Here is a 62,785-nt window from a genome sequence, read left to right as displayed (position 1 = left end):
AAGGAAAGGAAAGGAAAAAATGGGGCGAGGGTGGGAAAGAGATTAAATTAGGGTGCAACACTCTAACTGGAATTAGCTGCAGTGCTGGTGATGTCTGTGCTGTTTTAAGATCTGTTTCATATCCACTCATAGTTATTTGCCTGAAAAACCATGTTTTTCAAGCTTAGTCTTACCTGAAATGAATGCTGCTTCTTTCCATTATCACTGTTGCTGGAATTGAAATGGCTGCAGATACAGAACAGTGTAAAAACATGATGAGCTATGTAGCTTGGGAGCAATTGAGCAGCTGAATACTGCATTATTGAGAAATCATTCGCTACCTCTGGGTGTTAGTGAGAAACTGGAGAGTCCTAGACTGGCATGCAGGGCATAGCATAGGATGAATAAACATTGCTGAGTGCTGAGTATTTGCTAGTGAATCCAGCATGGAGCTTCAGCAGTTGTGTGTCATCCCACTGCATCCTCCAGGGCTGGCAACACACACAAAAGGAACAGTGAATGCCAGGAGCCTTGTGGCAGGATTGTTTCCTAAATAACCAAGTTATCAATGAAATTAATGACATTTTATATGATGTGCAGCAGGCAAAACAGCCATATTTTCAAGTGTCAATGTGTGAGAACCATTTAAATATATATCAGTAGTCCTCAAGGGACTTGTAGATAGGTGCATGAAATTGTTGTTTTTATGTGCATACCTGTATATTGCCAAATTATTCCTGGCTTAGTATTTTACCTCCTATCTAGTTAAGATAGGAATCTCTTTAGAACAAGGGGCTCAATATTTTGTAAAATATACATATATCTCTGTCATTTTACAAATAATAAGCTGTAGATGCAAATGATCACTAATATTGCATGTGTTAAGCTAGAAATTCTAATTCCTAGCTTCTTAGGTGATTGCAAGTACAAATGTTTCTTGACTCAGCATGGTGTCACAAAACATGGAACCTTCTCCCATGCTGAGTGGTGGTTATTAAGTATATCCTAGACCCTGTAAATCTCAGGTTATGGAATTTGTCCCAGAATCTGCTTTTGCTGTGGTATTGTGCTGCAGAAACTCATCCTGTATTTTTTAAAGCTAACACAAAATATCCATTCCATATGGTTTTGGAGATGTACTTAAAATATGAGCCAAGTTCAACCTGATGCAGTGCTGTCTTGCTGAGCTCTGAGCTAGTCTAAAGCAATTTCTTTCAGAGGTGTGATCCCATTCATGTCAATGAGATTTTAAGTCAAAGCCTAAAGAAAGTATTTTTAGTAACAGCTTTAAAACCTTTTCATTACTATCTGTTTAAATCAAATGGCTTTAATTTAGGAGTAAATACAGTAAGCGTGCCTATACCATAATTCCAAGCAGTTTCCCACCTCCTTGTAGATTTCAAAACTCCTATTGTTTCCTACCTATGCAGCAAGCCCAAGGACTTCAGTCTGTTTATACACAGCCAATTTAAAAAATCTTTGGCACAGAAGGAATTGGAAATATGGAGAGAACTAGTCACAGTAAACAAGCTAGGGATTACTGTGTGGTATTGGACTACTTAAGCTATTGAGGTTAAGAGCTGGCTTTTCATTCTGTCCCAAAGATCATCTAAGGTTTCACTAAAATAAATGACCCTGTGCAGACTGGATTTTGAATACTCAGGTTAAAATAACTGGGTTTATAATTTAAGTTGAAGCAGTTACTGTATTTGCTGCTTGCTACACTAACTACTGTCAAAACTGAACATTTATTTATTCCATATATGTCACTACATGGGATGTACAATGAGCATTTATTAGTTCCACATCTCAGCAGGAGTGCACAGTGGCTCTTCAAAAAAGAAAAGCAGGTAGCAAGAACAGTAAGTTGAGTGATGGCAATCTCAAAACCTCTTCTTTTGGCTTGAAGTTTACCTTGCAGGGAAGGACCATGGATATAGCTGATCCACTGAAATGTACTGATGGAAGAGACTTGTATTTGACTTGACATACTGGGCAAGAGCTTAAAACAAAGCCAAAGCATTCCCCCCTTAGAAAACAAGTATGTAAAAAAACACCTAATTTCTTTCAGTTCGTAAAAACCCCAAAACATTTCTCATTTATATCTTCATGTTTTTAGTGGAAAACAAAGATGGTTTTTAAGAGGAAAATGTTCTGTATTCACATGTGATCCTTAAAAAACACATGCTATTTTGAGCAGTGAATTGCAAGCCGGCCAGTGAAAGAAGCAGCAATATGTTCCTAGGAAATTTTCATTCCTCCCTCTGTTCTGCAGGGGAATGAAACTTACATTAATTCTGAAAAACAAGCATGAGCAGAGAAATTTAAAATCAGCCATAAGCTTTCTCTGTTTCTAACTCCAAAAATGAACTGCATTGAGGACTGCAGCAATGCTTTCCTGTTCCAGTGCCATGCTGCTGGGGGTCCAGGGAACTCATACAGGGTTTTGAAACCACTCAAGGAAGACAAACTTCCAAGTATAGCTCTTTTACAAGAAAAAACATCCCTAGTGTGTCCCCTGCCTCACTGCAGGTGTGTCAGTAACATATTGTGGACATCTGGAAATGTGTACCTGTGGATGGGCATAAAACAGTGGATGTGGATGTGCAGAGACATTTCAGTTCTTTGCAGCAATCCTGCCCCTCTGAAGAAATGGGACCTTTCTCAGGGAAATGCCCTGGGGCCAGAATTTCTCTAGCAGCATGAACTGGAGTTGTTTTCTCTAGAGCACATAGAGGGTGTGCAGAGGGAAGACTGCATTTCAGCATAGAAATAAAATGTTTTGTTTAGATTTGTTGGTTGATAACTCAGAGTCTTTGTGGAGGATAAAAAACGAGCTCTAAAAGAACACTGAACCTCTTCAAGGCTGCACATTGTATTCCAGGTATACCTTCACTGTCAACATCCTACCTGAATATTAGCTAATGATTAATCCTCCCATTCAAATGGGGGTTTTGTCACTTTTAGGAAGGGCTGTAAATCAACATGAGCCCTGAATACGCAACAGTTCCTATAATTTTCAAGTGATTAATACAGGCATTTGACCAAGAGATGTTCCAAGCATCAAAGAGTTAAAACTACATTTTAGTAGAACTTCAGGGAACACTCTCATTGCTGCCTGGTTCCTTGCTGCCTCATTCAGAAAAAAATGATGTTACATTATACATTTACATTCTTAAGTGTCATCTACATGAAAAATTTTAGCCATTTCCATTTTTTAAATTGTAGTTAGTGAAACTTTTATGTATTCAGACAAAATAGGCAGCCATAGGAAGAAGATAGCTAAAACTTGCTTGTTTTGGTAGACCGTGGGACTTGTTGGCCACCTGGCTTACTGACCAGATATGTTTCCTGATTTAAAGGAACTGCCTGTTTGATTCTGTAGTGTCACCAGCTAAATACGGCAAGCCTGGAAGCTCGCCGGTTTCTCCTTGGAGCGCAGCGAGCCCTGGGAAGCGCAGGCAGGGCCGCCGCTCCTTTGTGCTGCCGGCGCGGAGGAGCGGAGCGCCTTGGCCGGGGCAGCTCTGCCCCCTGCAGCTCCGCGCCGGCAGCGCCGCCAGGCAGGAACCCTCCCGCAGCAGGGCGGCTTCTGCAGGGGGGCATCGCCGCTGAAACTGGAAATACAGGGCACGAGCCTGTGCTATGCGAAAGGTAAAAGAGAGCTGTCCCATCCGTGCTGCTTGGTAGTACTCACTGCTTCCAGAAGGAGTATCTGATCTCGGAGTGGAATAAAAACCCAGCATTAGAACAAAAATCATAAGGGTAAAACTATTCTTGGTGTGGCTGGACTGATCTCAGAGCTGAATATGACCCCTTACTGATGAAGGCTAGTTTGGGCTCTGCTGATATCTGAGGTATTACAGGAAATTGTGTGTGGATCCATATTCTCAGAACCCTTTAACTCTGTCTGCAGTGCCACCACTATCTCCTCATATAACTCCATTCTTGAAAAACACTGGGTTTTGAAACCTGTAAATGCTAGTTTTCTCCTCAAAAAAAAACACATTAAAATAAATCAAATTCTTTCAGATATGTTTTACTAACACAAAAAAAAAGAAAAAGCAACCAACAACCCAACAACCCAAAACAACCCCCAAACATTATTATGTTCCCTATTTTCATTCCCTCAGCCCCAAGGATATAGCATTACCACTTTGTCAAGTTGGATCCAAGCCCTCTAACTGATGAATTGTCCATAGGATCCATATGGAGCTCCAGGAAGGTCACTGCCAGTGTGTATAGTTCCAAACCATGTGCATGGGTCGCAGTGTGTACTGGACACCCACAAATACAGGCTGCTCGTGCCAGTGACCTCCCAGAGTGAAGCACTGTGCTCATCCCTAGAGCTGGCTCCACCTCACAGCTCTGACAGTGAAACAGCAGTGATTTGAGCAATGGTCAGACACCATCACAACAAGCTCAGATAAGATGGCTAGAAACTAATTCTAATAGTATTGGGTTACTAAGCATATTGTGGAGTTCTTTCAGTGGGTTTTAGTACCACAGAGGGAAAGTACATAATCCATTATGATACACATTTTTCCAAATACATTTTAAAAGCTAAAACAAACATAATTTTTTCTTCGAACTTTAGGCTTTGTTCAACTGCACACACAATTAAGGCACATTCTAGTGCCTGTGACATCCACAAGGAGCTTTGTGTCCTTCTGGGACAGCAAGAGAGATCTGGTGGATCAGACTCAGCATCATCTAGGGCATTTCAGCTGGCACCAGACACCTGTGCACAGCCATATGGATCCCAACTCTAGTGTTGCCTAAGTGTGGAACTCAGAAATATCTCTCTTGTCAAGCATTGCCATTAAAGGTTCTGTATTCCTAGGAATGTAGAAAGTATTTCTGTAATCATACATCGTCACCGCACTAAATTCTTGAAGTCTTTAGGCTATTTTCTTGGGTGACTGATTTCAAGCTGTGAAGAAACTGCTTGTAAAAGAGATTGGTTTTGTTGGTGTTCCAAATATTATTAATATAGTACTGTAGTAAAAACTTGTACATTTTGGTATTATCCAGTGCCTGAAAAAATGTTAAAATGGATGTTGTGAAGAAATCTCACAGAGGGAGACTAGATGATCTGTGGGGAATAGACAGTTTAAGCCTCAGGCTTCTATAAGCCAATGAATGCAGGAGAATAAAACATTTCATTAGCTCTGTTTTAAGAACTCACTCTGTCAACCCAGCCTGCCAGTTACCTGCCCACCATTGTTTAAAGACATCAGGAGGTTTTGGCCAATCAAGCTTTTAAATGCATCTTGTCCCTACATTTTTAAACTGGCTTTTTTTTAAAAAAAAACAAAACAAGTTACTGATTGTCAATGACAAGTTCCTTGGACTTAAGATAATTGGAGCACAATCATTTCCTCTTTCAAGGATTTGGGTTTGAGTCACTTTAGATTTCAAGTAGGTCTCAAAGATCACCAAAAAGGACTGTGAAATTTGATATCAATCATTTTTAATCCAGTTAATTTTACACTTATGCCAAATTCACATCAGGTAGGTACATTTAAAACTATAGAATTCAATGCCCTGCTATTACTCAAGTATCCAAAGCTGACCTTACAATTTTAGAGGAAGAAAATGGTTGTGAATTCTCCAAAAACCAGAAGAATTCATGTGAGTGGGTACAGTTCCCAAGTATTCAGAAGCTGAGACTTCTCCATGTCCTGGAGTAGGGCCCTCAATGCCCATATGTTTTTCTCTATGCAAGTGAGATCAGTCAAGCATTTCTACACATTGGGTCTGTATTCCATTTTAATCTTGTGAGTGAAGTGAAAGAGGTTATATACAGGATTAGCAGTCAAGATATCCACAGGCAGCGGGGACAGCATAGTTCTCAGTGCACATTATGGTTAGAGCACAATAGCAAACATCTTTGCCAAGATGATAAAGAAGAAACTTCTCTTTGTTGCCAATAATAAATATCTAGGGAAGAGTAAGTATATAATGAATAAAGTGTCCTTAGGGAAATGTTGGAAGAACCTACATATATATTTCTGTATTTTTAGTCCCAGCAGCAGTAGAGCTGTGTGAGTCTAGTGCTCTGCCCAGGGTAACTAGTTTGCTCAGAATTATCACAAGTATTTTTTCCTGCTTGCTGCTGTCAGCTCCTAATGAGGAAATTTAGCCAGCCATGCCAGAAACCCAGATTTTTGAGAGCCAAAACAATGGTGTCCATTACAATCACAAATCTCTTTCTCACTCACATACACAAACACACAAAACCTGAGCAAGCACCTGCAGGTTTCAGAATAAATTAAATATCAACTCAAAATACAACACCTTTTTCACAGCATAAACTGGATCCTGCATATATTTTAGGACCTGATGATCTTAATTTTTGTTGAATATTGAACTAGACGAAAATCCAAACCCAGAGTGTACTTTGTGATAGTAGCTCTCTGTCTATTAGATTATCTTGCAAATATTCATTTACAAAAAATATGTAAAAACTATGTAAGAAAAACATCAATGAGCCAACTGCAGATTCAATTTCTGCAGTTGGAAAAAAATAATTTCTCATAGTCAAGCTCTTCATTCTCCCTGCTGCTTTATGTTATCTCTGTTTTAACTGCTGTTAATGGAAGGCTCATCAAACAGCAGTGCCAATACACAGTAATATTTAAATGCTGAATTAGACTCATTCCTCATGGCAGTCCTCACCCTTTCAACTATTTTCCCTGCATACATTGTGTCTCCATTTATGTGAATGAGAGAAGGGTGCACTTAGGGAGAATGGAGCAAGCATTGCTCAGCTCTGCAGCCCGGAGAGAAGAATTTGTCTCCTGTCTTACATATTTGTCAAAGAACAAAGGGAAAACATCTCCTGCTAAAGAAAATCCAGGACACTCCTTCAGCAAAACTTCCTAAAATTAAGGAAATAATTCAAAACAAGACTTGGCTTAAATTATCCCTTTCTTCAGTTGCCATTCTAACTTCCAATAATTTGATCAACTTGTTGCCCTACTTCTGTTGGTAAAAAAAGCCAAACCTGCCCCTGCTTCTAAATGCAGTTCTGCTTTGAAAAGTGAGTAAAAATGGCATGCAGGCTCCATGCATATTCTGTGCCAGCTACTTCCTTATCATATGTGCTCAGTTTGCAAGTAAGGAGCCATTTCCTCCTATGTGCCAGCTCTGCAAATTTCAGGTAGCACCTGTAGGTCAGCCTGGAGTTTTTGTCCTCGTTTAGGATGCCTAAAAACCAAGGCTCTGGCAAACAAGAGTAAGCCCTCAGTCACAGATGTGCAATTTTGTAGCCTTCTATGGCTTTGAGTGAGGTTTAAATGACTGGAAATGATTCTGTGTGTATAAACAGGAGAGACTAGAAAGCAGCATGGTGTTCTTTCTGCTGGATCTGCTGTGCTAACAGGAGTAGAAAGCAGTGAACAATATTTAATTATTAAGTGAACAGGTAGAAAATATATAAGACTCTATTTAAAAAAAGAAGTTTGAAATTCCATATTTTCAGAAATCTGTATCCTATATATTCAGCATTCAAACAGACAAGAAAAATAAAGTGCTTCTCTTTTTTTCCTATATGGGTCATTCATATGATAAGAAGAGAGTGTATAGTCCTCATATAACAAAAAAAGCCCAAAATTACCTGAATTATTTTGCATGAACTATCAAAATAAAAGATCATTTATAAGTTCTCATTGTGGTGTGCAGTAGGTCAGAAGAACCTGTTTTGCTGTATGTGAATGCTAATCAACTATGGGCATTTATTATTTATCAATCTTTGTAGCTTTGGCAATGAAGCATGAACATTTTCTACTCTTCTGAAATCTCTGTAGCCTGGAAGACTAGAGTTGAAGTTTATCTGATATATCCATAAATTACCTAGGATAATACATAGCAAGAAGAAGTTTTCCTAATTCAGAGTTTTTATTTTGCAATCCAAGTGCAGATTAAACTGAACTGTATAAGGCATGCTCCATTAGCAAGAGTAAAAGAAATCCAAAAATATAATTTCCAGCTATGTAAATACTGATCAATGGAGGCTTTGCTTGGATGAAATTGTTCTATTCTGTTTTTTTCTTCTAGTTGTGTGTTATACTGGAGCCAATGCAGGAACTGATGTCAAGACATAAAACTTACAATCTAAGTCCTCGAGACTGCTTGAAGACTTGCTTATTTCAAAAATGGCAGAGAATGGTGGCCCCACCAGGTATGTTTCACTTCCAAAATTCTACTTATTTTATAATAAAATTAATAGAGAAGCAATGGGAAAGCTTACTTATAAAGGAAAGTAATAAAAACTAACAATGTTCCCGAAGCAAGCCTGAAAATTATTCTGATATTTTATGATTTCAGTCTGGCACAACTGATTTATAGATGTGCACACTGAGACGGCTTCACTATGACTAGGATATAATTTAGTACAAAAATATGTGTAGATGGAATGCAAAATGCCTACTGGCTCCATTAGAATTCATTGTTTGTGTAATCCTGCTTCCTGGTGTGACTCTGAAATTACAGCTACAATTCATAATTAATTATCTTTGAGACTAATATTAAGTTATGTGCAGGTCTAGACCTAATCTCACTCCTCTTACACTTCAAAATAATAATTCTCTCTTTTTTCAGATTATAAAGATTTTTATATCTTAGAGTTTTCACATGGGTGCCCAGGCCAAATTTTGAGAAGAACAATTGTCCCTCTGTGCTTTGCCAGTTCAAGCAAAGCTCTGTGATTGTCCTGATTCAGTCTGAGGGTTGCAGGCTTGCAGGGCAATACCATTTTGCTTGTTGCTTGCTGTATGGATGGCAGCAGTAGGGTAGAGTTTGAGGCTGCACCCTCCATCACAGTAGGACCTGCATTTTTATTTAGCACCATTTCTTGCTGTGTGACCTTCAGCAAGTTCCACAGTCACTTTGACCACCATGATCATCATTATGATACTCCCATCAGTAAAAGTCTTTTGAATACCTTTATTGACAATGCAAGGAAAATAAGTTTTGTTAATCCATCAGAAAAAATTGAAAGCAGATTCCATTGGTTTGAGTCCAAATATCATTCTACGGTTTGTATGTTAAATCTAACACAACTGCTGCTATTAAACTTAGCAATTCAAAACTAATTGAAAAACTATTTCAGCACCACTTCTTATGGATCATTTTAGTTCTTGCTTAACAGTATCTGCCATTTGCTTTCCTTCTTATCATTTTATTGCAGCAGAACCCACAAGACAACCAACAACCAAACGGAGGAAAAGGAAAAACTCTACCAGCAGCACTTCCAACAGCAGTGCTGGGAACAACGCAAATAGTACCAACAGCAAGAAAAAGTCAGCTGCTGCAAACCTGAGTCTATCAAGTCAGGTACCTGTAAGTCTCACTTTCCTTTTAGGCCTGAATCACTTATGGTGCTTTAATTCTTTCCATACATTGTAAAGAAGGTGCATTCTTGAGCCAAACTATCACATGTGAAAGGCAATCTTGCACAGTGTGCTGTGGAAGTGGGGAATTAGTGGAGAGGTGGGAAGGAGCTGTTCTGCAGCGCAGCTTTAATGCAGGACCCTCAAACAGAAGTGTCCTGAGGATCAGATGTGATTTTTTTAAAGGCCTGGGCCAGTTCCCCTTTTTGTCAGGGGGAGTCCCTTCAGTAGTGGCAGGACTCCGCTCAGGCCTCGTGTTTTAGACATAGCATGAGCCTTGCAGACTTCACCTGCCAGGTGCTAAGCAAGGATGTGTCCCAGTGGTGCAGTAGAGCTGTACCTGAGGAAGCTGCTGGTCTCTCTGTGTTAGTACCTTACCAGGTTCAGATGCTGAACAGGAACAGGTTATGATTTAACTTACCTGCAGATTTTACCTCTTTGTCCAATCACTCCCCTTGCAGAGGGTAGGTCCCCTGGAATGTGGTACTCAGCTTATCCACCCTACTAGCTGTAACTCTTGACATCCTAATTGTATAGGGAGACACCAAGTTATTTCCAGAGTAACAACTGTATCAGCTCTTCAATAATGTGACATTTACTGTCTTAGTCACAATACAGGGGTATTCAGACCCCAAATTGTGACAAAGTGTGCCTTAGTCAATAAGGAGATAGCTTATGCATTTTAAAGCTTGGGAAATTAATTTGATATTATAGGAACCATAAAGTCATATCCTGGGAATAATATGCAGGTATTTTATTGGATTTTTGATCAGCAGATAGGAAGGGGTAGGTGTCCTCTGAAACCTGACAAAGAATATAGGCGTTTTGCTAGCACAAAGCAGACACTTCCTAGGAAGCTTGAATATCCAGATTTAAAAAAGAGGAGTAGACTAACACCAGTGAAATGAAATGAAGATTTTTGTTTAGCAGCTGATTTAGCAATCCACTAGTTTACAGCTTTGGGCTTCAGTACATTAAACTCATATTTCCTCCTTGTCATATTAAAATTGGCTTGCATCCCCAGAGTCAGATTCTTTCCCTAATATAGGCATCTCTGTGTTTTTCTGGCAGCACAAAGCAGTCAGAAGGCTGACTACCTGATCTCCTGGTGGCAGGCACCACCCTGCCCCACTGATGCTATCTGCCAGGAAAACCTTTGGATCAATATTCAACCATATTTAAGAAAAAACTGCAATGAAGTGCAAAACCAAGCAACCAGCTAGTTCCCTGCTGTCTCCAACTTTAAAAGACAGTAGACATTTTCTGTCAGCTACATCCTGCTCAGAGTTCAGCAGGACCAGAATGTGACCCCCTGCCTCTCTTCAGCCTGCTCCTCCCTGGAGAGAGGACTTTTGTGGCATTCAGTGGTAGCTGTGTGTACTTGAATGTTTGAATGTGGTTGAGCCCTCTGATAGTTACCTGTCACTCCCACTGATAGTGAAAGTGACTTCAGGTGCTGAAGGCTGCTCCTGACAGATGAAGCAGTCAAGGCTGCTCTTGTGATGGAGATGATAGTTGAGCATCTGAGACATATTGGTGAAGTTTATTATGGTATGAGGGATGGATTTTTAGCCTTCTTTTACTTTCAGGATGTTGCATACTCAATAGTTTTCAATATTCTTTGCTTTCTGTACCAGTGTAGGAAAATGGTCCAAACTCTTTTGTATGGAGGATCAGGTTCCATTTTTAGGACACTTCTCCTTTCCATCTGCAAAGGGGAAAATGCTTAGCTGTTCAATTTGACATACTAACAGCTCTTCCCATCTTCCCCACAGCAAAGATAGCAAACCAGATGGAATTGATGGTTTGGCCACCCTGTAGAGTAGACAACTCAAAATAATTTTAGCAGGAGGATATTTTGGTGTAAAACTATTCAACGCTTTTCAGTTTAATAAAGAGATGTTATCCCACGCTTCTTCAAAACTATGCATTCTTTGAAGTGGACCTTGTTGCCATTGCTTTCTGAAGATAGCTGCAGGTAGCAGGAACTTGCTTTCTGTTTCTTTCCCATAACTGTACTTTAAAGTGTATCATTTAGTAGTTAATGTTTGGTTTCCCTTACATGCAATAGAAGACAAGAGATCCTTGAACACAATTTGGCAGTTTTCAATTCACTGAAATATTCATTTGGCTGTACAGCTTTCTGTGAATGGGACTTTTCTGATCAGTAGAAAAAAACCCACCCTACTGAAATCATTCACTTTCAGTGTTAAAAGCATTTCCCCTCTCTTTATTAGAGAAGAGGAATGAAATCACTGCATCGTCTATCCAGATGACTCAAATAACCAGAGCTAGTTTCAGTTCCATTTTTCTCATTCTCCTCTCTGGAGAACCCCACAATGAGCTCATATCTATATCAACCCTGGATTAATATGAAGTCCTGTATTCCAACTTTTTCTCCAATGATTTCTTTCCTGCCAGCAAAGTCAGTCTCTCCATCATAATCACATCAAATTTCCTGTCTCTTTTATGCTTCTGTTTTAACTTTGATATTAAATTAATCCTGATTAAATAGTGTTTTTTTAGCCTCTATTCTATGTGATGTTTCTTGGTTTAGGACATTAGTAATTATTCCATTTTGCTCCTACATTAATGCTGCATGCAGTCTGGCAAATATGTGAACTTACCACACACCTCATCCCCATTTCTCACTCACACCATTAACTTCTGTTTCTTTAATGAGGTCTTCATGCCTAGAGAGGTAAATGTCCCATGTTCAGGATAGTGTTCAGATAACAGAAGCACCATCAGCTATGGAAAATCTTGAAACTTCAGAGTTTTGTCATTTCCCCACAGCCCCTTCCAGCTCTTCAGATAAATACATTGGGCAAACCTTGATTAATGAGGGAATGTTACTTGCCAGATAGACGTTCTTCCACTAGGAGATGGAGAAGGTTGTGCCATTTCCTCCACCTGCATTATTTTCTGATCAGTTGTCCAGGCACAGACAGTGCAGACAATAGAGAGCCAAGCTCAGAAGGTGAAATGATGTGATTGTGTTTCCATGCATGGGTCAGATTGGCACTGCATCCTGAAGTTGTTGAAGCCTAATCAATCAGTATCATTTGTACTCCTTGTGTTGCCTTAAATTTATTAGCATTTCCACAGTGCTGCCACATACTGATACATCTCTAATGACAACCCATAACAGCATCTGAAGGGTCTCTGCTAGTGGGTGGGTACCTTCCCTTTCAGCAGGAATTTGAAAATGTTCACTCTCAGTCCATACTCTTATCTCTAACTATGTGATGCTTTCTCAACTGTGGTAAATAAAATACAAATTTTTGTCCTTTTGACAGTCACCTGCACTCTATGTACCCATTTTCTCTTATGATGGTGGGATGAACAGTAGTTTCTGTGATTCAGTTCATTCTCAGGTTACTGATTGCAGACCTTCAGGATCCCCTCAGGATCTCTTGTCAACATGACTCTTCTGGCCCAAGTCCCTTGTTTAATACCTTTTCTATGTACTACATATTTCCTACATTCTTGATACAAATGCAGTTAGCCAGTGTGCCACATGATTGCACCACACAACTCATTCTTAGTTTGGCTCATTGCTTGTCCAGTGATGCTTTTGACCCAAATCCTGTAGGTGCTGAGGTAACACAGTGTAGTGTGGTGGAAGTAGAACTAAGTGCTGCTAAAGTCAGCACAAATCCAAAAACGTTTTTCTCACCAGAAATTTCCTGTTCTCAGGCTCTCCTGGGTGCAGGCTTAGTACTGCCAGTGCTCCCCATAGGTAAATTGCCTGGTTTTAGTGCATAAAGGAAGCAGACAGGACAGGGACCCAGGAAGTGTAGTCCCCTCAGCTGCCTTAGTCTCAGCAGATGCCAGTAAGTTAAACTTGGATCTGTTCATATTCTCAATCACATCTGATCTTTGAAAGGCTTATTAGGCAGAAACTGGAGTTACCAATTTCCTCTAGACAAAGAGCAAAGATGAGCAACAGTCCTTCTGCAAGGTTCATAGAAAACCTGCCTTTCTGATGTTGGCCTTCCTATCATTTTAAAGAAATTAGTTACCTAATTTGGGTGTGTCATTGTCTTACCACTTACACAGTACTAATAATTTCCTCTAGTATTTGAAGCTAGCTGCAATAATTTCCCAAATCTTTGCTCAGTTTTCAAGCCTTCTCACTGACTAAAGTCATATTCCTTAGCATTTTTCATATTCTTCTGTTTCAAATAAAACTTTCCCAAAAGCCCAAACCCTTGTATTGTAGAGCAGTGATTTGTACATTGAGATCTGTGAATTACAGGTATAAGCAAGGTCATCAGAAGGGGTTCATCCAGCTATTTTCACTTAAATATCACTCTCTGTTAAGTTTAATTTTAAAAGGGCATATTGATCTATTTTCATATTTTTGAAACTTGATAGCAATCCACAACTCTCACAAGCTCTAAGAACCATTGCTCTATGCTGCTCCCAGTCATCACCACAGAAATTAATAGGTGGATTTTGCTTTCATTTACTAATGAAGATCCCATTGAGTGTAGTGCTGTAACCATAAACCCAGTGAAATACCATGTGTTGGAAAGACTAAAGCATCACTACATGCCACTGAGTCAATGAAACATTCTTTGTTACATCCAGAGTCTAAAGTAGAACCTCCTTACACTCTTTAAGCAAGTTACGTTTCTCAATAATCTCTCTTTCTCTTTGTAGCTCTCTGTAAATTCAGAAACCAAATCCATAAATAAACCTGCTAATGTGGAAGGGAGCAATGCAGTCTCATATGTGTTTCAGAAACAGGGAAGGTTTAGGAGGTTTGTAATGGATGTTGTAGAACCAGAGCTACAGTGCCAGGGCCAGAGATTAGTGTCAGAAATTATCTCATGTCTCAAAACCATGCAAATCAGTCTAAGATTTAGTAGTAAAGAGTTGAGAGAGAATAACTTGGTTTCCAGTTTTTGTGCTTTAGGAAAAACATTCCAAACAAGAACAGAATGTCAAGTTAACAGTGAGAATTATGATGAGATGTGAAAGATTTTTCTCTAGAAAGTGTTTACTCTGAAACCTAATTAAGTCAGTTCTGTTTCTAAAGATCACTTCAATACCAGTCAGTCTGATGTTTTTCTCATGGAAGCAGTGACCATTATGGCTGTGGGCAGCAGTGGGGCTCTCAGTCAATAATAATTTTTGTGCCAAGGAGCTAAAAAGTCAATTATTAAAATATTTACCACTAACACAATTCCATAAGAAGGAAAGCAGGAGGAGAAACCCTTCTTCCTTTGACTTAGCACTTAGAGGTATGCCAGCTGCTAAAACTAGTGCAGCTTTCAGTCCTTGGAGCATGAGATGTGCTTGAATGATACACTTGAGAGTGCCAGGCATTTTTAATTACCTTAGGCTTGAGAAGCACTGTTTGTCTACTTCTGGGGGCTGTGACAGCAGAGCTACAATCTGACCACTGTAACAGAGCTACAATATGACCACTGTGACAGAGCTACAATCTGATCACTGTAACAGAACTACAGTCTGATCACTGTAACAGAGCTACAGTCTGACCATTGTAACAGGACTACAAACTGACCACTGTAACAGAGTTACAAACTGACCATTGTAACAGAGCTACAAACTGACCACTGTAACAGAGCTACAAACTGACCATTGTAACAGAGCTACAAACTGACCACTGTAACAGAGCTACAAACTGACCATTGTAACAGAGCTACAAACTGACCATTGTAACAGAGCTACAAACTGACCACTGTAACAGAGCTACAAACTGACCATTGTAACAGAGCTACAAACTGACCACTGTAACAGAGTTACAAACTGACCATTGTAACAGAGCTACAAACTGACCACTGTAACAGAACTACAAACTGATCACTGTAACAGAGCTACAGTCTGATCACTGTAACAGAACTACAAACTGATCACTGTAACAGAACTACAAACTGACCACTGTAACAGAGCTACAGTCTGACCACTGTAACAGGACTACAGTCTGACCACTGTAACAGAGCTACAATCTGACCACTGTAACAGAGTTACAAACTGATCACTGTAACAGAGCTACAAACTGACCACTGTAACACACTGAGCGAGGCTATGCATTAACAGCAGCAAAGATGGAAGGCAAGGGGATGGGGAATTTTACATTGCCTAACAGATTTTTAACCTCTAAACTTCGCCAGGACATTGTTTAGCCATAGGATCGTCCCAAGTTAAAAAGTTTAGTCACTTAACTGGGCAGGGCAGAGCTAAATTTTGAGGCTTGGTATAAAAAAAAAAGATAAAACCTAGAAATGACCAGTCTGTTAAATAGAAGTGCTTGCATTTGACTGTTGTGTGAAGTGATCTCTGTTTATATAGTTTATATGCATCAATTTAAGTTTGGATGGCAACTAGGGTTATTACAGGATGAAAGGTATGATATACATGAAAGCTTCTTTTGTGGTTATATTATAAAATACTACATCTCTATCACATAATGTAAAACGACCACTGCTTTATTTACAGTGCTTCACTACAGCCATATTTTACTATCATGAGACATTCCTTGACCAAAAATGTTGTTTCTAATCACAGAGTAAATTAATAAGATTGAGTGACTACAGTCTAAATCTTTTTTAAACTAATTTAGTCAAATATGTGCTACCATAACTAGGCCATAGCAGTGTGTGCTGCCATGCAAGAGACTAGGGTTTAATTCTTGGATTCTGCTTCTCACTCCATGAGCAGGAGCTAGGAGCACTCCAGAGCTGCAGCCTCAACCCTGGGAGGGATGGAGCCTTGTGTCATTCAACAGCAGTGACCCCCACTGGCCAATTTAAGGAGAAGCATTGAGGGGCTCTAAAAGGAGTCACTTCCAGTCCTCCTCAGAGGTTGGTGGTCATTGCACGGGATCTAGTGAGTGGAGGTTCAATGGGGTGCACTTGGTGGGGTCTTCAGCTTTCAGTCTGAGGAGCAGAATCCTCTGGGGAGGAAACAGCATGTGCGCTTCCTGAGACACTATTTTTGCCTGATATAACTGTAAGTGGCAAGATTGTCAAGAATTTTTTTCAGATGTCCTGACGAATGCTGTGATATCTATCTTTTAAATAGAGCGAGGGAAAACTCCACTAACCTCAATATAATTGTAGTTCAATTCCCAGAGAGAGAGAGAGAAGGACTCAATAGCATAGAGGGAAATACAAGTGCAAACTGTTCTCTCAGTGGGAGTCATGATGTGAAAGGAATAATATTTGAAATGAACCTGAGAAATCAGAGGTGGAAATACTCACAAGGTCATCGAACATCTCCCCACTGATGCACGAATGTTTCCTACCACAGATTGAGATTTTTTCCCGGCCTAGTGTTAGGTGACCTGAGCGGTAAAACTAGCACTGTTCCCATGGGATGGTTAATCCTCAGCCTGCCATTATCAGGAACAGGAATATTGTTTTAGGAGTGGGGATTACACTTTTGTTTACTTAATGCCATCTTAGTACCCTAGACTACATCTCCTCAGATTGGCCTAGAGTGATTGTCTTCCTTTCAGCACTTGCAGCTGTTGAGCACATTTCCCCTCCCCATCATTTGGTGGATGTAACACATATTTAACTCTCTCCCTGCCTCCCCAGCCAGCTGCTGCAGCCCCACAGTGACTTTGGATGTGCTTGTCTGAGTCCCATCCGAGGTGCTGCCCTCTTGCTGGTCTGGCAGCAGAGAGAGCTTGAGGCCTGCCCTTGAGAATGCCAAAGCCAAAGGAGCTGTTGCCACCTCGGTGTGTGATCCTGTGTTTCAGCCCCTGGGGTCCTTTTTGCCTGCCCTGTAACCCTGCACACTCACACGCAGCTCGCTGTCCTCTGCCAGGTCTCTTTGGTCATTAATGCTCTCCATGCAACGGGATCAGGTCTGGTCCAGCAGGGCACACCACACAGAGCCTGTTCTTTAGAGGGATGGGATAAATTAGAATAAACTTTTGCTTATCAACACCTTTGTCTTTTAAACTATGTCACAAAGCTATGTGTGAGGTTTTGTTAACCAAATATTTCATGGATAGATGGAGTAACAAAACAGACAAAGTGAAGAAGAAATAATGTAACAATTTTCATATACTCACAATTTTTTTACATAGCACAGGCTGAAAATGTGACACAAACATTCTTTTGTAACATGCCAGCCTTTGCTGAGGGATATCAAGAAATAGTGTAAACACTTGCAAGCAATAATTTATATTGTTTTGTGGTGAAGGAAGTAGATATCTGATTAAAAAGAAACCTTATTAAATGCAAACATTTGTCTTCTGTTTGCTATTAACATTCATAAGGAGGAACAGATCCTTTAAAAAAATGAATCCATTGTTCACCAGAATTCTTGGAAGGGCTTGTTAAATCAGCAGGAACAAAGCTATACATCTGGAATTACTGCACTTCTACCAAGCACTACCTGGTGCCCTGACACCTGAGCTGCATGAAAAGATGCATCCCACATTTCTTTAGCTGTTAGCACAGCAGCCTGATTCTCCCTTGAACAGAGAGAACAAGAGAGCTCTCTGGCTTTGCACCTTTGCTTTCCAATCTCAAGTTTGCACCTTTCTATCCCATGCTGCTTAGGTTTTTTTGCAGCAAATCTGTGATGCACTGGAGTACAGTAGGCGGTTTACTTGTTTTCATGGAAGGACAATTTGTACTTAAAGCAGTGATTAGATGAATTCTTTCTTTCTTGCATGCTTTAGTTTCTGATGAGTACTAGCTTCATCAGTGTAATTATAATTAGCACTCTTCATCTTGCTTTTACGGTACCAGCTGGACAGATTGGTCCTCTTACTGCACAGATTGGCGGCAGGGTTGCCTACATGGAGTTAGGTGACAGGCACCATGAAATAACAGATGGTAAATTCAGGGCTTGTTGGCAATCAGCAGGTTTTTGCTAATGACTTAATTAGCTATGCAAATTGTCAAATCAGTGTGAACATTGTTTTTATCGAAAACTTTACCTAAATTAATTACCATAATTAAGTAGCAGAATGTCAAGTATATTGGATGCGCAAAAGGGCTTGGCTGGCTATGGATAAGAGAGTTACCATCTTTATTAGAGTGCTGTGCTCCACGTTTGAGAAGTCTGAGGATAAGAAATGTGGTTTCTTTTAAACTACTTTTAAAATACGCATATCACCAAGTTCCTACTGAGATACACCCTGGTGCCTTTCCAAAGAAAATGGCTCAGGAAGGATTTACTGGATAAAGGCTAAATATTTTAAGGAGAAGTTTAAAGGCAGTTTCATAGCCTGTTTATTTGCTTAAAATCAGGCATATTTTTCAGCCTACCTGCTTTTCAGTTCTGGGGTATCTGAGATCCAGAGCCATGAGCATGCGGCTATAGAGATGTGTTATAATTTTTAATTAAATTAGAAATAAAGTGTAAGCCTCTCTCCTTGTTCCTACTATATGGGAACTTTTAACTGTTGTTCAAATGTCACAAAGTAAAAGAGATGCGAATTCTCTAACATAATTTTTTTAAGTTGATTTTTTCTCTCTCAAGGTTTCCATATAACAAATATTGGGTGCTGTTCACAGGATGTGATGGTGGTAGGAGAACCAACTCTGATGGGAGGCGAATTTGGGGATGAAGACGAAAGGCTTATCACTAGATTAGAGAATACACAGTATGATGCAGCAAATGGCATGGATGATGAAGAAGATTTCAACAATTCACCTGCACTGGGAAATAACAGCCCATGGAACAGCAAACCTGCTGCTAACCAGGAGACTAAATCTGAAAACCCTACACCACAAGCTTCCCAATAGGTTATTCTGCAGCAGTGCCCACTGCAATGTACCTCAGTGGGTTATTAATTACTGTTTCACAGCATTCTTCAAAATAAAATTTAAAAGAAACACCTTTCAAATGATACAGTATCTATTTCTAAACTAAAGCTATACAACTTTTTTCGTTAGGGAAAACTCTTGTATAAGCTTCCATATACATTCCTTGGAAGTATTGTCATACAACTAGATACTGGCACTGACCTCAATTAAAATAATTGAAAATTAAACAGCATCTCATGGCAAATTTCTGACAGTGCATTTTATTGGAAGGGGTTGTTTTTTTCCTCATCAAACAATGGCCATATTTTAACAAGTCATCAGTGCTCAGGATCTCATTAACATAACTATGTAAAACTTTTTACAATTGTAATATATTTTCTGCTTTTCAACTTGCACCTGAAATTTCTTGTTTCAGAAAAAGATCAGCTTTTAAAGAAAAGTAAATTAAAGTAACTTTTGTTCAGTCTTTAACTTTTCTTTCATCAGTTAATCATTCAATGGATCCAGCATTTTTAATTTACATTTAGCTGATGCCAGTAGATACTCTATCCATCATTTAATAAAAATACTGAAACAAGAAATGTCTTTTTTTCATCAAAGACATGAGAAATATTTTTATGTGGAAAAAGACACCCAGTCCTATGAGAGTTTATGCTTTGTAAAATTGCTGTCGATCCAGATATTTTAAAGCCATGTAATCCATTAACTTTGTGGGCAGCTTAATAAATCTAAAACTTTTGTGTTTTCATTATTGTATCTGAGTTGGCTTTGTTGTTATTTCTTTTCATAGTATATTTCTTGTATAATATTTTTGTAAAGCCCTCATTTTTTTGTTTTACTTTTTCGTTTTGTTTTGTTTTTTATTCCGGTGTATTTATGTGAAACTTTATAAAAGAAACTAATTTTTTTTCATTTACATATTAATATGTTCAACTCATCATGTAAAGACACAGTGAGTCAGTGTGTTATATAATACAACTGTATTTTATGTATGCTTTGCCAATAAGTGTGCCAATAAACTGTGTTAACAAATGTGCTCTTATACAGCATTTACAGTTCCTTGTATGCACAACAACACACCCGTGTTCAGGATCGTGCACCAGGGATTTCTGGAATTAGTGTTTCACTGAATTGCAGTCTTTTTCCAGCTAAAGGGAAAGCCTTTGGGTAGGTGTGAATCACTTGCAGCTCAATTTGGTTTGATGCTCTTTTTCTAACAAGGATGTGCAGCACCACAGGTGAGTTACAGCAGTGAGAGCCAAGTGTGAGGGACTGCAGGGCATCCAGCTAGAGAAGCTCCATCCTGAACTTTGCATCCCTTGCCTTCCAGGGCCAGGGCTTATCAGAGCAGGGATTTCCACTCTGCTGAATGCTGTCTGATAGTTTTATGATGAGAGGATTTAAAAAATTCTCCTTTCTTTGCTTTGCTATCATATCAGTTGTTCACAGGCACCAGTGAAACCCCTGGAGTTGTGCAGGTGCCCCAAGCACAGCCCAGCCTGCAAAGCCCTGGGCTGAGCTGGAGGACTGAGGCACACATAGGCAGGCACGTGGGAAGCCCTGCAAGGTGCACCCTGAGAGTGGCAAACACAGGAAGAACTGTCAGCAGGGAGATGCTGAATCTACACAATCCTGCCTTTTGTGCAGGGGAGGAGGGTTTTGTTCTTCCATGCAACTCTACTTTCAATATTGCTGACATTGTAAGAGCAGCTGAAGAAACTCCTAGGTTTTTCTGAGTGGCTGTAAGTGTACCCAGAAGCCAGCCTAGGGAAATGTGTCTCCTTAGCATATATTCATATTTTTTTATTCATGCTTTTGCTGGATGTGATTCTACCAAACAGGTTTGAAGCCACCACTGCAGAAGGAGTACAAGGCAAAGCACCCTGTATGGCCACTTGGTTCTTGGTGAGAGACAGCTCCCTCCCTGCCCCAGGAACCAGCCTTGGCCCCTGGTGTGGGATCATGCTCCTGCAGGCAAAATCCTTGTTCAATGAATTTCGGTACCTATGGTACTCCTTGCAGGAAGGTAGCCAAAAAGACATTCCAAGCTCTAGAGCACAAAGGATATCAACTATAGGATTTAAAACTAGCTGAATAACAGACATGGATAGCCATGCTGCTCCTTCATAACATTTTCAGATTGTAGGAAACTGTAGTTTTATCATTCAGTGACTACATCAGCCCTGATTTCTCCATGTAAATAATTAAATTCACAATGTGCTCCGTTAGGGGATCTCTGGCTTCTATATAAACACTATAACATTACAATTATACACTGTAATTCTAATGTTCAAGAACACTAATCATTCATATTACATCTCCATGAGCACACTCTAAAAGGCGTTCCTTATTATTAATCTTTCAAGACTGGCACTAGTATTTCCATTTTTAAAAGATTTATGATGTCATATTACTCCTGTTGTTTCAGTAAATAAACACAGGAACGCTTGAAAAATGGGCAACAGACTCCTTAGAGTGCTGTCCTTGAATTAATCTCCAAGGACACTTTCTCCATATCTCCTCAAAACCCTCGTCTACAGCTATCAATCCACCCTATTGTGGTTAGGGTGAGCAACAGATACAGCTAGCTGATTTTATTTATTCACTTATTTATTCATAAAAGAAATGTCCAAACTGGGCTAGCTGGAGGAAGTGGTTGAGATGGACAGCAGCTGGACTCAGTCTCCTCACTGTTACCTCCTTCAGCCCTGTGCCTGGGCTGCTGCATGGGCTTTTCATGTTTGAAATGGCATGGTAGACTCAGGACAGAGGTGTGATCCCATTTCTGATCCTAAGAGCTTATGCCCTGTCCCCAGGAATGCCCCCACAGGCTGAGGATTAAAGAGCAGTGATCACATGAACATGAATGGATTTTATGGCTTTTGTTTGTGGTTTGTCATTAAATGACACTGGGGTTTCCATGTGCTCCATGACTGCCTGGCACAGAGCAGTGGGAAAGGTGAATAAACACCACAGGTGAGTTGAAGCAACAGACTTGTAAGGGCTGAGGTTGCAGCCTGAAGAATGAAAGCTGGAAACCAATAGTTAATTCTACTGTAATCTAATCTCACCACCTACCAGAACATTGCATCTCTCTCAGAATTTGGAAGGAAATAATGTTTTTGGTACTTTCCCCTGGGGAACACTGAAGCTATTAAAAGGAGGAAGGAAACTTATCTCACGATGTTGAACTACTTTCAAAAAGAAAGCTCTTGTTTGTTTTAGCTAAATGGAGGGAAATACTGGCCCTGAGAAGTGCCTGCACAAATCAGAGGGAGGAAATTCCAGGAGTTTACTTGGAAAAGTTGAATCACATAATTAGTAAAGTGACCAAATACGAACACTAATAACAAAGCTGGTTGCTGTTACAAAGAACTTAAATCATGGAAGAGTCACAAGCAACTGGGTTTTGATCAAATCTGGTGGGTTTTGATTGTTCTTTGAATTGCTTTGTTTGGGGACTGTTTTATTTTTTGGGGGGGGGTCTTTGTTGAGCAAAGTCCATTTTTTAGAGAATGGACTTTTTCAACTCCTGTGAATCACCAGCTGGTCTCACCAGCTGCCCCTTGTGAGAACATTTCAGTTCCTAAAGCTCCTTCTTTCTCTCTTTCCACAACAAGCAAAAATAAGCAGTATTTGCAAATTTGCAATCTCTTCAGAAAGCAGGTTTTCTCAGGTTTCATTATCTTAGCATTGATATGTATGGGTCTAATAATGTGGTAGGATAATTAAATTTGGAAGGGACCTTGTATATAGGGGATAACTTGTTATAGGGTATAACTAGAATTTGCATTCTTTCAGCATCACAGGCCTCTGTGAAAATCATGACTAATTTTTAGCCTTGGTCCTGGAGGAGTTACTGCTCTCAAAGATTTGGGAAGTAACCAACTTGTGTCCTTGGGGAACAGAGCAATAGCACCCCATGCCAGAGAGCCAAGGCATGGATGGTCAGTCAGAGTGTGCAGGAAGACAGAGGGGTCAGAGGAGGAGGAAACTTCCTAAGGAAAAGGCAAAATACTGAACACCACTGGGTGTTCTCTAACACTGGGGTGGAGAGAGGCTCCCTACCCAGCCATGGCTGCAAAACACCATTAAAGGAGTCTAAATGATAGAACAGACTAAATTTTGCAATTTCACAGCCTCCATGAAAATCCCATTTTAGCAAAGACAGGATGAAAGAGAAAACATGAATGATTGATATTGAAGGAAACCCAGTTTGTGTCTAATATATCCTGGAGAAACTGCTAATGGAAATTGAATAGTCCTGAAAATATTTCCTGAGACTGCAACTCTGATCAAGTAGCCCTATGGTGATATATTGCATGTCCAAATTAAAGCTGCCCTGGGGCACACGGAACCCCAGCAGCTGGTTTTACTGTGCAGGACTGGATGATTTGTATGTTTTTTCTAGCTTTTTGACAGCATATTTTTATACAAGGCTAAGGCCTGAATCTTCTACTGAATATTTAACATCCCATAGAACTGATGTTACTCCAGCATGTCATTATGCTCTATTAGGAAGCCTGGTGGTGCCCCACTGCAGAATGGCAGATGGTACCTTTAGATAGAGAGACACTTATGCAAGTCTCTAAATTTATGGACCATACTCATACATTTCTTGAGAAAATATGTATTTCCACTGTATGCTCTCTGTATTAAAATCTGTTCTAATTTACCATGTTATTTTGACAGCAACTAGTATCAATTCTTTAAAGGGGAGAGGTTTTATTAGGAACAGTGATGGAGCAATCTAACTGTAAAAGCATTTCTTCCATGACCCTGGGAATCACTTCTGAAATAAAAGAACTTTATCCCTCACATCAAGAAATAATTTTTAATGGGTCTGTGGGCAGTCTTAATTCATAAGCACATTTTAAAACACCATTATGTACTAAAGATGACATCAGGAAATAATTCACTTATGCGTACAGAATCAAAAACTTTATAAAAAGCATCCATCTACAAAAGAGCACAAACACTCCAGCTGCCCAAGAAATTCCCAATTCTACTTCCATCAGTTTTACAGGGATCAGGATGAGATTGACCACCTTTAGTTTGAATAAAATACTGAATCCATCCCTGATAATTCATATTACATCCTTTACTGCACATTAGCAGGGAAATGTGCTTCAGCCAAACCAGATAAATGCCCAGTGTGCCTCTACACAATGTCCAATTTGGGTGGACAATCAAATTCGGGATCTTTTAGGTCAGTGCTCATGCCTGGAGTCCAAATTTCTTCAGGTTCATTTTCTTTTTTTTTTTTTTTTCTGTGTGTGGTTGCGGGGATTTTATGAGGGTGGGGATTTTTAATTTGGGAATATTTGGGGCCTTTTTTTTTTTTTTATCTTCAATCTGTACAGTGCCCTGTAAGTACTTCTCAGATGTCCAAGACCATATCAGTTGGAAGGTGACAAGCAGAGCACATGTTAGACTGTGTGTGTAGCAGTATTTTATATTATGTTAAAAGAAACTCTGTGTGATCTCTGGAGATCCTTAAGTTGTGTATCACCCCAGTTTAATTAATAGCTCTGTCTCAACAACTCTGAATTCATCTAAGTTGCTATGTATAATTTTGTATTGAAGAGCTGTAATGTATAAGGTTAGCATCTCCTTTGTAATGCATTAGGAGACATTTTAGCAAATGCTTGATATAAAACAGGCATTTAACACTTCCTTATCACATTCGACTGCGACTCTCATTTCATCACATGAAGTTTCATCCTCCCTGAGTAATCTCTTGGGGGGTCTAAGTACTGAAAAAGCTTTTAAGAGCTGGTGTTTGGTGCTTTCAGATGCTGGGGATTTTTTTTTTCCCATTCTATTTTTTCCATCTCTCTCTTTGATAGCTATGAAAATTTGTCATTTTGCACAAAGGTTTTTAACTTTCCATCTTCTTCTGGCCATGTGCAAAACAGAACTCAGGACTCGCATGTGCTCCACACAGACAAACCCATCAAAACCAAGGTGGGTTGCTCCTGCCTTGCCAAGAGAGATCAAATTCAGCAGACAGAAGGTGTGAAATTTAGGAACTGTGATCGATACTGGGGCTTGTGTCTGTCTTTGACTGCAAACTCCATTCTGAAAGGGAATTTTCAGCTGTTTTCTTTGAAATCTCCCCTCCAGGTTGAACTCATGTTCCAAAGGGTGATAACAAAGGGTGAACTACTGAGACAGCTTTCTTTTCATTTGAGTTTGTCAGCAGCTCTGCGTCTGTGTCTGTGCTTAGACCACCAGCTCCTCCAATGTGAATCAGGTGGGAAGTGCTGCAGGAGCTGGGCTTATTGCTCAGGTGTCCCTGGACAGCAATCAGGAACCTTTATTGTGGTTCCTGAGCCCTGCAGCAGCAATGCAATTTCATTTTTGCATATCACAGATATCTCCTCTGCTGCTCTTTGTTCAACAGAGATGGGGAACTTCAAGTTGGCTTTGTTTGTTTTGCTGCTATTTCAGCCTAGAAGCTGAAAAAATATAACCTGTATCAGCCTTCTTTTTTCCAGAAAATGTATTATTTTTAAATATAACCCCTTTTTCAAAGAAGTCAGGACTTCCTTGTGAAGGGCCTAACTCAAATTTCACACAGCAGGATTTGGCTTTACTGTAGATGCTGGTTGCATTCCTGAGAGGGAGGAAAAAATACTAATGGCCAGGTTATAATGAGGGGCTGAACAGTGGCACTCCACAGGGAGGCAACATTTTTGAGCTCAAGACCATGTAATAGTAGGATATGGACTTTTAAAATGGAAAGAGAGTTGTCGAGTCCTATGATTTTTCTGTGAGACCCACAGCATGGCCAGTTCTCAAGTAGGGAAGGGAACTGCTGGGGAAGGAAGGAGTGGTCTGTATAATAATTGCCTTCAAACTGTCTGAGGCTTCTGAAAGTGGCAATCTACAAGACAGCAGTTTCCAAGAAAAGGCCATATACAGGGGGAGAAAACTGCAATCAGTAATGAAGGAAACCTTCTAGCAATGGGCCTCATGCAGGCACTGCCATGTACCAGGATGGGCACACAGCTGCAAGGTCAATTCTCAAAGGGGAAAATGGAAAATTGATCTTATTTAATATGTTTCTAATTTTATTAACATGTTTTATTTTTTAATAATCTGTGATCATGCTGTTCAGTGCCAAAACTTCTGATTTCTTAACTGCAACAACCTCCTTTAGCTGATTAACAGGCACATTAATTTGGAATATCCTTGGGGTGGAAGAAAGCAAACACAGGGACAGCCCTACCTTAAAACCAGTAGAATCACTGTGTTACACTAAAAGCCTGGCTGCAGCCACAGCTTTTCTGGGACTGTTATACTCATCTACACCTCACCCTCCATCCAGGTACGCCACCATCTCCTCCAGATGAGTGCCTTACTTAGGAGAAGGTTTGTGGTGATTTGACTATCACTTAAAAATGTATGCCTAAATGACATTATGCAGGCTGCTGTGAAATATTCAGAGTAGATGTACAGGAATAATGGTATCTCAAAATCATGATTCTTTAATATTTTGTTTCGTTGGGGTTTTTTTGTTTGCTTCGTTGGTTGGTTGGTTTTTTGTTCAACCAAAACATTTCATTTGTTTGGAATGCATTTTTCCTTTAGGTTCCTTCTGGGGATTGAAATTTTAAGTTGTACTTTGATAATTTTCTTTCCAGATGTCATTGTCATGAAATTACAAGCACCAAAGAACTGTTTTCAGTTTAAAACAGACAGTTAAAATTTTCTGGAGCTTGAAGTAAAATATCAAATACAAATAGCTCTGAACTAGCCAGGGGTGGGCTGATGAGGTTCCCTTCTCAAGGCTCCTGACTAAGCCACAACATTTAACAATGTTAAGTGACAGATTGTGTCCTGCCCAGCTCTCTGCAGAGATATGCTTGTAAACATTGCAGAGAGATATTTTGAAGGACATATGAATGATATAGAATGATAGAGATCACCCAGAGTATCAGTTATTGCATCTTTCTGCTCTCCTTCCTTCCCCAATCCCCTTCAATATTTGAAAATAGACTAATCCAGGAGACTTGCAATTAAAAAAAAAAAAAAAAAAAAAAAGAGTGGTGAAGACTTGTCAGGTCTGGCTTTCCAGTTACAAGGGCTGGTCTCAGGATGCTGTTGTGTCAGCTGGTGCTTGACATGACCAGAACAGGATAACCCTGACTGGGCTGTGGCCACTGTGTGCACGTGTGGCTTTGGGGCCCTTTCTGTGCATAGAGCACAGCAAGCAGCTCCTAAAAAGCACAGTTTCCTATAATTCCCACAAAAGGACTGCACTTTCTGTACAAAAGAAAAAAGGCTTCAGAGCTTACCTGGCCTCGTGGCACATCCTTGGTCCCTGATGAGGAGCACAGTGCACTCCAGTGCCCAGTTCATTCCCAGCCCCATCCCAGCCCCTGGCAGCAGGCACAGTCCCTCTGCCTGAGCATCCACAGTCCTGCACTGGGGCCACTCAGCCTTTTACACAACCCAAGATATTTGCATGTCTTAACATTTGTGAGTCTTGAGTGGAGCTGGGCCAATTTGGATGCCTTTATTAGCAGTATTAAATTCCATTGTGCAGGTATTTCCACAGCTGTGAGTTATTCAACATAAACTACTGAAGTAGAGAAAAGGCTGCAAATAACCCACCAGGGAACAATTTCTTGAGTGCTAGTCATCCAGCAAATTCCTTTATTCTCAGTTTTTATAGCAGGATTATTTGATGTTGAGGATATGTCCAGGTTATAATGGATTTGATTATTTATAGCAGATATCTTGTGTCATGAGCTCTATTTTAAAATGGACAAGGATTATTGGAACTAGACAGATGTGATGTTAATTTCCAAAACTAACCTCATTTTCAGTGGAGCCTGTGCTATTGCTTGTACTTTTGAGAATATCACTTTTCTGGTAATTTGTCAACCCCCCCAGTTCTTTTGCTACTAAGCATCCTGTGATTTTTCTGTTTCCTATATCTTTCCTTGATGACTATTCCTATTTCCTAGTGAAATATTTCCCTCCCAATGCCACCAAATGGATCCCCCTGTATGGAAAAAAAAAAGCTCTTTTTCTGTTCTACTCTTCATCAACACTCAAGATATGTTTTCAATTCTGTGGAGGCCCCAAGAGGTGTCACCTGCTTCATATCCCCCTGAATGGAAACTCCCTCTTCTGTGTCACCTGCCTGAGTGTGGTCTCTCTCCTGGGAAATGTATTTAGAGCATATACACCTTTTTTTAAATGCTACTCCATTGCCCTAAAGACAAGGAGACCTTCACACCATTCTTGCTGGTGTCTCCAAATCCAGCTGTTGGCACAGCTGGAAACTGAGTACCACAAATCTCCTTGCTCACACCCCACCTACCCTTCCACACACACTTCCTCTCTGGTGAGATGGGGAGGGGAATCAAGGAAAAGAAATATAAAACTCCTGGATTGAGATAAGAACAGTTTAATAATTAAAAGTAAAATTTAATAATATTAATGATAATAATAGCAATTGTAATGAAAATGAGAGAGGGAAAGGAATAAAACCCAAGAGACACAAGTTATGCCCACTACAATTGCTCAGCACTCACTGCCCCATACTCTGCCCACCCCTGAGCAGCAATTGGTGCCCCCCAGTTGATATAATCAGCATGTCCTGGGGAATGGAGCTGCCCTTCCATCAGTCTGGGTCAGCTCTCCTGGCCACGCTCCCTCCTGGCTTCTTGTGCACCTGCTGGCTGGCAAAGCACAGGGCACTGAGAGGTCCTGGATTTAGAGTAAAAGCCAGAACACCAGGGTGTTATCAACATGATTCCCACACTGAATACAAACCACAGCACTGTACCATATGAAGAAAATTAACTCTGTCCAGCCAAAACCAGGACAATGGTTCAGTTCCTTTGGAGGCTGTGTTGCTCTCTCTCTTCACCCCTTGTTTACCATTGAAAATATTTTGACTGACACAGTAACATCTCTGAGGGCCTCTGCATCTTGTACCAACAGGATTGCTGAACACCAGCTCCACATTCAGATTCTCTGCCCCCCCCTGCTTTCACAAAGGTGGCCAAATTTCCCAGCTTTTCTGCCTGCAGCTTCCAGAGCAACCCATCAGCCCAAGGCTGGATTCTGTCCCACCAAGAAACATGCTCAGAAGGGATGGCAAGTGTGCTAGAGCAGTGGCCAGGCAGTGAAGTCTTAGCAGATGCTGTGCCTCTCTATTTGCTGTCCCATTTGCCCCTTTCTTCCATGTGATGGAGAAACCAGCTCTGGAATGCATTTTTGAGGTTATTTCACACTGAGCAGAGCCATTAAAGTGCATTGCCTACAACTAAGGCCCTTTTTTATTATTTTTGTTTAATTCCCATGTATTTATGGTGTCACACTGGTGTGGTTTCAAAGTGCTGTGCATGGTTTTTATTTGTGAAAATTCCATTGATTTTTTAATTTATTTTTTTAATAGAAACTGTAGCAAAATCTTTCAAGTGCCTCTTAACAGTGCTAGGATTTCATTCCTGTCATCCTTATCCTTTTTTTTGCAGACTATTCAGCCAGCAATATTCAGAGCTTTTCTTAATGCCTTCCATCTCCTCTGTGCTGCTGGGAAGGGGCCAGCTATCAGCCAAACAGCAAGTAAATAGACTGCCTGAATTTAGGGGAGTGACGGGCACATATGTTTTTAGTGAAGAGTTTATTTGCCAGAAGAAAACTAGTTTGAAAATTCAGGTCAACTTTTGGTGAATAACTTAGAGCTAATAAATATAAGAGGTGAGGACAGAAAGATTTCAGAAGTGCAAGAAAAGCTCATATCAATTTTTCTGGAACCAATCAGCTCTGTTTAGTTGGGCTAGGCTACTCCTGTTTCCAGCAGGGAAAAAAAAACCAAATAAACAAAAACAACAACAAAAAACCAACCAAAAAACCAACCAAACAAAAAAAAAAAACCAAACAAAACAGGGAGGGAGGAGAAGGAAAACAGGACAGGAGATTGCCCCAAACACAGCATCTAAGTCAGAGGTGTTTAATAAATCCATTTCCTTTGGTGCCCATCGCCCTCCCTCCCCAGCCCTTGCCCCAGCTCTCCCCCTCTCCAGTGACAAAACTCCTATTTCTGAACCTGTCCACTTCAACCTTCCCCATCCCTTGGCCCTTTTCATGGACATGCCCAGGTGCCAGCTGGAGAGCCCCCAGCCCCTGCCATCCCCATATCTTTCCAAAGCTCTGCATTAAATTCCCCTTGTCCAAACCCACCAAGAGTTCCCCACATTCAAGTACCTCCAAAAATCCTCCCCAAATCCCCTTCTTGGTTCACTCCTCTGTGTCAGAGCAGGCACTTGGCTCTCCCCAGCTGGCTGCTGCAGCTCACTGTGCCCCCCTTGCCTCCTGAAAAAGCCTCAGCCAGTGCTCCAGCAGCAAGGCAAAGATTCCTGGGGGGTGCTGTGCTCACTAGCAGCACAAAGTCCTGTCCTAACAGATCTCCATGGGAAGGAAAGAAGTACTATGATGAGGGAATATCTGATGGACAGAAAGCATTTCTTCAGGATATGTTCACAACAGGCTGAAATGTCACTTATATCCTTAAAAATATTGCCCTTAACACTCAAGATGTGGAAGAGCTGGATTCAGCCTCCCATGTTATGTGAGGGTTACACTGAAGAGGGGCCAATCTCATCTCCTGTGGAAGGGTAAAGGGGATCTCAGTGGTATCTGGGCCAGAGGATAGTGAGTGCCTCCAGAATGTGCTGATGCCTTCTGCAGAAACTTAGTCTGTATCTATATCTATCCCCAAAGCAAGTCCCAGGGAATGTGAGCTTGGTTTTTGTACCTCACAGAACACACTGTCCTGTTTGCTATTCAGGTGCCACCAGCATCATGATCGTACTGTCATCTGTAAACCTCAAGTTTAATTTTTCTTAAATTACATAAAGGACCAAGTGAACAGAGCATGATTCTTTCAAGCACACCGAGAAATTTTTGTTGAAAGCTGACTCCAAACATCCATACATAATTTAAGTTCTTTTTCATTTAGTACATTATAAAGCGGTGCTACTGAGAGATGTCCAGCCATGTGTCCCTGCCATGGAAGGACAAGGGTGTTTTGGTCCCAGGGGAGCTGCCTTGTTCATGCAGGGAGGAGGGACTCCAAGGTACCATGTAAAAAGATGGCAGTTTCCCACTGGGGCAGGCATTTCCATTGATTTTGGTGAAATAAAAAGCTCTGAAGCTCAAAATCCTGATGTTAACCTGCTACCAGCACACTAAATCCTTGTTCTGGCTTTTTGAGGTTGGTGAATTCAGCTCATGCAGCTCTTGTCAGCAGCCACTGGTGCAGCTATTTCAGCAAAATGGTCCTTCTGCATGGGCACAGCAAAGCTGAGGAGATTTATGGAGGATCCCATCACAGAGAGCTGAAGATGACAGAGGTGAGTGCCAGTGTGATGGCCCACAGGCAGGCTCCAAGCACTGAACAGAATGCCTCTCCTGCACAGGTGGCTCTGTCTCTGCCCTGCCTCCCACCTCCCCTGGCACTGCCAGCCCAGCTGCAAAGCTCCAGCCCTCACCAACGCCAGCCACCGTGCCCACCTTGAGCAAAGCCCATGTTCAGTCCTCATCCCCACTCACAAAACCAACACATCTGCAGCCTGACTGCCGGCCATTCAGCAAACGACCTCATTTGGAAACTGCCCCCCTCTGCCCAATTATCCCTCTTCTCCAGCCACACGTCCTTATGTAGCAGCATTCTCATTTATATGCTAATTTTGCTAAGTCTACTTCAAAGGGGAGAATTGTTTGTTAAAAATCTTACACTCCAGCCTGAGTTCAGACCATCTCATTATTTACCTGCAAATTTAGGGAGATATGGGTAAAAGCTCTGTTCTTTTATGATCTATTGTCTAGGTGATCAAAGGAAACCATTCAATATGAAGATCAAAAAGAGTCTGGCTCCCAGCAGCCCAGTAGCTGGCTCTGCCAACTCCCAAAGTCCACAACCTCAGTTATAAGTAAAGACTGATTCTACTATTAAATAACTTTTTATTACAAATTGGAGGGAATAAAAAAAAAACCCAAAACCAAACAAAAAACAAAAAAAACCCACCCAACCTCACATCATAGTCTCTTTACTAAGGTGTTAATGAAACTAGGTTTCATATTGATATTATCTCAATTATTAGTCCAGGAATAATCACTATGTATATAGTGTCTCTATTAATAATCCTCAGATAATGAAAAATATCCCACAGACATAACTAATACTGTTTGATAAATTGCTGGTGGACCACAGCTAACCCAGATTTTCTTTTTTTATATAGATATGCTGCTCAAAAGACTTTTTAAAACAGGAACTCAGCGACAGAAGTGTTTATTATTTAGAGGAGGCAAAAGCAGTGGCAGTAGGTTGAAGTATCAAAATGGGACACCTCTTGTCCCAGTCTGTTAGGGAATTATGTCAACAGAATAACACGATGTGAATAATGAACCCATGCTTTTCAGGGCTGACATAATTCCTCAGCCTAAGGAATTTCAAGAACCATGATTTGTAGAAATCCTACTCTTCTTAAAAAGATAACCCACAGAGACAATTTTTCATCTTTGCCACAAATAAACATTAAATAGTATACAGCTTGCTTTAGAAAAATAATGTGAGAAGTGAAAATGTGTGGACTTTCAGGCTTTAATCTTCCCTTTAAAGTCGACACACTGTTGTTATTCACTACAGCGAGTTCCTTTTCCATGCTACAAATGCCAACAAACAAGCGGCTGAGCACTGAGGTGTATCTGGGGCTTGTGCAAGGGGGGCACAAGGATGTTTTGACTGCTGAGATAATAAAATATGTTGGTTTTTTTACGGGATGCATTTCTGAAAATACACTGAAAATTCTCCTAAAAGCATTAAGCCTCCAGTGCTGGTATGAGAGATATTTTGCTTGCTGTGCTTTACTTTGGCTTGTTTGTGTGAATCAGTATGTTGCAGCCTTCCTGTCAGTCAGCACTAAATGAACACCTGAACAGGTCTAGGATGACTTCTAGTGCTGTTCTCATTTGGAGCAGGTCTAAAGCTGATGTTTTGAACAGTTGTTAGTATTAAAGATCCAATGGCATTTTAGAGGAGGGTTGGGGTGTCAGTTTTGGTGTCCTGGCCAAATTCCAAAATGTGTAATTAAATTCTGTCCATCTAAACTTCCCTCTGTGGTTTTAGTTGGCTCAGGCATTCTTAATTTCCTGCCTTAAAATGTTCCCCAGTGTTGCAGCGGTGCTGTTAAAGAGTTGCCAGGTTTCACCTGGGATGTGTGAGATGATTCATCCCTTACAGATCTGCAGATAGCAGCACGCTCAGGGCAGCCTGTGGGAGCTGCAGAAAGGGCAGAGCTGGAATGACAAGATGTCAGAACGGCTGCTCCTTCCATTCATTTCCTAATTTTGTGACGCTTCAGAAAGATGTCATGAAATCTCTCTGGTTTTTAATGAAATAAGCTCCTCTCCCCCTCGACCCTTCCATTCCTTGCATCCCCAAGAGAGAAGAGAGAAGCTGAAGAGATGTGTACAGGGTTAAATGCAAACCCAGACCCCTGACTATGTCAGGATGTGAGGAGAACTGATGTCTACATCTGACCTGCTCAGAAGAACACTTTTCACCTCACATACTCTGATGCTTTGAGAAATTTCAATTCCACATCAAAGCTTTATGCCCTTATGGTAGTTTTTCTTCTTAAAATGTGGCAACACAGCACCAAAAGAGTGCTGAAGGAAAGATGAGCCCAAGTTAATGTGTCTTTTAAGTTGCTCCCTGTTTTGTTCTTTCACTGGCGGTTTAAAAGCTAAGCCAAGTCTAAATTGCACATACACACCCCCCACAAAAACAAAATATAGCCTACAGAAAATCCTTGTTCAGAATGGCATACACTGTTATTTGCCACTCCTTCATTGTTATCTGCCCTGTTTTTTTCCTTTCGTTTTCTTCAGTCTTTCAAAACTTCTGAACTCAGTCTGGATATGAGGGAAGAGCTTTAAGTATTCAGTCTTTCATCAAAAATAAGTTAGGAGGTGATAATGTCTTTAATAGGGAAAAGAGGTTTTTCTAGTAGGTGATTCAGCCCACCCAAAAATCCACTGAGTGCCCCAGAGACATCTACCTGAATCCATTGCTCATGTAAGAAATACAAAATGAGGCTTTTAACTTTGGCACCTGATTTTGTTGCCTAAGGTGGGAGGAATAGCCCTGCCATTTTGACACAACATGTAATGTGCCTGTCTTGTGGTATGGCTCATGAATTTATCATGAGGTAGCAAAACCAGAACAGTAATTAGTGAAATTTCATTTTCATACAAATTTCTGAAAAGTCTCAGTAGCTATAAAAACCACTGTGAAATTATCTGCAATAATCCACTGCAAATTATCACTACTGTCCTCTGCAGTGTCCAGTGTAACAACAATCACTTCTGGAAGAGCAGGAAAGGAGCTGAGATGTGTAAGAGCTCAGTACTGCTGGTTTTGTGGCTTTCCCCACAGGCCTTGCTCCAGGAAGCATCACCAGTGCAGCTCACAGGGAGAGCCTTGTCCAGCCTGTCTGCTGAGGAGCTCGGGGAGCTCCGGCTGTGCTACAACTGCTGGGCTGCAGCTCTGTCAGTGAGGGACAATGGACAGACTTTTAAACTCTTTAAACAAGGAAAAAAGCTTTTTCAGAAAGAGAAAGCAAATATGTGCCAGGTTTTTTAATGACAAAACCAGAGTAGTAAAAAAGGGGGGAAATATTAATGCAACCTTGGGATCAAAGTGCTTTGAAGAGGCACATCTTTAACTAACCAGCAAGCTCTGGACAGTAGGCCTAATCTTTTTGGTCTAAGCAAAAAATCTATGCATACAATTTTTCTGTCAGAAAGCCAGTTTTTCTTCTCTTGAGGGTTCCTGAAATGATATCAACTGGGGCTTGATCCTGGAAACCTTGGGGAAGCTGAACTCCCAGGAACCACTGTGTAGTAGACTGAAGGGAAAAAAAAGTTTTGTGACACCTTGAGTGAAAAAAAGTTAAGCCCTTCTTGATGAGGATAATCATTGGCTACATAAAACTAAAAAGGGATGAAAGATGTGGTGTAGGGAGTCCCAGTGATGCTGTTTGAAAGTCAAGAGTTTTCATTTTTGTCCTCATGAATGCAGGCAGGGATCACTTGCTGGAGCTGCTCCAATCCTACTGCCCTTAAACATTTAAAAGTCCCACTTCAGTCAATGGGATCTGTGCATGCTGAAGAGCAACTGGGGTTGAGCTTGTAAATGTCTGACAGTGGTTGTGTGACACATGGGTGCTCTCATGGCTGATTGAAGGAACAAAGTACCAGCAGCAGACGAGACCTCTGCACAAATAGGATAACAACACCATGGCAGCATTTTCCTAATGTGTGAATAAGTGCTTGAGGGACAGGGCATCCAGTATTCCAGAAACTGGAGTGTGGGAGATGGCTGAGAAAGCTTGCTGAATTCTTATCTAAACACCAAAAAGCCACATTAAATATTAAATCAAATTATTAATATTAGAATATTAAATGTTAGCATGACACTTCACCTTCTCTAAAGCTGTGTGTTGCCACTTGCCTTTGATGTAAAATCATGTGCTAAATGAATAATTTTCTGTTACTGCTTTCCAGTGTGAAATCAATGGGGTGGAAAAGGTATTGCTTTGTCAGAGAGGAATTCCCAGACAGAACTGCATGATGTGGTTACTGGAAGTGGCAGCAGTGGGTACATGTGTGACACTTGGCCTTTGCAGTGTGTGAGGACAGGGTATGAAATGGTCTTAAGGCACCCTGAAGCCCTCCAGCCCCTTGGGTCCCAGCCCCAGGACAAGTCCTGTGCAAGCAGTGAAGCAGTGCTGCTTTCTTCTGCTTCATGCCTAGTGCAATTCAGCACAGAAACAGCTAATTGTGAAAGGATAACTCTGCATTTTTGAGATCACTAATTGATCTGTTGATCTGATTCTAATTGATTTTTTATATATGTTTGCTTACTTCAAGCTTAAACAGAAACCTCCACCATGTAGATGTACAAATGTGTTTGAAGAGGCTTGAGTGGTGTCTGGGACCACCTGGGCATCCTACAAACATTTTATCCTTGTTCTTCCAGTACCAAAGTCAGTGTTACAGTTTATATGAGCAGTTCAGAAGAGAAAGAAGAAAAGTGGTGGTCAGCCCTGAACACACACAAGGGCTTCCCATCCCAGAAAAGCTGCTTCTTGCTGCTTGACTTGCAGCTTCTCTGTAGCCCCTAACAGGGCAGGACATCTCACCTGCTTTCTTACAAACTACAGTGTTGTATGTTTATCAATGTTTTTCAGTATTGCCATTTTATTGAGAGGTGGGTTTTAATTTTTCTCAAGTCCAACACAGTGAGAGTGGCTCTTGCTTACTCCCTTTTCCCCCTCTCTTTAAAAGGGATACATGTAGGAATATGAATTCCTCATCAGCTCAGTGCTGTCCTTTGTCTTCCCTCCCTGATAACCCTGAGCCCTCACAGTGACACCTCCTGTGTAACCATTCTCAGGGTATTTAGGCTCTCCAAAGACAAAGCTGGGTAGCAGTGCCAGTTACCTGGGTTACTTGCATGGTTGTGACCATGGCAGACACAAGTCCATCTCTGCCCACAAGATTTCTTTCAGGAGTTTTACGTAAAAAATGTATTGGCAACAAAAAAAATGGAAGCAGACAAAAGGAACCAAGCTAGTATTTAAGCCAGGATCCCTGGAAAAACAGAAGACAGGAGCTACAGTTGGATCTACTCTGAGCAGGACCTGGACCAGGAGACCTTCAGAGCTCCCTTCAAAGCTGCTGGAGTCTGGGTGTGGATGGAGGGATGGTGTGGAAATGCATCAACATGTTTTTGCAATGGATGTGCCCAGTTCAGATCTTGGACAGTCATAAGAAAAGGAATGTGAGGTTTCATGATTCAGAAATGGATGCCAGACCTCCCAGAAATCTGTGCACTGCTGGGCAGGCTTGGATGAGCTGCATTAGTTTCAGGACATAAGCACAGAGGCTCAGTCTTTAAGGGAAATGCAGGAGGCCTTCAAAGTGCTTGGAGGGAGCACCTGATGTCTTAAACTCAGGGCAAGAAGCTCTGGGGAGTTTGGAATTCCTCAGAAGCAGACTGAAAAGCTCAGTCACTTCAGTGCCAAATTAGTGGGGATTTCTGATGATATCTGGGTCCTACAAGAAAGCTGGTCATGGTTCAGCAGTGTCTGTAACCACAGGACTTTCACATCTATTTGTTTGCAATAGAATTTCTAATTCTGTAAAGTACCTCAGTGCTTGTGAAGCCCATTGCATGAATTAATAAATAATAATATCTTGGAAACTGCAAGAAATTCTGCCTCAAATCTAAGAGGACTCTAATCCTTTCATGCTAGGAGGACATCTTTTCTATATTCTCTTTCTTGGGATGTCAAAGATAAATTTTTCCAAAGCATTTGAACAATTTCACTGGGACCCAAGGGGAAATTATGGATGCATTGTGGTGGAGTAATGAGTCAGAAAGTTTTCTTGCCAGGGATTGAGAAATGCCTGACCTCATTTCTGAGAACACTGCATGAGAGGGAGAGATTTTGCCCTTAGTGGAATTCTAAATGTTTAGTGTAGACCTCTGAGCATAAAGCAACAGCATTCCTTTTACAACAACAAAACAACAACAACAAGAGGATCTGTGATTATTTTTGTATTTACCTCTAGAGAAATAAATTTTTAGGTCAAATTTAAAACTAATTTTAGGTGTCAGAAGAATATAATAGTGAGCATATTCTAATTATTGTTTATTGAATATATAGCTTTGACCTAAAGTGCAGCTTTATATACATAACATTGTCTTTTAAATCCTAAGTCTGGGAAGCCAATGGGGGCAGCCCCCTGCACCAAGGCAGGATTAGCCATGTCTATCACCTTTCTGACAAGTATTAATCTAATTACTTCTCAGAGATCTCCAGCACTGAAGATGCCCCAGAAACTTGTTTCACTGTCTAATCTGAGTCATCCTTGCTCCAAAGGTAAGCCCAGTGTCTCTCAGATGCAGAGAACAGCAGGCACATATTAGCCCTGTGACTACAGGGCACAAGTTTTACTGAACTGCTAGCAATTAAAATTTGGGTCATTTTTGTGTTTGGAGTGATTTGGCTTCTTTTATAGTCCCTGGGTCTGTAATCAATATATCTGTTCCATAAAAAGAATTAATACTGTGCCTAAGTACATAAATAATTGCATATTTTGTATCATTTTCTTCTGCAGAGGATGCTCCATTGCTGAGGTGCACAACAAAGGCTCTGTGGCTGCAGCTGCTCTTTGGGTAGCAGGCTGGGTGCAATCCCCACTGGCACAGGCAGCTCTCTGCTTTGCTTTTTTGTTTGCTTCACTTTAAGATCTTCCTCTGGAAGTCAATAAACAGTATTATTCACTGAATTCCATTTATTTGCCACAAATCTGTTTGAATTGACTACATACAGGATCACTGCCATGTTATCTTGGTATCTGGTCATCAGACACATCAGGTGAATATGAAAATCCATGGTAAAGTTACCAAAGATGACAGCTCACTGAAGTTTTCTTAATGGCAATTGTTCCAACTGATGATATTCTACAAAGGAAGTTCCTCCATATACAAAACTTTTTTTATTATTATTTTATTTTTTCTTTAATGAAAATCAGTCTTTTTATCCCAGAGGCTAATATAGCTCCTGGCCCTGGAGTTTGAACCCTATCTCCCTACAGTGTCAGAGCATTCTCATTTTTCATCCCTGCTGAGAACACAGCTACAGCACATTTCCTAATTTCTATCATATGTTACTGTATTTTGTGAAGTGCAGTTCCTTTTTTTTTTTTTAATAAAAATAATCAAATAAAACACTTCTGAATGAATAGATGTTTTTCACTTTTTGCTTTACTTGATCAACTCATTTGAGAAGCCAGTTATTTTCACTGAAGTTAGAATTTTAAGACTTCAGTCAAAAATGTGACTTTTTTATATCTTATTAAATTTCATGTGGGTTATGTAGAAAATAAATTACATGCAACTGTACTACCTAAGTACCACTGCTGTATTTTTTTTTCACTGAGCAATTTTTGAAAGCAGTATAAATCATAGGCTAAATTTTCCTGCCCTTCCTCCAACGTTGCTAAGCCAAAATCCCATTAAAGTTAACTTTGAGATTTGGCCCCATGACTGGATGAGTATGGGAAAGCCTGTAATTTATAAGGCCATATCCAGTCCATTATATGTCTGGAAAATGTGCAGAAATATATTTTTAAGAGACTTTTCTCTCCAAGTTCCTAAAAAGGCCTGAGTAATTTCAGGGAGGCAATCTGATAGACAGATTTGTATGAATATTTATATAACTAATAACAGAGCCAATATTTCTAAATATTTTCTAAGAATGTTCACTCAAGGAAAACAGTGAATGTGTCTTGGCTGTTTGTCTTCTTTCCATTTACTTTCTGTGACTATTCCTGCAGATGAGTTCCCAGGCAGGAGTGTTGAAGAATATTTGAGAATAATGACACTATTCACCAAGTGAATTTAAACTTGTAGTTCACAGCAGTTTCATCAGAAATCTCTCCTAATTTGCAAATAGAAATTATGATGTGCAGCAAGTGAAGTTCAAAATTATCTTGCATTTTTAATTTTGAATAGTAAATCTTTCAAACATAAACAATCTACAGGTGATTTTCAGAGAACCTATTGAAAGAGTAATTTCCACTAATTTAAGAAAATTATAAAGCATCTTCAGAACATATGCAAACAGAGAAAGGTTAAAACAATTAAGTAGGTTATTTGCTACAAAATATTCATTCAACCATGGAAACTAACCCCAAACAGATGTACACTGCTCTGATGTATACTTGTGGTCTATTTGAAGACAAATTAAAATGCTTCTCTTAATATCACATAAATACTCTTCAAAATGCTTCTTCAGATCTTCAGCCATTACCATGACCATGTGTGGTGCAGAATCAAACACTGCAAATATGTGCATCTTGGTGGTCAGGATTTGAATGGCAATGTCTGTATTTACAATGTAGAAATTAATAAATTCACACATATCCTATATGCCTGACATCAAGTCCTTCATTAAATGTATTGAATCTTGGTGGCTGGGATGAAAACAACCCAATAAAAATTTAGGAATGCCCTAAAAGCCATTTCCCTTGTAGCCTGAGTCCCCACTGATGGGCAGGTCCCATAAAGCTGGGGATCCACAGTTTATCTCTTCCTTACTGTTTAATTAAGGAAAGGAAATCCAGGGAAATGCATCAGTTAGGTCCATTTTTCTCCCTGCTTACTGCCCACCAGCAAGGGGGGACAGACTAAAGCTTCTCTGTCTGAACAAGCAGTATGGACACATTTCCAGGACGTGCAGAAAAGCTGGCACTGATTAGAAGAGTGTCTTGGATCCATTAACAGTAAAGCTCAGTATAGATTTTAAAACTGTAGGCTGTTCAAGTAACAGGCATTTACTACAGGGCCAAGTACTTAATTCATGGAAGTTTTATGTTCTTATATGTTTAAACTGCTTGCACACATTTATATAAAAACCCAGATACTTAAATGTGCACATGGCCTACAATTGTTCATGGAAAAACTTCCATAACTTGTCAGACATAGCTGGTTATAACAGTTTGCAAGCACTAATGTGACTGATTGATGTTAATGTGTTCTGATTAAATTTACTGCTGATTAGTTGATCATCACTTGGAACAACAAGAAATTATATTTCACTGTTTTTATTACACTGATTGGCATTTAGTTTATCAGCCATGGCACCAACGGTAATTATCAGAGCTAAGTGATTTCTAATGAGGATATATTAATTACATAAATGTAAAGAAATTCAATCAATTATAATCTGTTTTATTTTAAGATCAGCAATCATGAAACTAAGAAAAGGAAACATCCAGAATCCTACAGTAATCCTTAAATTCTCCACAAGTACAATGAGTTATACTAAGCTTGATCTGCCTGTGCAATGGATATTCACTTCTGAGCCTTTTTCCTCTGATTCTGACTGAAGATTTGAAGAACTCTCTTTTTCTTTTAACATATTGTGTTTTTTCATCAAGAAGAAAATCCTAATGGGAGAAATAATTATTTTGGTTTTATATCATAGCATTTCACGTCTTCTGGTGTAAGAGAAAATTATTTTAAATAACGCTATTATTAGTTTAAAAATATGAGTAGAAAAGAATCAAGGACATAAAATATAGAAGTTTAAAAAATAAAGCAATTAAAAACCTCTTTAGAGTCCTTGCTTAAAATCTCATATATCTGCCTTCCACTGCTTGAGGGTGCCAAGACAAAATGTTAAATAATTTTGCAGTTTTTAATACCAGATTTCTGAGTTTTGGTTCATGACTCAGATACACCCCTATTCTCTGGTTTCACATTCTGATATCATCAGTGCCATTGGCCCTAATTCAGAAAAGTACTTGTGTATGTGTACAAATCCCACCCAGAGAGGGTGTGCTCTCTGTTAAATGGGGATCCGCTGACATCACAAAATTAAATGGGGGAGAAAAACCCTATAGTCAAGGCTTTCATATCTAACCAGAAACCTACCAGCTGTGCATGCAGACCTCTGCTTGCCTTTTCCAGGATACTGTCCCAGCCAGCCTGTTTAAGCTGCTCTGGACTATGGGGATGCAGTATCCTCCCACCAATGAACCTTCATGCCTTTGCTCCACATTTTCATTTACCCTCTCCCCCTTTCTCTTTGTCAGATGAATTTGGTGTTTCACAGGCTGCAGTCTCCATCCTGCTTTAATGCCTTCTGAAAGCTGCTTGTTGCAGGCTCAGGATCATATCTAACTTGTTTGTGAGTATTATCTTTAAAGCTCTTGCTGTCTTTTAGACCTGCTAATGAAGGCTGAAGTGTTTTACTTAATGTACACAGAAGGAATTTTTTTTCAATGCATTCTACTTGGGGAATAAGTCGACAGTTTCTTATGAGCACATGCTCCAAGAAGAAAGCACATACACTCCATCTTTAGGGAATTGCTGGCTGTCTTAACACCTCTCCAACATGATTAATGCTAAAGCTCTTAGAAATATCTGTCTGTCCATGTGTCCAACTTCCACAGGCTGTGCAGAAGCAGCAGGAGTGGCCTATTGGTATGAATAATTTATGGCAGGGGGTAAAACATTTTTACGTATTCATATGTTCACCCATTAGATGGAATTCAAAACCCACAGGAATGCACAGAATTTAGGGACTTCACCAAACCCCAGGAGCCTTAAAGGAAAAGAAACTTATCTGCCAACACTGAAAAAAAATTAGGAAAACTGTTTCTAATGTAGTATTTCAAATGGAGGATCTTAAGACACTTAATATTTCTTAATTATTTTACTGCCATGGTACTGGCCATAAGATAGATGCCAAACTGACAGCACAGTTATTACCTGAATGCTAAAGTTCAGCTTTACAGATGGATGTGTTTGCAGCATAGACTCATTAAAGAATACATTTCCAAACAGATTTAACTCTTTATATTCTTACAAGACTCCTGAAATAAAAGAGTTTATTATTCATTGATAAGATGCTTACAAAGCACAGTTTGTTTTCATGAATTCTCACCTTAACTCAAAAGGTTTGGTTTATTTTTTACAGTAAAATAGGAACGTGTCCTATTTCCAGATGTGTGCAATTTATTAAAATTCTCAAATTCCATATTTAAATATGCTTCCGCTTTTACAAGGTTGACATTCAACTAATGGTGTTTAGCCATCACTAAATACTACATAAGTGATGGAAAAGGAAAAATACTCTCCCACTATGTTTATGGGGCCTGTGACATGTTTCCAGATGGACTGTGTTGTATGGGGCAGGGTAGGTACTAATATGAAGAACTTGGGTATTTTAAAAGTGTCTGGCCAGAGCTGAAGCAGCAGGTAAACAAACCCCAAAGTAACCATAAATTCAAGAGATTCAGAGTTGACAGTCCTCATTAATCTACAGGAAGGTGCACAATTGCTGTAGAAAAGGGTCTTTGAGAAGCAGCCCCTTGCTGGTATGGACAGTGCCAGAATCATCACTTGGCAAATGCTTTCAGCAGAGCTGCAGCCTTGCTGGGAAGTCTGAGCAGCCCAGAGGCAATATTTTGGTTAGGCTGGGGGATGGCTCAGGCACAGAACAGTCTGAACTGGTAAACAGGAGCTTCAAGAAGATGGAGTCTGCACAATGTAGGTGAAATCTACTGACAACTGGTCAAAACTCTGATGTGTCACAACAGGGCAAGAAGAAAACACATGAATTTTCATGAGCTTGAAAAAAAGGAGCGTCACTAACACCAAACCAACACCCTTGGCCAGATTTCAAACTCTGCTCTAATTATGAGCCTGTTAGAGGCTTTCTTAAAAAGTAGTGTTTCAACTCTAGAAAGGGAATTCTCCCTCTGGAAAAAGCTGGAAATCTGTCCTAATTCTGGAAAAGCCACCTGAATACCGATTCCCAAGATCTCCAAGAAGTATCACATGGCACTGAACTGAAGCACAGAACATTTCAGAGCAGCTGCTTAATGCTTGACAAAACCATCAGAACCCACAATAGGAGTGGCCAAACAAATCACTGCTGAGGACAGAGATGGGCCTGAAGAGCTCACAGGTGCCAAGCCAAGCACTGAGCAGTCAGAAAACCAAACTTGAATTTGCCCCACGTAACCTTCAAACACTTGATGACACATTTCTCTTGTTCCCTCCCACTGAACCACCACCATCTCCAGTGCCCAGAACGAGCAAGGCTCAATTGAGGAGCAGATCTTTTCTGGAGAATGGAGTTCAGTGTGAGAAAGACAAGTTTCCCTTTGCATACTCCTTTGAAATCACTTATTTGTGTTCACTGAAATGAAAAAGTTTCTAAAACATTCATCTGAGCCAGAATCAATGACATCAAACCAGCAAGGTACCACAAACTTAAAGGCATCATGAAGAAGGTAAAAAATAGGTAAAGGTACAACAGGAAAGCCTGTGGAACTGTAGCAGCAGTGAAGTTAGTATTAAAGAAAACCAACCAACCAATCAAACAAAATTTCTTACAATTACCTGAAAAACAAAAGCCTGCTTATTAAGTTTACATGCACTGTCAGATTTACAGGTTTGTTGATGGTAAGGAAAGCCCAGTTTACTTCTTTAACAGTTACACAAAATATGTTTACAGCTAAAAGATAACATTTTGTGAACACTTGCTATTTTAAAAAGTGGAAAAACATTTTTCATAAAACATGATTGATAATGTCAATATTTTTTTTTAATATTTTGAGTTTAAAAATAAATACAATTGGCTGAAAATTCTTCAACAGCTCCTTGAAACCCATTAGCCTTGGCTGCCAGTCCTAAAGGAACAAGAAAACTTGTGCATTTAGGGAAGTACAGACCAGTAGTTAAACCTGGTACTTTGCAGGATTTATTTCCATGAACAGAATGCCGATAGGAAGGATGCTACTACATTATTTTCTGACTTTATCCAAAGCAATACACTGGAGAAGGTGTGTGAAGGTAGGCAGCCCTTACTTCTGAAAGGGGAATATGCATCCTGGAATATATGCTTTGCATCAAAACATCTTTAGGAACAAAAGCTGTTTCCCAGCAGATGTAGTTCTGATTCTGGATCTTTTATTATGAAGGTTTTTGTTCCTCTATTGTGATGCTGAAATTGTTAACAGCAAACTTTTGAAATGAGATTTGAAAAGCTTGATGAAAGAGGCTGATGTTTTGCCTGATTTTTCTTTTCCTCTGCGGACAAAGGCCTTGAACGCTGAAGGCTGAAAAGCCTATTATCACCAGAAAGAAATGTAAGTAAACAAGGCATTACAATAATGAATTCTACAGTACACGAAGGCAAGAACCAGTTCTGTGCAGCAAGCAGTGAAAGATTTGGCTGTATCTTGGCAATTTTTCAAAAATGATAACAATAAGAGGTTTTGTCACTTCAGACATGTAAATCAAAAGGATATTTCAGAACTAAAAGGATACTGAGTTTCTAACCATTGACCCCAAACCAGTATTCAAAAATAGACATTAAAACTAAGAAGCTATAATCCTACAAGCCATGCACAATCAAACCTAAAGAGCTAAAATGATTGAATTTTTAAAGTCCATTTGAAATTAGGTTGGCAATAACTACCCTTACCCACAGGAGAAGAATTTCTGATATTCAAAGTTAAGATGTGATAAAAAGGAATAATCCAAAAATTATACCAAGAGTATATTTCAAAACCAGCATTTGAAATGGTCTGATATTCCCCAAGCTTGCTCCTAAATAAACAGCAAATACAGAGGCCATGCACAAAGGTAGTTTGTGCTATAAGATGCAGAGCATTTTATTTGTAAGAAGTTAAAGAGTGCATAAGTGAAATGTGAGGATTGTGTAATTTGATATTTAGGCTTTTTATAGTGTATTAACAAATTGTGCAAATGTGCCTAAAAGCAGATAAAACCAGCAGCTTGGCCAAAGAGGGGCAGTAGAGTTGTGGTGGAGCAGAAGGGATCAGTTAAAATTTATCTACTGGTAGAATTTAAAGCTGCTTGAAACTCCCAAGGCAGAAGAGAGCATCCGTGTATGTGAGCAATGCCCTACAAACTCTAAAAGAACACAAAAAAGAAGGCAAGGTTTGCAACCCTTTAATGATGAAAATGGTGAATTGAGCCTTTTGCACTGCCTGTCTCATCTGTGAGGGAGGGTGAGAGCCCTGCTGCAGCAGTGTAGCTTGTTAAGGCCACTGACAGCAGAGCACTGCTGACTTATCTGGGGCATCCTATGGGAACGAGCAGTGTCACTTCCAGAGACACATCCAAACAGCATCCAGGATTGGACTAGGCACTTGTTCCTTTCCTTACCTAAGCCCTCCTCACATCCTCACATGAAGACAAGCACACAAAAGAGCAAAAGATGGCTTAAACAAAACACACACTCCGGTGAAGTGAAACCACCGCAGATGGGGTGCAGGTTGGATTCAGGTATTGGAACCAACTCCACTGAGATCCACACCGCATCTGGCAATGCCTGGACCTGAGAAAAGCAGCTGCTTTTCTCTCACATCAAACTGGATAAGTGTGACAGTTTCTCAGCCTTCCCTTTGGGATTTGACCCTTGAGTAATTTGCCAGAGCCAGGTTCACAGAGAGGAACACAGGAAGTTCAGGTGACAAAACCCCTCCAATCTCAGTTTAGGATTTTGTGTTCCTTTACATCAATCTTCCCCACAAAGACAAACCCAAAAGACTCCACTTGACAAGCCTGATGCCTGAAAGGGCAGCACAGAAAAGGCAAAACAACCCCTGAGGAAGTTTTAGCATAGGAGCTAGGCCAGGAAGTGTAGCTGAGAGGATTAGATATGGGTGAAGACAACCTTTGGGGTACAGAGTCCTCTTGTACAGATGGTCATCAAAGGGTCAGCACCCAGGCTGCAACATGAAGAAGGCAATCCCAAACTAAGGGTTTGGTCCATGGGAAAAACTCACTCTTGGAAGGATCCGATTTGGCTTATATCCAGGCTTGGATCATCCCAAGCTACAAGTACTTAAGTGCAGCTCAGCGAATTCCAGTGCACACAATGCACAAATCAGTGTCAGTCCAGGGATCAGAAGTGAGAATAACACACCACAAACACAATAATATCACCCCACAAGTTCAGAAATTTCTTTATGGCGTGGAGTGGCAGAACACGGCATGGTCTTATACAGCTATGGGTACTTTTGAGTAGAGCAGGAAAGTTCAACATGTTCTGAATTAGTATCTTCTAATCCAGATTCCCTAAGAAGATGAGATCTTTCAGTAGCAGAAGCACCTACAGAGAAAAACAAAGTAAAAAACCCCCAAACAAACAAACAAACCTCCAAACAAAGCAAAACAAAACAAAACAAAAAAAAAAACAAAAACCCAACAACAGAAGCCCTTGACCTCTTTAAGATCTACAGTAATAAATATATTTACATGAATCATGGCATTAATAAGCTGTGAGACCTTTGTTAAGGTTTCTACCACTGGTCCAGAGTAGTGCTGAAACCTCTGCTCTCCATGGCAAAGTCCACTTTCCTAAAGGTCTGCCCTGGCTTCAGCATGGAGCTGAACAACTGAAAAAGCACCTCATGGTTTCAGTTAGCACCAGAATTAGAATCAAGACCAAAGATTTGGTTCGTGATTTGTCCCTGCTAGATCAGCTCTGCTGACAGCAAGAAAAGTTAGTCTCAGTAAAAGCTCCAGCTCAGGATATATAAATGAACTAAATAAAATGTCAGAAACTATGATCTCTTTCAGTGATAAATAGTCTACTTGGGGTTATTTTACTGATTCCGTTTAATAAATCATTTTAATATACATATGAGGTAATATTTTCAGGCCAATTTGAGTTGCTTGGTGCTGACTACCATAGGATATATATACAGACATCTACACAAAAATGAGGATGAAATAAGTGGGCAAATAAAATAGTATAAATATTTGTACTGCAAAACAAAACTTGATTATTTGCTGAAACATGTAATTAGGCATTAATACTTCATAATGTGGAAACATTTACCTAAAACATTTATTTAAAAAATTCTATTTCTCCTATTATTGTTAGAGACCTAACATATATAGGTCATATATATATATATAATCATATACTGCTTTCAGAGATGGAAATTGCTGCCATGAATGTGAAAACTCTTGTTTAAATAATGTGCAAGGCAAACAAAAATAAGAGTTTAATTTTCCACATAGGCCTTTTATTCAGAAGTAGTTGGTATTTAGTACACTTACTGGAAGCACTGGGATTACAGGTGATCATGCAACTTCCAGCAGTATAAGTTACTGAACTTTCTGCCTTATCAGCATATCTCATGCATGCAGAAAATTTATTGCTGTTATAATGAAAAAGTTGTTGCAATAGCCATTGGGCTGGTATATTTTTTCTCAATATATAAATGGTTCCTCCAGAATTTTCTACTTTTCCCACACATAATTAATTCCCTATGGATTGAAGTCATTTTAGTAATTCATTGACAACATCAAAATACTTTATGTATCTAGAAGTTGAACCTGATATTTGTATTAAATTACTCCATTTGGATTAAAATATAGGTAGTGAAATACAGCTTCCATACACATTCCACAGTGTTCATGCTGAGCAGGTCACAAAACTATTAAAGTGTTATTTAATGGCTTAAACTCAAGAAGGTCTGGGGGGTGGTGGGGAATGGGATGAACCAGAGTGAGAACAGCCAGGTAAACCTAGAAAAATGCTCTAATTCCATTGACCATACAGGCTTAGTGTATGTTATTTATCCAGAGAAGAAAATATTATGCAGAAATGAGGAATAACACAGCATGATATGAAGAGGAATTGCATGGCAAATCAATTCAGGTTTTGAAAGAAAAGGAAGCTCTAAAAGGTTGTCATTGGACAATTAATCCAAAGAGAAGAGTGTAGATTTTAGGCCATGTGCCAGCCTGGTTACCTGTGGAAGTTGAGTGTGTTGAAGACAAGAAAGCATGACATATCTGTTCTTTGGGGTTTTTTTGGGTGGCTATAATTGTACCCCTTAATTTCCAGCCTAAGAACAGACTCATGGAACAGAGGAGCTTTGCTGAGCATTGTCTTCAAATTAACAAACTATAATGAAATTTTTTTCACTATAAACTTGCTCCTATAAATATTCTCCCAGTGTGGGAAGTCCATTGAGCTCACAGTGAACACTCCCTTTCTAACAGAAGCTGAAGTTGGTGCCTGTTTAGTACCACCCAGAGCTCTAAGCTTCTTGGCACTGTCAGAATATATTTCACACCTAATATGAACACATCTGATGGGTACAGTCCCTGTTGGCCACCTGTCTGGTGCCTGGTCTAATAGCTAATTCTGACTGCCTCAGAGGGTAACAGTGCTTTTTCTGCTTTTGCTCAGCTTCTCTTTCCATTTCTCATTGGCCAGTGCCTTAAATTATGCCTGTCTACTTCATATATCCTGGTCAGTTCCTGCTCCATGCAGCTGCACTTGAGAAACCAAAACCCTATTAGACTTGGTGCTATACAAACATCAGTTTAAAAAAAAAAAAAGAGAGATTGATCCTAGCATAAGGAATTAGGCAGAAAGAGTATGCCTGAGGAGATGCAGCAATGCTAATAGATGCTTGCACATTTTATAAGACTTTCTTATAGAGTGTTTTAAAAAGGAAGTCTATTTTCCAAGTTAGGTCAGAAGAGATGAGGAAAAAAAAAAGAAAAATCAAGGTGAAAAAAAAGGAATAGTGAAGGTAGCACTGACCACAGTTTGAAATCAGGCTGGTTTAGCTAATCCCAGAGTACACACCAATGCATGTAGATCTAGTCTGCCTGGAAATAAATCCATTTGCCTTATTTGTACCAATGGAGCCTGTATTAATGTTTGTATAATAAAGAGCTAATGACTAGAGAATAAAGCTCTACATGCCTTACAGCAGCAGTCCTCTGCAGCTGAAGGTCCTCACCTTCAGGGAAAAGAGGTCCTCACTTCCTCATATCTTAACAGTCTTGGACAAGAGTTTGGCCAAACTGACTAGCTGGCTATTACTGGATTTTATGTTCTTTATAAATAATTTTGGTGTTAGGCTTCTTTCTATTACATTTATAAAATTATGCTGCTTTTTACATATCTTATTCAGTATTTTTGTTACACAAATTGATTCGCAGAGATCTGGTTTTAATATTTTCAGTTAACTTCTTCTAAAATGAGTGCTTTGAAATGCTTTACTATTTTGGACTCTTTCCTGGAAAGCTGTCTGTGATTTCCAGTCAGGTATGGAAGTCTTCTGTCCCTTTGGGAACATATCTTTAGTGTCTGATTGCTCCCATTCATCACCTGGTGTCTCAGATCTCTGAGATGGGAGCATGGCAAGGGTGCTGCTACAACTTCCACCATTACAGAAAGGTCCTGGAACAAATCCTTCAACCCAGGCAAGTTAGGAGAGCTGAGCTTTTCCCTACAGACTGGATACTGCCAGCTTTCTGCATGTCAGTTAATTCAAACATCAGGGAACCTTCAGTTCTGTATCCCCTGAGTATAAAAAACACTGCTTTACTCCCCCATCCTATTCCTTAGACTTACTGAAAAAAGTCCCTGCAGACATTTTTACTTATATAATCAACTTATGGGTTAAACTCATCAAGGAATAAAGAATAGGTATCATATCAACAATTCACTGCAGTAAATCACATTTGTTAAAATTAGAAACTTGTTAAATAGGGCCTTGATGATAATTGCTAACATTGTGTATTTATGGTAAAGTGACACAGACTTAGTCATTAGAAAAGCAAAATTCAGCATTTTGAAACTGTGGGTTTTCACTGACTATTGAAATTCAATATGCTATCACTGGAATTATTTATTGATCTATTAAACAGTTTTACAGACCATTGCTGTATACTTGTTAACCATCTTTTATGTTCAGTCCATCTTGTACTATGACACATTTCCTGGATGAACTATAAGCAATAAATTCCATGTTTGCTACGTGTTTTTGCAAAACTATAAAATCTATGGAGGCATCAAAAATAAAATTTTATAACACAGATGATGCCCAGACATTCCTTTCCCACTGAAAATCCTAAGGACTGACTTGCAGAGGAATCTAGATGAGCATTTCCCCCTGATTTCAGCAAAAGCTATGAATAAATCCTCAAAGTAACTTAGCCACTGAAATATCTTGCTCATAGATGATTGCCATCGAATACCACCTCCTTTCCTGATTTAGGAACCAGCAGAGAGCATTTGTGGGAGAAGAGAGAGCAGCTTTGCCTGACACAATTGCAGTTCAGAGGAGAAGACCAGCCCCAGGAGGTACAGAGGCTGAGGCACCTGGCTCAGACCAGGAGAGCTCCTTCAGCAGCATCCCAAGGAGTGAGACATGTCCTCCAACCATGCTCTGCTCCTGCTCACAGCCCAAACTTCAGACAACATTTTCCATCCCCTGGGTCAGTTTAGGATGAAACTCTCCAGCTGTCCCACTGCTGCTGTTCACTTGCTATAGTTAGCACAGGAATGAAGAGAGGCAGAACATATAGAATACTGTTAATTAACATAAACAGAATGCTCCTGCTCCAAGGGATATCCTTTATTTATTCATAATAAAAAATCTCTAAGAAGCCACATTTGGAAAGTATAGAATAATCAAATAACTTGCCCATGGGGGATCTAGGGGAGCTGAATTTAAGCACATTCTATGGATCATAGAGAAGAAGAGTATGAATCTTGGTTCTTCATCTCCCTAAGGGATGCTCTCACTACCCAACTCCTCGGGACATATGCACACAGTCTCTCCCCCTCTCACTCCCTCTCCCTCCTTCTGTTTCATGCTTCAAGCCCACCCACTGACTCTCCTCCTGTTTCTTTGCACAGACTGAGATGTTGGCTTTGGTGCTGGGCAGCAGTGATAGCAAACCATATGTAAGTTTCTATATGCTAAAGAATGGAAATATTTCCTACTTGAGTCTTGTCCTAATCATTGTACCAATTTTGTCAACTACAATTCTGCTATTTTTAAAAGAATTGATAGAGTTTTCCCATTATAATTTTTGCATATTTTAACAGAAGCAATTAAAGAGAAAAAAGAAGGTTGAAAGATACAGATGCAACTGAAAATGTTTAGAAAATGAAAATGAAGTTTTACACTCCAGTACCCAAATTCAGCTAACACATACTTGGACTGGGACAATTAAATTGCCGCAATTTGTCTGACTTCAAAAAATTTTTGTGCAGTATCTCCATATGTATCTCTATTTTTTTGATAAAGACATGAATAGCGAAAAAAAAAAAAAGAAAGAGCTTGTGTGTAAAACTCCTCCTTTTACCACATTTGCTAAAGACAAATAACACAGCATCAGTATTGGATTTGCTTGGAATTGAAGAACAGGATCTTCAGATGTCTATAAAGCAGAGGTTAGGTATTTCCTAGCTTTAAATGTAGTACTAAAAGGCAAAGAGAAAGTCTTGCAAAAGAGAATGAGAGATGAGTCTTTGGGTGTCCATGTGGGTGGGTTTTCACAATTATCTGCTTTTCCTGGTCCAGTGACAACCAGGAAAGAAAGACTGGTGGCACTTAAATTCACTAGCTGGCCTTTACACTGGGACAGTGCTCAGCAGCTGGGCCAGGCAAATCAGTCAGCTGGGCTGCAGGCACAACAGCTCACCCTGAAATCTGAAGCAAGGACAGCCAAGTGCACACTGAGCTGTCCTCTACACTTGAAAGCATATGAGCATTTGTCACAGCCTCCAGGAAAGTATGGATATGAGCAGGTACATCATCTTTTACTTAGAACCCTGGACAATCTTTGGGTAACCTTATGTGGGTGCCAAGACCTCACTGCTTTTCTACCAGTACACCTAGCTGCAAACTGACCAGAAATTAGTCCTCAGTATTTTAACAGGATTAGTCCTAAGTATTTTAACAGCAAATCTTTTCCAATAACAAGAAAAAGCATTTTATCCTTTGGTCAATAAATATTTTCAAGCACTGAAAAAGCTAAATAAGAGAGCTCCAAAGGTTTGGGAATACTGAGCCCTGATTGATTAGGATTAAGCATCTATAATGAAAGAACTGATTGCTTCATTCACACCTCAGAGTCCTGCAGTATTTCATGAGGTATTTGAGGGATGCAGATTTTAAATGAAAATATGACATTTTTAAATGCAAAATTCAACACAGTAGTTGCAGCTAAGAAGTGTGAACTGGTGAAGGAGGCATTCTCCCTTTCTGTCATTTTATTTATACATCCATAGTCTCTCTGGTGGGTCAAGTTTTGTTTTAATGCATTTGAATATTGTGGCACATCACAAACATTATAAGATGGGGCTTAACTGCTAGAATGGAAGAGTGTTGATTTTATGCCATGCCTTGCGATAAATGTGCCTTTGTGTAAAGCAGTAAAAATTGGTAGAGATGGGATACAAGGAGCAGTAAAAAGAAAAATGTTGAGACTCTTTTAAAATACATCCTGCAGTTTAGCTATAAAGCTCCTTATTTTTAGAAAACCAGTAGAATTGTTCAGGCTCTGCCCCTGCAGTTTCAATAGCAGTCTAGTGCTTTAAAACCCTGACCTTGAAAAGAAAGCGTTTACATTGTAAATGCACTGGCAGTATGGAGACTATTCTATGACTGAGTATCCAACTGCAGCAAAAAGTTCAGAAGCAAGTTTTCTTTCTTCTGAAAGGCCTAATCCATGGGGCTTTTTTAGTTGGTAAAAGCACTTGGCACTAATTGTGACTTACTTCTAGCAGTGAACCTGTATAATTCTCAAATTTCACACAGCCAATTAATTCCCATGAATACCAGGAATCACAGACTTTGATAGGTTTTTATATACAGCATCTTTTGATGCTTAGATTTTCTGCAAACATAGGGGACCTCTCAAAGCTGGTTCTTGTGTCTAAAACGAAGTGTGGTTTCATAGCTTGGGGTCACACACCAGTTTATGATGACCAGAGTACTTAAAGGATAAGCAGAAAACAATCTGTGGAGGTACCACAGGGATGAAGTGTGGCACTGGAGGGATGTGCAACCCCCCTGCTCTTGGGCTGCCTGTCAGATGAAGAAGGACGGAGAAGAGACAATGCACAACTGCAGGGACTCCCTGCATTGAGCCCAATTCACAGCAAATCCTTTGTAAAATGCCTCAACTTCAAGAATCTCCTTGAAAAAGGCTCACTTGTCCCAACTGCTCACAAAGTTAACAGGTCCTCAGCTCTGGTCTTAAGACCTTGGTCACAACTCTATGGTTTAGGGAGACTTCTCTCTTGCTTCTAGAGCATAGAGTTACCATTTTTATTATGGACAAAAAATGAACTCACCTCTCCAATCTTACAATTCTCATCCTTTAAAAACAGGTTGAGTGTTCTGAGAACTAATAAACAAATCTGTTAATTTGGGCTAAAATTATACTGGTTATTTAAAGAAATTTAACATCTGTTCTTTGACCTGAATAATCTTAAAACTACAGACTCTTTCAACTCTCCATGAGTTAAAATTAATCAAAAACTTGTGCACAAGCTGTACTGTATAAAAATAGATTGCAGTTAAGATAAGTTGTTAATTATTGTTTTATCTAATTGTTTTTAATATGCAGGATGCAAGGAGGGTCAGGTCAACAGTTAACTCTTCAGTGGAGTTACTTCAGCAATGTAGCTTGTCACCATCCTCCTCTACAGCTGCTCTTCACCAAACAAGTCTGCTAGATATGACAGGGACCCAGCTCTGGGAGGTCATGCCAAGTCTCCAGCACCAGTATATCTTTTTGCACCAGTCTTACTGGCTAAATGACTGAAAGGTCTCTTAGCTGGCATTGTGCAGTGTTAATTAATTAATGACTGAAAGGTCTCTTAGCTGATATTGTGCAGTGTTTCAGATTTAGGATGACAATAATACTGACCTCACACTGACGTTTTAGTTGTTAATGACCACTGCCTACACTAATTCAGTGACTTCTCCACCATTCAGACCACCCATCAGTGGGGAGGGTGCAGGTGCCTGGAGCTGGAGGGGACACAGACAGGACAGTTGACCCCAATGGACCCAAGGGATACACATTATCAGATGGCATCATAGTGAGCAAAAACCAGAGGGGAAGCTGGCTGTGGGGCAGTGGCTACTGCTTGGGGACTGGGTGGGCATTGGTCAGTAGGTGCACAATTGCATTGTGCAGAGCTTGTTTTCTATATCCCTTTATCATTATTGCTATTTTCCCTTGCCTTTCAGTCCTATTAAACTGTCATTATCTCAGCCCATGAGTCGTACCCTTTTTCCAGTTCTCTCCCAGATCTCACTGGAGGAGGGTGAGAAAGCAGCTGTGTGGGGTTTAGCTGCCTGACAGGTCAAACATGCTGCACCAATAGCAGTTCCCTTCAAGTTGCAGTGGTACCATGACTGTGCTAAAGAACCCTGATGAATGCTGTTGCTGGGCAAGATCTAGAAATTCTTTAGTTAATCATACCCTGCTACATTGAATGAATAATTGATGAAACCATTGAAAATAAAAACCCACCAATTCTGGGCATGTTCCATGAATTTGTGCTAAACATGATATAATCACGACCTTCTAGAGCGGTGTTGTGAAAATTTGATATCCTCAAAAAGGCTACTGAGGCAGCAGTTATTGCTATACAGGCTCTCAAGCCTCTCAAACATCTTCTTAAGTAAATAATTGGTGCACTCTTCACATCACAGCTGGACAGTTTAATACAGAGCTGGTCATATTCCAGTGTCAATGGCAGCTTGATAGTTATGTCCAGGGACTCCATTTGACAAGATAAATAATCAGGTCACTGTACACTACTTGCTACACATTCAATTGAATCCCACCTGCAAGAATTCATCAAATGAAGCCAACAAGACAATGTCATTCTAGCAGTTGATATCCTGAAGTAAAACAGTGTCAACTCAAAGGTCCATCAAGCAGTCAATGAAGACCTCAAAAAAATGGTAGTAGAAGGTCACAGCCTTGCCAAATGAACCCACCTTGTTAGCAGGGAAAGCACAAAATATCTATACATTTTTAAGGTTTTATAAATAAACCAGGGCAGTCAGTTTGGGAGTTAATTTTCGTTTAAAAGTTTATCTTGAATAAAAGCAATGCTCTGTTCGTCTGATCTCAGTACAATAGAAGATTCTTTATACTCTTGAAGTACTTAAAGCTGTGCCCTATCCTCTATCATAGTGTTGTAGGATTAACAACCATTTCCTCCCCTTAAACATTGTTTTTAGAATTTTTTCTGCAGAAAATTTCATGGACAGTGTGAAAAACTTCTCATTCAAAATGGACTTCCTGGTACGACGTTGCATCTATACTCTGCTTAAATGACCAGAGTCACAATAGAGCCCACCAGATTCCCTGCCCTGGCTCTCTGAGGGCATATTTATGGCTATGGGATTTGTTATAGCTGAGCTCCCAGTGTCCAAAAATGAAACACTCAGGCTGCCCATCAATCCCAGCTACCTTTGTAGCATATGGTATGAGGTACAGGCGGAGTGCTTTCCTAGGAAAGATGCCAAGAAATCCAGTCTGCAGGCTGCTGGCCAGCCCATGGCACCAGCATGGCTCCAGCCACGCAGAGCAGCAGCACAGCCCCAGCCCATGGCAAGGGACAGAGAATTCCAGTCTGACCCTGCTCCTCCTCCCTGGCCTCTTTGAGGCTTGCAGTGCTGGTGTGCAGAGAGCTTATGATGAAAAAGCAGAGCAGAAGAAGCTTAAATCCACAGAGGCATTGTGAGAAGAACAGCATGTTTCCATTGTTCTTCCTGCAGCTGAGATCACAGGTTTCTCTTAATGAAAGTAGCTGCTGGCTATATTCTTAATGGCAACACTATGATGACACAAAGAGAAAAGAAAAAAAAAAAGATAATTTCTATTTTTAGGCAAACATTTGAATCTGGAGCTAGAAACACAAAATTCCCCTCACTGGAATGATTTATTTTATTTGATAATGTTAGACAGCAGAGCTTTCTTGGATGCTGTTTCTGAGCATTTCTCATGCTATCTTCTATATACTTCCTTAAAAGGTCAATTGCCTTTGAAATTTCAGATACTATGTATGTAGGATTTTGCATAATTACATGATTTCTACAAACTTCTTGTTTAGTTTGAGCTTAAATTGAACTTTATTTCAATGCAATCGGTCTTTTTCCTTGACACAGAATATTTTCTGCTCTTAAGCACCTGCAGCTAGTTGCACACAAGTCCTTGAAAACAGAATAAATAGGTCATCCTGTCAATTTCTCTGCCTCAAGGAAGAATCAACCATACCTATGTCATTCCTGGCAGATATTTGTGCAACTTGTTCTAAAGAGTTCTAATGATTTAATTTTAACAATTTCCTTATCTATTGCAACACTTAAATATCTTCTCAAAATTGCAATTCTTACGAGATTATTGAGAATTAAACCATGCCACCACATCTTGCACTGGAGTCCTTTAAATTAATGTGAAATGACATCTTAATGTAAAAATGAACAACTGTGCCTAGCAGTTTGTGCATGATGGGTGCCCTCTCACTCACACAAGAGATAAAGAATGATCCCTAACCTTCCAGCTCTACAAGCAACTGCAAATTCCTTCTCTTCATTTCCCTTTTCCTAATTCTGTGAGCAGGCATTGCATATCTTAACTACCTGCATGTCTCTCAAAGTTCTTCAGGAGGCCTTGGTCAAGGAGATGTTAGATGTTTATGCAGGAGCAATCTGGTGCTAAGATTATATAGTAGCCATCTAGATAGTGTATCATGAACACAGATCTCTCAGTTTTATGTTGGGAGATTCTTTGAATCATGTTCTCTACCTGAGCTATTATTTGAGACCTTGGTAATAATCTCATGTCCCTGGGCCCTACCCAGCTGTTTCATGCAGTACAGAGCCTTTAGGAGGGGCACAGCTTTCCATAGACTGACTTTGTCTGCTTTTGCCATCTCCCAGCTGCTCACCCCATCCTGCTCCTTGCAGGACTAAACTCTGGCTGTGAGCTCCTGGAGAAAAGCTGTCTCCTCACCACACACTGGTACACCTTGCTGAGCAACACCTTGATCCTTTCACAGTGCCAGTAATGAATACTAACAAAGCATAACTAAATTCAAAATAATGGCAGTACATCATCAAAAGCTGTTTCGGTAATAATAGTAACAAACAGTTGTGGGTATTTCATGTAAATGGGTAATCTTTTAAATCAAGCTGCTCTTCAGAAAATATATTGCATTTCTTTAGAGATTCACAAACAATGTTTTCATTTAAGAACTCTCCATAACATACAGGTCTTTGAGGAAATTTCAAGGTAGACATATAAAATTTTTATTGTTGAGTTTTTTTTCCACAATAGGGGCAGTAACTGGCATGGTCCCTTCATTCACCCTGCTGCCAGCTACTTTATTAGCTGCTTTAGCTGTCGTGGTGCAGGACAAACAAGCCACCAGAGAGACCAGTTGAAAGGCAGGTTAAGCAGCTGAATGAAAAAGGGCTGGAGGAATAGGGGAGCATAAAGCAAATACCTTTAAAAAAAGTTAAATATTTTGTTCTGCTTTTCTTTAAAGTAAAAAATGCGGTGGGATTTACTGAGGCACCTGTTCTTTCTCCTGAAGTGCAGAACTCTGATTTTCTGAAAAGCTGGAGACTGCTGAAATCGCCTGCACTCAGAACCTTAACAAAGACTGACCCATCCTAGGAATATTTTTTCCCTGTAAGTTATAACAACCAAGCTTGAATAAGCTTATTTATTATCATGAAGGCACAAAGAAACTGGAAAGAGGAAGAAAATGAAGAGATCTTTTCCTTCCTCCATTCTGCTGGTTGCTGGGTCACATTCTCCATTCACCCCCTGCGCTCAGTGGTGGGTTTGCAACCCTCCCTTGTCTCCAGCCAAGGTTGCCTGGGGTCATCATCATATTTCCTTTGGGACCTCTGGAACCTCTGCAACTCTGCACAGCTAAAATCCCTTAGGATTTTATCTGCAGAGCACAGTGGGAAGTCCAAAGGGACGTTGGCTGCAGCGCAAAAAGGACCCAGTCCCTTATGGGCTACATCAAGCTGAGTGCCCAAATTGCTTGTGAACCTGACTTTATAAAGACAAGCTTTAGAAAAGCAGACTCAGCTCCTCAAAGGACAAGCCCTGGTGAGGTTCTCCTGAATCTGTGAGGCAGTAAGGCACCTCCTGTCCCAGCAGAGCAGCTCAGAGGCAGATAACCCTGCTCTGCACGCGCGCAGCTGAGCACAACTCCAACATATGTTCTTTGCTTTTTTGGCTGAAGTTACTGTTGTCTTTGCTTTCCTCCATCTCTCCCCCCAACTCTCTCTCGCAGTAACTCTCACAGGAGCAATAAATGCCAGCAGTAAATATTCTCAGCCTTACAAGGATTTCAGTAAATTAAGGTTCACATCCAAGCTTTGGGCAACTTCCTGTGTTCTAAATGGGATCCAAATGAAGGTTTTCCAAAGCGTATACACTATAATAATAATAAAAAACATATCTAAATCATTAAAATGAGTGACAGCATTCCCTATACTAGTTCTGGGCTCCATAAATAATGTATAAAACCAGTCTGCATTATATTAGCAAAAGATAAAAATTAGAAAAGGGTGAGAGTAAAACCTCGAGTTTAATTTTTCAGTGACACAAAGAACATCATCCCCGCTCCTGAGCTGCGAGCTCCATCTTGTGGGGGTGGTGGACATGCAGCGGTTTTCTGCTTACCGCAGTACTATTATTCTTTAAATTTTCAGGCATTTTAAATAAATCATTATGATAATACAAGCTTTTTATTGAAAAATAAAAGCAAATCAAAGGAGGTAAAGCAAACTAGTGCAGCCTCACGACCTGACATGCCTCTGCTGCATCCCACCTTTCTTCCCAGACTCACTTGTTAGAAACGGGCCAGTAATTTGTCCCCATCACTGTGGTTCCAGCCCAAATGAATGCACTGTGGTTCCAGCCCAAATGAATGCACTTGGGTTCCAGCCCAAATGAAGAGCTGTGGTGCCCTGTGTCCCCGGGGTGAGCACCACCGAGCCCTGCCCACGGTGCCTACCACAGCAGGGCTTCCAGAAGGGCTCCTCGGGGGCTGAACCCCATGGAGCACAGCTCCACCTGCTCTGGGGTGGCAGAGGATTGGCACAGGGCACCTATTCTGGCCAGGACAAGGGCGCTGATCAGCCTCCCCTGCCTTCTTCTGCCCCTGCCCACACCTGGCAGATCTCCGCTGGAAGGAATCCTCCCCCAGAAATGTTTGCAATTGCTATTTCATTTATGCAACATCTGGAATGTACTTCCAGGATGAAAGACTACTTATCTGGTTAGCTTTATTGCCTAATTTCATCCCATTATGCCTTGATAGATACCCTTTGATGCCAGGAGTTCCTGTAGGGCAGCACTATCTCTTCGAGCCACCCTTCAAATATTTGTGAATACATTCCTCATTCTCTTACCAAGAGACGTGAGATAAAGCATTAAAAACCTAAGCTTTTCTAGTGATTGCCTTTTTCTTTTCTTTTTGTTAATGCACTCTACAGAATTGGAGAGGCTTTAAATTTAACCATTATTTTCTAGGCATTATTAACCAACAAAAAGTGTTTTGTTACAGGCAATGGTGAATAGAAATGCAGAGTTTACAAAGCAATACCCTCCTAAGCACTGCCAAATGCAGCAACCTCTACTCTGTCAGTCTTGGAATTAATAGAAATTCGGACACAGCCTTGGCTTTTAAAAATTGCAGACCAGAGCTCAGTGGAGGCCTAAGGAATGAGACAGTATCAAAAAAGGGAGGACGCAGATATTTAATCAAAAATGGGCAAAGTCTCCCTGGAGGGCAGACCACAACAGAAATGACATCCAGAGCAAGCACATTAAAGAAGTGTGTGGTTTCCACAGCTGTTGTGCCACCAGAAGTAAGGAGCACAGGTAAGGAGCCACCTCCCTTCACCCACTGCTGAGACTGGAGCCAGATGTTTTTGGACTCGGGACAAACACTTTGCCACTGGGGCTGAGGAGGGGGCTCTCCCTGAGAGCCAGGTGTTTCTAAATTGCAGCTCTAGCTGGGTGTCCCAGCTCTTAGGGATTTGCAAAAGAACAAAATGCAAATCTAATCCCCTTCCTTTTTCCTTCCAAAGCAACGATGTAGTTTGGCCATGCTGGGCACTTATGCCCAAAAGGATCTGCACTAGACCTCAAAACTCTGAATTTCATATGAAACTCATGGGACAAGTGGAAACCTACAGAGAGGTGAAGGACAATAGGCTGGAGGACCATGCCATTTCTTTCTCAGCTGAGGCAAGAGCTCACCTAGACAGCAGTGGGAGGTCTGAGTGCTGATCCTGCTCTTGAGCACAGCACAGCACAGACTTTGAAGCAGGGTGATGAGCTGCAGGTTCTGAGATCAACAATGCTTTTTGTGATGGAGCAGGAAAAAACAAGACATGAAAACCAGAGGAAAGAAAGGCAAAAATTAAGGAGCTTACAAATTTAACCTTGTATATACTAGACAGAATAAAATGTTGGTGCTCTGCAACATTTATACTAAAGCAGAGGAAGTACTGTTAGGTGGATTGCTGCAGTTCAATGGCCATCAGCTGTTCATAAATCAAGTAGCCAGAAAGACTGCAGACTGCCCTGCTGCCATGACAAAGACAAGGTGATTAATGCTTCTATTGTGGATTAGGGAGGCACTGAGGTAGTATTACAAATAATACTGAGATGTTGCCTTTTTTTTTACTTCTCAGTTGAAGGCCAAGCAAAGTTTGGTCAATATTGCTCAGAATCAAACTGTTAGGGGAGTGCTATATGTTTTATAACATACACACATGCCTGTACTTGCAAATAGTTTCATAATTTTTTCTTATTTTAGTAAATTGAAGAATGATTATGCAGGAAATTTGTCAGTATTTTCTTGCACTTATTTCCCTATTTGTGTTATGTAAGTTTCTGTACAGGCTGTGTTTTAGCATACATGTATATATAATTCCATTCCCTTTGCTGAGGCAGTTCTTCAGTCTCTGCAGTGTTGCATCAATCTAGTAGCTACAAATCATCTGGTCTTTTCAGCCTGGAGAAGAAAGGAATGACTAGAAATCCTCTAGATTCTTTGGGGAGAATGAGCAAAAAGAGTCTGAAGGCTTTCAGAAGGAAGAATCATCGTGCCCCAGTTTGCACAGAGACTGATCCTCCTCTGCCAGGGGGATCAGGAGGGGTCTGGGATGTGGTGGATACAGCACACAAAGCTGTCCTGCATCCTCCCTCCCTCCAGACCACAAGGCTCTTTCCTCTCACATGCTTTTTGTATACAAACTCCTGCCAGTAAACTCTGACTAGCCTAGCCGTTGGAAGGGAATAATACAGGGGTGCAGCAGGACTGTTTTCCCACATTAAATACATTCTGAAAAACCTCAAGAAACTATAAGATCTGTAAGAGCCCCTCCTCTCCAATGCCCTTTTAACGCCTCCTTCTATTTTTCTCTGCCTATGTGCAAAGACTCAGAGGATTCCACAATGGCATTTCCCAATCTCATTAACTGACCAAGCTGGGGGGAAAAAAGTCACAGACACTGATAAAGGTAGTATCTGAGTCTGGATTTCCACATTTTAAAATGTAGCAGATCTTTTGCTCCCCATTGCATCTGCCTGGTGCCCATGATTGTGGGATTCCAGTGTTTTTAGCTGAAGGCACTGTCTGATAGATGGCGGTATTCTAACCTAAATTGAAATACATTTGTGTGAATCATTGTAAGGAAAAAGTCTAACTCTAAATTTAAAAATGTACTCTTCTATGGTCTCATTTGTTGATGAAAAATAAGTGAACTGAAATTAACTAAAATGTAAAACATATCCATCCCTACATTTATAGAAAAAGTCATTTACAGCTATTTTAGCAAAATGCTCACAGAACTCATAGAACATATTTCCTCAGTTTCTTGTTATTGTAGGCATTGGTCCATGTCTATCAAAAACCTTGGAGTAACATCATGTTCTTATGTGATAAAAGCACAATGTTAGTGGACAAACTGTTCACTTAATTTTTTTTTTCTTCACAAGAAAGGCAGCTGCTGTATTTTGAATACACACCATGTTTCTAATATATTGCTGTGTGCACATCTCACTGTTTGCCTGCTTAATTCTGTCAGTAGGTATCTTACAAAGAGTACAGACTGCTGCAAATGATTCCAAATACTTTGAAATTTATTCACCCCTTTCTTTTTGCC

General features: G+C 40.2%; 1 protein-coding gene across 3 annotated transcripts; it reads left to right on the top strand.

The window, feature by feature from the left end:
- The first annotated feature begins 8,017 nt into the window (after nt 1-8,017).
- On the top strand, nt 8,018-20,177 carry LOC139599724 (LIM domain-binding protein 2). Of its 3 annotated transcripts, none has more exons than XM_071447284.1 (3): nt 8,018-8,161; nt 9,173-9,321; nt 18,884-20,177. In XM_071447284.1, exons 1-3 carry the CDS (start codon nt 8,059-8,061, stop codon nt 19,112-19,114), a joined length of 483 nt encoding a protein of 160 aa, XP_071303385.1. In that variant the 5' UTR covers nt 8,018-8,058; the 3' UTR covers nt 19,115-20,177. The 3 variants fall into 3 exon arrangements, with proteins under 3 accessions (XP_071303385.1, XP_071303386.1, XP_071303384.1); XM_071447285.1 differs by having other exon boundaries at nt 9,170-9,315; XM_071447283.1 differs by having other exon boundaries at nt 9,170-9,321.
- Nucleotides 20,178-62,785: the final 42,608 nt, after the last annotated feature.

Source organism: Agelaius tricolor, unplaced genomic scaffold (assembly GCF_023055355.1).
Source record: "Agelaius tricolor isolate 1412-34295 unplaced genomic scaffold, bAgeTri1.0.p SCAF_24, whole genome shotgun sequence".
Taxonomy (NCBI): Eukaryota; Metazoa; Chordata; class Aves; order Passeriformes; family Icteridae; genus Agelaius; species Agelaius tricolor.
The sequence above is the reverse complement of the archived record's forward strand: the minus strand, read 5'-3'. Positions and strand labels throughout refer to the sequence as shown.

Excerpts from the sequence above, each read along its gene's own strand:
- LOC139599724 (XM_071447283.1), top strand. The coding sequence starts at position 8,059 with ATGCAGGAACTGATGTCAAGACATAAAACTTACAATCTAAGTCCTCGA. Across the intron at positions 8,162-9,169 it reads GAGAATGGTGGCCCCACCAG|CAGAACCCACAAGACAACCA; the intron begins GTATGTTTCACT and ends ATTTTATTGCAG. Across the intron at positions 9,322-18,883 it reads GTCTATCAAGTCAGGTACCT|GATGTGATGGTGGTAGGAGA; the intron begins GTAAGTCTCACT and ends TGCTGTTCACAG.